The 72,089-nt window shown below is 40.5% G+C and overlaps 3 protein-coding genes, 1 long non-coding RNA gene and 1 other non-coding gene across 11 annotated transcripts; 1 reads left to right on the top strand and 4 right to left on the bottom strand.

Annotated features, from left to right (window-relative positions):
- Positions 1-19,561: 19,561 nt before the first annotated feature.
- Positions 19,562-20,295, bottom strand: LOC108858392 (uncharacterized). The gene is made up of 3 exons (XR_001950410.2): positions 20,048-20,295; positions 19,886-19,948; positions 19,562-19,806 (listed from the first exon to the last, which is right to left on the bottom strand). It is a non-coding gene; the product is annotated as an uncharacterized LOC108858392 (long non-coding RNA).
- A 2,245-nt stretch (positions 20,296-22,540) lies between these two features.
- LOC108846945 (uncharacterized) lies at positions 22,541-23,750 on the bottom strand. Of its 2 annotated transcripts, none has more exons than XM_056986901.1 (3): positions 23,198-23,750; positions 22,994-23,120; positions 22,541-22,911 (listed from the first exon to the last, which is right to left on the bottom strand). In XM_056986901.1, exons 1-3 carry the CDS (start codon positions 23,491-23,493, stop codon positions 22,849-22,851), a joined length of 486 nt encoding a protein of 161 aa, XP_056842881.1. In that variant the 5' UTR covers positions 23,494-23,750; the 3' UTR covers positions 22,541-22,848. The 2 variants fall into 2 exon arrangements, with proteins under 2 accessions (XP_056842881.1, XP_056842884.1); XM_056986904.1 differs by having other exon boundaries at positions 22,541-22,947; positions 23,024-23,120.
- Positions 23,751-23,878: 128 nt separating this feature from the next.
- LOC108829463 (uncharacterized) lies at positions 23,879-27,106 on the bottom strand. 6 transcript variants are annotated; one of them, XM_056986890.1, is made up of 7 exons: positions 26,861-27,104; positions 26,658-26,733; positions 26,337-26,586; positions 25,506-25,591; positions 24,868-25,411; positions 24,679-24,778; positions 23,879-24,591 (listed from the first exon to the last, which is right to left on the bottom strand). In XM_056986890.1, exons 4-7 carry the CDS (start codon positions 25,570-25,572, stop codon positions 23,920-23,922), a joined length of 1,383 nt encoding a protein of 460 aa, XP_056842870.1. In that variant the 5' UTR covers positions 25,573-25,591; positions 26,337-26,586; positions 26,658-26,733; positions 26,861-27,104; the 3' UTR covers positions 23,879-23,919. The 6 variants fall into 6 exon arrangements, with proteins under 6 accessions (XP_056842870.1, XP_056842880.1, XP_056842872.1 ...); XM_056986900.1 differs by having other exon boundaries at positions 24,727-24,778; positions 25,506-26,586; positions 26,861-27,106; XM_056986892.1 differs by having other exon boundaries at positions 25,506-26,586; positions 26,658-26,741; positions 26,861-27,105.
- Positions 27,107-29,079: 1,973 nt separating this feature from the next.
- LOC130497360 (uncharacterized) lies at positions 29,080-29,835 on the bottom strand. Its single transcript, XM_056990138.1, has one exon. It carries the CDS (start codon positions 29,833-29,835, stop codon positions 29,080-29,082), a length of 756 nt encoding a protein of 251 aa, XP_056846118.1.
- A 40,281-nt stretch (positions 29,836-70,116) lies between these two features.
- On the top strand, positions 70,117-70,223 carry LOC130497946 (small nucleolar RNA R71). Its single transcript, XR_008936987.1, has one exon. It is a non-coding gene; the product is annotated as a small nucleolar RNA R71 (small nucleolar RNA).
- Positions 70,224-72,089: the final 1,866 nt, after the last annotated feature.

The raw sequence follows: 72,089 nt of genomic DNA, 5'->3' as shown, positions 1-72,089 counted from the left end.
TCCCACTTTCTATTCAGATAGTTACAGATTAACATGTTCGTACATATGGCAATATCTTCATGATTCATATCAAACCAGGATGAACCTAGATGTAAGAAGCTTGATTTGAAACCATTAATCAGTATATAATGACCAGGAAGTTGAATAAATCTCATAGGAGTTATGAGGAAGAAGCTATATAAATTTCTATTCAGATCATTCCAGATTAACATGTTCGTACATATGGCAATATCTTCATGATTCATATCAAACCAGGATGAACCTAGATGTAAGAATCTTGATTTGAAACCATTAATCAGTATATAATGACCAGAAAGTTGAATGAATCTCATAGCAGTTATGAGGAAGAAGCTATCCCACTTTCTATTTAGATGATTCCAGATTTGCATGTTCGGACATATGGCGATATCTTCCTGATTCTTACCAAACCAGGATGAACAAAAATGTAATAAGATTGATTTGAAACCATTAATCAGTGTAGAACGACCAGTAAGTTGAATAAATCTCATAGGAGTTATGAGGAAGAAGCTATCCCACTTTCTATTCAGATGATTCAAGATTTGTCTGTTCGGACATATGGCAATATCTTCATGATTCTTATCAAACTAGGAGGAACCAAGATGTAAGAAGCTTGATTTGAAACCATTAATCAGTATAGAATAACCAGGAAGTTGAATAAATCTCATAGGAGTTATGAGGAAGAAGCTATCCCATTTTCTGTTCAGATGATTTCAGATTAGCCTTTTGAAACATATGGCAAAATCTTCATGATTTTTATCAAACCAGGAAGAACCAAAATGTAAAAGGCTCAAGTTGAAACCATTAATCAGTGTAGAATGACCAGTAAGTTGAATAAATCTCATAGGAGTTACGAGGAAGAATCTATCTCACTTTCTCTACAGATGATTCCAGATAAGCCTGTTCGGGCATATGTCAATATCTTCATCATTCTTATTAAACCAGGATGAATCAAGATGTAAGAAGCTTGATTTGAAACCATTAATCAGGATAGAATGACCAGGAAGTTGAATAAATCTCATAGGAGTTATGAGGAAGAAGCTACCCCACTTTATATTCAAATGATTCAGATTATCCTGTACGGACATATGACAATATCTTCATGATTCATATCAAACCAGGATGAACCAAGATTAAGAAGCTTGATTGAAACCATTAATCAGTGTAGAATAACCAGGAATTTGAATAAATCTCATAGGAGTTATGAGGAAGAAGCTATCCCACTTTCTATGCAGATAATTCCAGATTAAGCTGTTCGTACATATGGCAATATCTTCATGATTCATATCAAACCAGGATGAACAAATATGTAGAAAGCTTGATTTGAAACCATTAATCAGCATAGAATGACCGGGAAGTTGAATAAATCTCATAGGAGTTATGAGGAAGAAGCTATATCACTTTCTATTCAGATGATTCCAGATTAGCATGTTCGGACATATGTATCTTCATGATTCATATCAAACTAGGAGGAACAAAGAAGTAAGAAGCTTGATTTGAAACCATTAACCAGTATAGAATGACCAGCAAGTTGAATAAATCTCATAGGAGTTATGAGGAAGAAGCTATCCTACTTTCTTTTCATATGATTTCAGATTAGTATGTTCGTACATATTGCAATATCTTAATTATTCTTATCAAACCAGGATGAACCAAGATGTAAGAAGCTTGATTTGAAACAATCAATCAGTGTAGAATTACTAGGAAGTTGAATAAATCTCATTGGAGTAATGAGTTACAAGCTATCCCTCTTTCTATACAGATGATTCAGATTAGCCTGTTCGGACATATGTCAATATCTTCATTATTCTTATCAAACCAGGATGACCCAAGATGTTAGAAGCTTGATTTGAAACCATTAAATCAGTATAGAATGACCAGTAAGTTGAATAAATCTTATAGAAGTTATGAGGAAGAAGCTATCCCACTTTCTACTCAGATGATTCAAGATTTGTTTGTTCGGACATATGGCAATATCTTTATGATTCTTATCAAACCAGGAGGAACCAAGATGTAAGAAGCTTGATTTGAAACCATTAATCAGTATAGAATGACCAGAATGTTGAATAAATCTCATAGGAGTTATGAGGAAGAAGCTATCCTACTTTCTATTCAGATGATTTCTGATTAGCCTATTCAGACATATGGCAAAATCCTCATGATTCTTATCAAACAAGGAGGGACCAAAACGTAAAAGGCTCTAGTTGAAACATTTAATCAGAGTAGAATGACCAGGAAGTTGAATAAATCTCATAGGAGTTACGAGGAAGAATATATCTCACTTTCTATACAGATGATTCCAGATTAGCATGTTCGGACACATTTCAATATCTTCATGACTCTTATCAAACATGGATGAACCAAGATGTAAGAAGCTTGATTTGAAACCATTAATCAGTATAGAATGACCAAGAAGTTGAATAAATCTCACAGGAGTTATGAGGAAGAAGCTATATCACTTTCTATTCAGATAATTCCAGATTAACATGTTCGTACATATGGCAATATCTTCATTATTCTTACCAAACCAGGATGAATCAAGATGTTAGAAGCTTGATTTGAAACAATAGTATAGAATGACCAGTAAGTTGAATAAATCTCATAGAAGTTATGATGAAAAAGCTATCCCACTTTCTATTCAGATGATTCCAGCTTTGCATGTTCGGACATATGGCAATATCTTCATGATTCTTATCAAACTAGGGTGAACAAAAATGTAATAAGATTAATTTGAAACCATTAATCAGTGTAGAACGACCAGTAAGTTGAATAAATCTGATAGGAGTTATGAGGAAGAAGCTATCCCACTTTCTATTCAGATGATTCAAGATTTGTCTGTTCGGACATATGGCAATATCTTCATGATTATTATCAAACCAGGAGGAACCAAGATGTAAGAAGCTTGATTTGAAACCATTAATCAGTATAGAATGACCAGGAAGCTGAATAAATATCATAGGAGTTATGTGGAAGAAGCTATCCCACTTTCTATTCATATGATTTCAGATTAGTCTGTTCGTACATATGGCAATATCTTCATTATTCTTGTCAAACCAGGATGAACCAAGATGTAAGAAGCTTGATTTGAAAACATTAATCAGTGTAGAATTACCAGGAAATTGAATAAATCTAATAGGAGTTATGAGAAAGAAGCTATCCCACTTTCTATTCAGATGATTTCAGATTAGCTTGTTCGTACATATGGCAATATATTCATGATTCTTATCAAACCAGAAGGAACCAAGATATTAGAAGATTGATTTGAAAGCATTAATCAGTGTAGAAAGACCAGAAAGTTGAATGAATCTCATAGGAGTTATGAGGAAGAAGCTATTCCACTTTCTATTCAGAACATTCCAGATTTGCATGTTCAGACATATGACAATATCTTCATAATTCTTATCAAACCAGGAGGAACCAAAATGTAAAAAGCTCGAGTTAAAACCATTAATCAGTGTAGAATGACCAGTAAGTTGAATAAATATCATAGATGTTATGAGGAAGAATCTATCTCACTTTCTATACAGATGATTCTAGATTAGCCTGTTCGGACATATGTCAATATCTTCATGATTCTTATCAAACCAGGATGAATCAAGATGTAAGAAGTTTGATTTGAAACCATTAATCAGTATAGAATGACCAGGAAGTTGAATAAATATCATAGGAGTTATGAGGAAGAAGCTATCCCACTTTCTATTCATATGATTTCAGATTAGTCTGTTCGTACATATGGCAATATCTTCATTATTCTTATCAAACCAGGATAAACCAAGATGTAAGAAGCTTGATTTGAAACCATTAATCAGTGTAGAATTACCAGGAAGTTGAATAAATCTAATAGGAGTTATGAGGAAGAAGCTATCACACTTTCTATTCAGATGATTTCAGTTTAGCTTGTTCATACATATGGCAATATATTCATGATTCTTATCAAATCAGAAGGAACCAAGATGTAAGAAGATTGATTTTAAAGCATTAATCAGTGTAGAACGATCAGAAAGTTGAATGAATATCATAGAAGTTATGAGGAAGAAGCTATTCCACTTTCTATTTAGAAGATTCCAGATTTGCCTGTTCAGACATATTACAATATCTTCATAATTCTTATCAAACCAAGAGGAACCAAAATGTAAAAAGCTCGATTTCAAACCATTAATCAGTGTATAATGACCAGTAAGTTGAATAAATCTCATAGGAGTTATGAGGAAAAATCTATCTCACTTTCTATACAGATGATTCCAGATTAGCCTGTTCGGACATATGTCAATATCTTCATGATTCTTATCAAACCAGGATGAACCAAGATGTAAGAAGCTTGATTTGAAACCATTAATCAGTATAGAATGACCAGGAAGTTGAATAAATCTCATAGGATTATGAGGAAGAAGCTATCCCACTTTGTATTCAAATGATTCCAGATTATCCTGTACGGACATATGACAATATCTTCATGATTCATATCAAACCAGGATGGACCAAGTTTTAAGAAGCTTGATTTTAAACCATTATCAGTGTAGAATAACCAGGAAGTTGAATAAATCTCATAGGAGTTATGAGGAAGAAGCTATCCCACTTTCTATTCAGATAATTCCAGATTAACCTGTTCGTACATATGGCAATATCTTCATGATTCATATCAAACCAGGAATGCATATCGATCAATGCAACAGAGTGCATATCGATCGATATGCTTATGCATGTATCGATCGACTTGCTGTCGCATGTATCGATCGATATGATGTCGCATGTATCAATTGTCATTTATCCCGCGTCTATCGACCGATCACTCTATAGGAGTATCGATCGATGCACTACTAGTGATAGTGCTCAAGTTACCCAGTAAAGCTTACTCTCTCAAATAAGAGGTACAGCTATAGTACTTAGGGATCGAATCACGAGGAGCTAGGGAACCAATTAAATAAAATCTACTAATCAATCCTAGGCAAAGTTTATTTTAATGATGGAAATAAAAATAGCAATTCCTAAAATGGGCAAGGTAGTTGCTCTAACTAACAATATGATGGGTTGTTTAAATGTGATAAAGAGTGCTAGACTTAGGGCTTTTATTCAGGAATGGAGATTATAATGTCTATAAATGCCTAACAAGTTGCTTGCATGATACTATAGAACTCAGTCGCTTAACTCTCAGTGATGTCTCACTAGTTAAATAATCTAGATCTTTGGCCTCAACTGTCGTATGTTGACACAGAAAAAGAGTCGATCGACATCCTTTAGAGATATCGATCGATACACCTTTCGCTCGGCGATCGATTCACCTGTCGGGATATCGATCGACGACTTCTAGATATGCCTAGGCGCGAGCCGATAATGAACACTACATCTCAAGGAGGGCGGTTAGCTCTTCTCCAAGGAAATACTAGTTCAAATAGATAATTCAAGATATCAAAGATCCTAGTGATCTATATTCTGGTTAGCTACTCTAGAACAAGCTTATGGTGCAATCTATTTGATGAGTATCACAACTTAGCAATTATAGTTTGGGGCTAATCCCACAAACCTATTTAAACTCTAGATCTAACAAGTAGACTACACAGATATAGCTAAGCAATTCATGACAATTGATAGATGAAAGAATTGTATTTCTACTTTATTCTATCTATGCAATTCTTTCATCTATCAATTGTCATGAATTGCATAGATAGAATAAAGTAGAAATACAAAAGGAGATGAGAAATCTCTCCAATCTCTCAAAACAAGTAAAACTCTAGTCTCTCTCTCACACTCTCTGCTTAGACTCTTCAAAGCTTGCTTCTTTCGAATGTTGCTGTCAAAAACACTTAGCAGGAATATTTAAGCATTTCCATTAGGTTTAAAACTCGTCAGGGGCAATTTTGTAATTTGGTGAAGTCTTGGTGAAGTAGTCGGCTAAACCTTTTCGTCCTCGATATCGATCGACAACACTGCATGTGTATCGATCGATTATAATCTTCTAATACGCGGATCTTCTCAGCTACATCGATCGACAACTCTGGATGAGTATCGATCGATTCTTATCGCAATGTTGACTTCCGACTTGGTCTTGAATGGTCAACTCGGGTGTATCATCTCTTGCACTCCAAAATGCTCCAAAAACATCACTTTATCACGAAACGCTCCTGAACCTGAAAACATACCTAACAGGCTAGAAAACAGATTAAATATATAATAAAACACTAGTATACCATGGTTAAAAACGGGTAAAATCCATGGTATATCAATTTCCCCAGACTTACTCCTTTGCTTGTCCTCGAGCAAAAACAATAATCTTTGGAAAAGGTTTGAAAACAGTAGGAACTCAAAGATTCGAAATATTGACGTCATCACTCTATGGGTTTGCAATTCATATCTAAACATCCTGATCACAGAAGTTCATTATGCCTTATCCTAGCTTAGCAACCAAACTCATCTAGTCAACAACTTAGCAAATCTCATCTGACATTCCACTCTACTAACCTCATTTCTTAACATAAAATAAAAGTGCAGGCTTTACCTTGGGAGTATCGATCAAAGGACACATGAATTCAACTCAAACAAGTAACTGAACACACAGGTTGTCTTCTCTGATCCCTTTCTCCTCTCATCTCTCTTCTCTGAATCTCTTATTAGTTTCAATTTCAACAGGTTTTGATTCCACAAAGGTCATCTAGTCTATCTCATTGACATTTCCATTGTAACTCATACATTTTTGACAAAGTGTAGCGAATAATGGGGTCTTTGGTAATTTATCTATCCCTCGTTTCCACAATGTGTGATCATTCTTGAGATTTAGAATACTGGGGTCGCAGGAGACACTCCTACCCCTCTGCCTCTCAAGAAATCATTTCAATCTTTTATAACATAAACTTAGATCTTTGAAATGCCGAAGAGAGAGAAGGAAGGGAACCAGAAACACACAGACTTTTTACCTTCCAGACTTCTAAGAGGATTCTGATCCAGTGATTTCCAAGCCCCAAGACAAGCAAATAAGTCAGTATTATTGTTGGAGGTCAGCTTTGGTTCCTTCAAACAATCTTAGCTAGTGTATATAGATGACATGTTGATCCACTTTAGCATCTTTAGTACTATCTGCAATCAGTAAATCTATAATGGTGCTAAAGAGTGGTCAGACAATCAAATATAAATCTATATCAATGTTCCTATTTAATACTTATGTGAAAAATAATTTTGAAAAACATTTTAAATAAAAACCAAAATAAAAACACATATTAGTAAACTTCCCCCCCCCCAGACTTAAATTACATTGTCCCAGTGTAACACAGCCGGAGTGAGGTAAATAAAATAAATCATAATAAATAAATATAACAAGTTAGAATGATTAAACCTGATCGACAAGATGTCGATCGATTCGTAGGGGTGTACGTCGATCGTTAGTAATGGTCGTGTGGTGTCGAGCGATATGAATGGTACGTGTCGGTCGACGGAATCATCATTCTACTCGGATCTTATAAAAACTGCAAGATAAATCCGAAAAAATAAAAGCAAAAATGAAAAATAACTGAAAAAAAGAAAATAAAAAAAAACCTAATAGTGAGTTGCCTCCCACTCAGCGCTTTGTTATAGTCATTTAGCTTGACTTTGGTAGGTGTGTGACTCAGGGGGTGCAGTGGGGGTTGTTGTTTGCTGGTGGGCAAACATTTCCCTCATCTTTGGACTCAGCAGCAGTGAAGTTTCTTGTGGCATCATCTGATCTTGTCCATCTAGGATATATCTTTGCTAAATCTGCTTTGATGACTTGCAACCTTCTGTCCAAATCTTCCATGTCAAACTGATGCTGATAGAAATCAAATCTTGAATGCTCAGGTAGTTCTTCATGGTCTTCTTTGTCGTGCTGGTCTTGAATCTGCTGATCTTGATCTGCCAAGGACTCTATGTCGATCGATGCTACAACTTGTGCGTCGGTCGTTACGCTGGGAGTTCTGTCGGTCGACTCAGTATTAACTGTGTCGATCGATTCTGAATGTTGACCTTGGTACTCAAGAATTCTCTGAATACTACGTATCTCATTCTTCAATAGACCAGTGACTCTGCAAAGGTTGGTCACTCTTTCGTTGAGAGTATCGTCAATGTCATCACTTCGTTCGTTGAGTCTCTCCTCCATAGCATTCATAGCTTCGTACAGCTCGTGTTTGATCTGATCAACTTCTGCTGTAGTGCATGCTCTCTTCGCTGGTGGTGGCTCGATGTCGATCGATATCGTTCTAGGCATGTCGATCATGTCGCGTTTCTGTCACGAAGACCAAGATGATCTTGAACTATGCTCATGTCTTATTGTAGCTCGTGCAGCTGCTGTGACAGTGTATCCATGTATCGCAGGATAGGTGAACTGAAATTGTCATGCTTCTCTTTGTATGCTTTCATCCTATCTTCCAGTGCTGCGAACCTTGTGTCGATCGACTGTGAGAACTGTGTGTCGATCCATGGAAAAGTAGCATTCTGAGCCTGATCTTTCTTGCAAATTGATGCTAGCTATTTTTGTAGAAGATCGATCCTCTTGCTTAACCATTCGACATTGTTGTTGAGAGGGCTGTAGACGTCTCCAATCCGTGTATTGATCTAAGCAATCTCCCATTCATCTTTCTTAGGTGATGAACATTCTGGTTGGTCCTTGGATGTAGTGTTGCAGATGTCGATCGATGGTACATGTACTGTGTCGATCGATACTGGTGGCGTAGCTTCCTTCTCAAGCATGGTTAATAAGTTTCCAAGCTCCATTCTTATCTCCGCCATATCCCTCTGGAAATCGTTGTAGCTGATATCCAAAGGCTGGAAAGTGTCTTCCACCAATGTGCGCATGTTTGCCTCAAGGTGTGCCTGAGCTCTCCATACATCAGTCACCATATCATCTATCTCCTCTCTACTGTAGGGTACTGGTGGTGGTCTGTCTGCATGGTAAGGCGTAAGCAACCTTTGTGAAAAAGTGATGCTCTCTCCATAGTTCTCCTTATTTGCTCCTTGGTAACAGTGATGATTTCACCATCAACTCCTCTAGCATGTCCAAAATCATCTCTGTAGACACCATATTCATCCTTTGCTTCCCATTTGAATCTCCTGGATCCATCAGTATTGAAGGCACGTCGTCCAAACTCCAATCGTCTGTCGGGCAATCTGACTCTTGTTCTGTCGATCGATCTGGGATATCCACCGTTGATCGATGGTGACGAAACGATGTCGATCGATGGTGAACTCTTGGGTTGACCGAAACTTTGAGGAACTGTATCCTCCCTTGTGGTGACGTGGTGGTTGTCCTGGACGTGAGTTAGGATGTCTGGATGGCCACGTTGCTGTATGAACAGGTTTTCTGGTCCATTAGCAACTTGGGGGATGTCTGCTATGTCTTCTCTGGTTATGTGCAGAACTCTTCCATCCATTGCTCTTGCATAGCCATCTATGTCCCTGAAAATTCCAAATTCATCAGGTGTTAGTGAAATATTCCTCATATCATAAGGATCATGAAATCGAGATTGAGCTCTGTTGAAGGCGTCGATCGATGGTGAGGTGGTGGTGGCGATCGATGGTGATCGTCTAGCTGCATGGTTGGATCGATTGTGCATGGTGTTGCAGTCCTCCATTGTTAAGTTTCTGAATGCTGGAAGCTTCTGGGTATAAGGTGTAGAGGTTTGAATTTTCGTGGCTGGTGTTGTCAACCTTATATACCCATGTGTTGCCCTAATCGGTGAAATTCTGATTTTGTCCTTTAAGTCGCCCGGGTTAATATCGATCGATGTGATACTGGCTATGTCGATCGTTGCACGATGTCGTTTTCCTGGATGAATTAGATAATCGATCGATGGTGGGCGCTTGATGTCGATCGATTTTGGTAATTGATTTGCAAATCTATTATTCTCCAAGTAGTTTTCCCAAGCTCTCTCTTCCCAATAATCTGCATCATATTCTTCACTGTGGGAAGATCTAGCTATATCTACTGCAAAACTCTCATGAAATCCGCTATCTGCCCAACTCCTTACTGAGTAATCATCTTCTTTACTGCTGGGTGGGATGGCGAAATTCGGATAGCAATGATCTGGTAGATCGAGTTCATCATCTGGTGGGTCTCTGTCGATCGATAATCCATGTTTGTTGTCGATCTCCTCTGACTTGCTGGTGTCGATCGATGAAGTTAAGGTGCTGTCGATCGATCCCGAGTACTCTGTCTCGTACTCTACTTCACAATGACAAAATGCAAGGATACCAGGATCATCTTCTTTTACCACGGTTTGGGCTGGTGGTTTGCCAAGCCTGACAGGGTCGTAGTGGATGTCTGGATCTATCATTGTCAAGCACATTCTGTTGGTGTTCATGTCACATATAGCTCCTACTGTAGCCATAAATGCTCTTCCAAGTAAGAGGGAAGAGTTCCAATTTAGCTTGATGTCTAGGACATGAAAATCCACAGGGACAATAGCATTACCAATCTGAACTTCCAGGTCTCTGATCAAGCCTCCAGAGTTTTTCTGAGTGTAATCCACAAATATAAAGATCTCTGGTGAAGGCTCTACTTGCAGACCCAGATGGTCTGCCATGACCTTTGGTAAAATGCTGACTGATGAACCAGTGTCACATAATGCATGAGGAAATTCAATCCCTTGTACTACACAGGATATTGCAAACTTCCCAGGATCACTCTTCTTCTTCAAAGTAATCCTTTTCCTCATATCTTCTCTGACATTGTCAAACATTCTTCTAATGTCATTTTTAGCCTCCCTTGTTTCTCTGAAGAACATCCACAATCTACTTGTGAAGTAAACCTCCTCAAAAGGTTTCTCTGGTGGGATTCTGATAACTCTCTTAGTGAAACCATCAATCTCCTTTTCATTAGCTTCCCTCTTAAGGTTCTTAGGAATCTTCTCCTTTCTACTCCTTAACCTTCTTCCTTCAGTTCCCTCTGATGTAGGTGTAGTGTCTGAAGGGTTACCAGTAGTCTCTGTAGGGTTAGCTTTTGGTTCAGGTGTGGGTCTGAGTGCATTGATTCGGTTGCTGTCTATCAATGGTAATTGGACTCGGTATGTGAGAGGTGCGTGTCAATCGATAGGTGGAGAAAAGGGTCGATCGATACGTTTCTCATCTTTGTGTCGATCGATGAGTGGCTCGTCTCGTCGGTCGATATCTTCGTAGGTGTGGGTGGGTGGGTGAGGATGCAAAGCCGTGAATTCAGCATGTGTCAATATCCTAACCGTGTTGCAATCTGCAGTCGTATCCGGAAATGACATCGTTGGTGTCGATCGATGTGGACTAGTTGGTGTTGATCGACACCATTGTGATCCACCGAAACTTAGTGAACTTTCCACTTCAAAGTCTCCTTCTTGTAGCTTCTCCTGTTTCACCACTTGCCAGAAATCATCATCTATAATGGCATTCACGTGGTGTTTCCTATTTCCTTTCCTTACTTCCTTAGAAGTACCAATTCTCCTGATAGAGTCTTCAGTCTGGACAATCTGTGTCTCAAGTTTCTTAACTTGAGTGCAGATGGTGTATATCCTTGTGGTCAGATTGTTAAAGACAGAGTCAATCTTCCCATTGAAGTCTACTGTAAGCTTCTGATGACCTTCTAGAACTCTATCAATCATGGCATCGAACTTACTCTCCTGGGTGGGTGGTGGAGGGTTTTGGTAAGCTGAGTTACCGTAGTTCATGTTATTAGTGAAGGGTTTCTGATATTGTGAACTCTGGTTGTAGTTACTCTTCTGACCACTGCCAAAAAAAATTATGTTTCCACTCTGGTTTCCATATCTCTGAAATCCAGTACCTCCAATGTAGTTCACATCTTCCTCTGTATCATCTTCTCTAGCCTCTCTCCTTCTTCAGCTGAGCAAACTGGCTGCCCCAGAAATGCATGTAAAGCATCTATCTTGGCTCTGACTTCATTCATCTGGTCTTCCCCGATGGCTGCAACCGATTTCTTCTTGTCAGAGTCAGTGTTCTTGGTGCTGCTGCTGTTGGCTAGGTTCTCAATAAGTCTCACAGCCTCTATTGGATTCCTAGTGTTGAAGTTCTCCTCGCTAGCAGTATCAAGAGCCATCTGATACCTCAAGGCGATACCTCTGTAGAAAATGCTTAGCAGATGTGCTTCATTGAATCCATGGTGTGGACAGTCTAGCTGGAAAATCTGATCCACGCGTCTTTAAAAGTCTCACTAGGCTTTTGCGCGAAAGTGGCGATTTTGCTCCTTAAGTCTTCAGCGCGTGCCTCATCAAAGAAATTATGCAGGAAGGCGTTTTTGATGTCGGCCCAGGATGTCAGTGATCCTGTAGGTAGCTGCTTGAGCCAGTGTGAAGCTTCTCCAATCAGTGAGTATTTGAAGAGCTTGCAGAGTAGGTAGTCCTCAGGGACTCCATCCATACGAATAGCAGCGATAAGATCCTCGAACCTCTCCAGATGGTTCATAGGATGCTCGTGTGATAACCCAGAATAAGGTATCTGAGACACGAGAGAGTAGTACTGAGGCTTGAGCTCGAGGTTCGGCTTCTGAATCTCTGGAAGTCGAATAGCTGATATGTTGGTGTAGTACTCGTCTGGATGATTGTAGTCTGCCAACGATCGTGTTTGAGCTTCTCCTGTAACCTTAGCTTCAGGCTCAGGGATTATATTTCCCTGTGCATCTAGCTTCTGACCTGTTGCATTACGCAGATGACCATATTGGTCATACAGGTTTCCATTCTCGCCCTGCGTGAGAATAACAATCGCAACCATGCTTCGCGGGGTAGTATCGATCGATGTACGATGAGTAGTATCGAACGATGTGGATTGGCGAATGGTATCGGTCGAGGGTTGAACGTGAGTATCAGTCGACGGTACTGCGGTTCTGTCGACCGATGCAGAGCGTAGGTCTTTGAGGATTGAGCGTTCCAAGTGTGCAGGATCTTCTGAGAATAATAGTTGATTTCCCCTGTTGCTTCTGTTACTACTGGGCATGTACCTGAAAAGACAAGAAAATTTTTAATCAGAAAGGGGGTAAAAAGAAAAGCATAAGATTAATAAGATTAAATCTAATAGCGATCAAACCTCCCCGGCAACGGCGCCAAACTTGATAGTGCTCAAATTATCCAGTAGAGCTTACTCTCTCAAATAAGAGGTACAGCTGTAGTACTTAGGGATCGAATCACGAGAAGTTAGGGAACCAATTAAATAAAATCTACTAATCAATCCTAGGTAAAGTTGGTTTTAATGATGGAAATAAAAAATAGAAATTCCTAAAATGAGCAAGGTAGTTGCTCTAACTAACAATATGATGGGTTGTTTAAATGTGATAAAGAGTGCTAGACTTAGGGCTTTTATTCAGGAATGGAGATTATAATGTCTATAAATACCTAACAAGTTGCTTGCATGATACTATAGAACTCAGTCGCTTAGCTCTCAGTGATGTCTCACTGGTTAAATAATCTAGATCTCTGGCCTCAACTGTCGTATGTTGACAGAGAAAAAGAGTCGATCAACATCTTTAGAGATATCAATCGATACACCTTTCGCTCGATTCACCTGTCGGGATATCGATTGACGGCTTCTAGATATGCCTTGGCGCGAGCCAATAATGAACACTAGATCTCAAGGAGGGCGGTTAGCTCTTCTCCAAGGAAATACTAGTTCAAACAGATAATTCAAGATATCAAAGATCCTAGTGATCTATATTCTAGTTAGCTACTCCAGAACAAGCTTAGGTTGCAATCTATTTGATGAGTATCACAACTTAGCAATTATAGTTTGGGGCTAATCCCACAAACCTATTTAAACCCTAGATCTAACAAGTAGACTACTCAGACATAGCTAAGCAATTCATGACAATGGATAGATGAAAAAATTGCATAGATAGAATAAAGTAGAAATACAAAAGGAGATGAGAAATCTCTCCAATCTCTCAAAACAAGTAAAACTCAAGTCTCTCTCTCTCACACTCTCTGCTTAGACTCTTCAAAGCTTGCTTCTTTCGAAGGTTGCCGTCAAAAACACTTAGCATGAATATTTAAGCATTTTCATTAGGTTAAAAACTCGTCAGGGGCAATCTTGTAATTTGGTGAAGTTTTGGTGGAGTAGTTGGCTAAAACATTTCGTCCTCGATATCGATCGACAATACTGGATGTGTATCGATCGATTATAATCTTCTAGTACGCGAATCTTCTCAGCTACATCGATCGACAACTCTGGATGAGTATCGATCGATTCTTATCGCAATGTTGACTTCCGACTTGGTCTTGAATGGTCAACTCGGGTGTATCATCTCTTGCACTCCAAAATTCTCCAAAAACATCACTTTATCACGAAACGCTCCTGAATCTGAAAACATACCTAACAGGCTACAAAAGAGATTAAATATATAATAAAACACTAGTATACCATGGTTAAAAACGGATAATATCCATGGTATATCAACTAGTAAGCTTTACAGATCGTAGGTTGAATACAGTTCACCAAACAATCACCCAGTCAGCTGTCGTCTGTTCCAGGTAAACTGCTGGCTCAAAAATGATAGATCCAAGGATGTTATTTCTGTGTGTAGGTTAGCTACTCCTACACAAGCTTTAAGTATGATCTCCTAAGATGAATATCACATTCTCAGATATTCATATTTGGGGCTAATCACACATAACCTATCTGAACCCTAAATCTAACAGGTGGATCTATTCAGACATGAAGTTTGTCACATAACTCATAGATGAATAGATATGAAAAGCATAAATAATATAACACCAAAACCAATGGAGTTCCAGGAGGACTTTGAAGGAGTTCCTCCCTTCTCTCCTAACTAAGAGCAATAGAATAATGAAGTAAAAAGAGCGTAGCCGTCAACAATGGCATAGAAAACACATAAATAGGGTTTCTGGTCGTCCAATGGTATTTTGGTAACTTTATGGTGGCTTCTGGGCTTCATTCGGTCATTAAATATGCTCGGCCTGCATTCTGGCATCCAAATCGATCGATATGCACTCTGTTGCATTGATCGATATGCATTCCTCTTCTCGACAGCTTCCTCTCGCGAGGCACCTTACCACTCTTCAGTGAAACGGGCATAACTTCCGATCTAACTATTGAATTAACCTTAAACCGGTGGCATTGGAAAGCTAACTAAATGATCTATCTTGTGTCAAACGATCAGCTCAATAGCACCGTCGGAAGGTCTTCATCCATAGCTAAACATCTGATACGTCTGTGCAGTTCTGCACCAAAAGGCTCCAAAAGACACCAAAATCATCACTTTCCTCCAAAGCGTCCCTGAAGCTGTAAATACGCTAAATAGACTCTATATAGTAGTAAATAGTATCTAAAACATCTATATACCATGGGTAAAATCGCGTCAAAATCATGGTATATCACTTATCAAACCATTAATCAGTATAGAATGACCAGGAAGTTGAACAAATCTCATAGAAATTATGAAGAAGAAGCTATCCCACTTTGTATTCAATGATTCCAGATTATCCTGTACGGACATATGGCAATATCTTCATGATTCATAGCAAACCAGGATGAACCAAGATTTAAGAAGCTTGATTTGAAACCATTAATCAGTGTAGAATGACCAGGAAGTTGAATAAATCTCATAGGAGTTATAAGGAAGAAGTTATCCCACTTTCTATTCAGAAAATTCCAGAGTAACCTATTCGTACATATGGCAATATCTTCATGATTCATATCAAACCAGGATGAACCAAGATGTAAGAAGCTTGATTTGAAACCATTAATCAGTATAGAATGACCAGGAAGTTGAATAAATCTCATAGGAGTTATGAGGAAGAAGCTATATCACTTTCTATTCAGATGATTCCAGTTTAACATGTTCGTACATATGGCAATATCTTCATTATTCTGGTTTTATTAGAAGCTTGATTTGAAACCATTAATCAGTATAAAATGACCAGTAAGTTGAATAAATCTCATAGGAGTTATGAGGAATAAGCTATCTCACTTTCTATTCAGATGATTCCAGATTTGCAAGTTCGGACATATAGCAATATTTTCATGATTCTTATCAAATCAGGGTGAACAAAAATGTAATAAGATTGATTTATAACCATTAATCAGTATATAATGACGAGGAAGTTGAATAAATCTCATAAGAGTTATGAGGAAGAAGCTATATCACTTTTTATTTAGATGATTCCAGATTAACCTCTTCGTACATATGGCAATATCTTCATTATTCTTATCAAACCATGATGAACCAAGATGTTAGAGCTTGATTTGAAACCATTAATCAGTATAAAATGACCAGTAAGTTGAATAAATCTCACTTTCTATTCAAATGATTCCAGATTTGCATGTTCGAACATATAGCAATATCTTCATGATTCTTATCAAACAAGGATGAACAAAAATGTAATAAGATTGATTTGAAACCATTAATCAGTGTAGAAGGACCAGTAAGTTGAATAAATCTCATACGAGTTATAAGGAAGAAGCTATCCCACTTTTTATTCAGATGATTCAAGATTTATCTGTTCGAACATATGGCAATATCTTCATGATTCTTATCTAACCAGGAGGAACCAAGATGTAAGAAGCTTGATTTGAAACCATTAATCAGTATAAATTGACCAGGAAGTTGAATAAATCTCATAGGAGTTATGAGGAAGAAGCTATCCCTCTTTCTATTCAAATGATTCTAGATTGGCCTGTTTGGACATATGGCAATATCTTCACAATTCATATCAAACCAGGATGAACAAAGATGTAAGAGCTTGATTTGAAACCATTAATCAGTATATAATGACCAGGATGTTGAATAAATCTCATAAGAGTTATGAGGAAGAAGCTATCCCACTTTCTATTCAGATGATTCATGATTTGTCTGTTCGAACATATAGCAATATCTTAACGATTCTTTTCAAACCAGGAGGAACCAAGATGTAAGAAGCTTGATTTGAAACCATTAATCAGTATAGAATGACCAGGAAGTTGAATAAATCTCATAGGAGTTATGAGGAAGAAGCTATCCCACTTTCTATTCAGATGATTTCAGATTAGCCTGTCACTTTCTATGGCAATATCTTCATTATTCTTATCAAACCAGGATGAACCAAGATGTAAGAAGCTTGATTTGAAACCATTAATCAGTGTAGAATTACTAGGAAGTTGAATATATCTCATTGGAGTAATGAGTTATGATACCACTCAAATTACCCTAAAGAGTGCTTTATTCTCTCAAATAAGAGGTTCAACTGTAGTACTTAGGGATTGAATCACGAGGAGCTAGGAAACCAATTAAATCTAATTAATTAATCAATCCTAGGTGAAGTTGCTTTTTATGAAGGAAATGTAAAATGACAATCATAATTGAGCAAGGTAGTTGCTCTACTAACAATGTGATGGTTGTTTATAAGATAAGGAAGAGTGCTAGACATATTGCTTTTATTCAGGTATTGGGGATTATAATGTCTATAGATGCCTAACAGGTTGTTTGCATGATATTATAGAACTCAGCCGCTTAACAATCAGTGATGTCTCACTGGTTAAATAACTAGATCTCTGATCTTAACTGTCGTCTGTTGACCATAAAAAGAGTCGATCAATATCCTATAAGGATATCGAGCGATACACCTTTCGCAGCGCCGATCGATTGTCCAGTCGGGATATTCATGACTTAGCACACAAGGGACCATGAGCAAGAAATTAAGTTCATTCAGTTCATTCAAGGTTGTAGTTGGCTTAAAAGATTGAGTTTCAGGGAGAGTTTTCAAGGCACGAAGCTTACAAGGTTTTTAAGAGAGGTGCATGAACTAAACAAGGCTAGACAGTGCTCTCTACAAGGCGTTTTAAATCATTGCTCCCAATGCAAATGAATGCAACCTATATGCTCTAAACTCTCCTAAAAGTGCAAATGATGCAAACTAAATGATTTTTTTTTCAAAATTTTCAAATGTTTTTTTTGGTTTTTTTTTTATGCTAAATGCTAAATGCAAGACTCGATTCAAAACCATCAAAGCAAACGAGATTAAATACTTGGTAACTCCCCCAAACTTAAGTCACAAAGTCTCTGTGTTGTTAAGCTGAGAGAGATACCGAAAAGAAATCCTAAAAAGAAAAATAAAAGCTAGTATATACAAGAGAAGGTTACGGAGTACCTCCTATGGGTAGCGAGCAGAGGCAGATGCCCCGTACTCATCGGTGTCAGGTGGGAACGTGGTGTAGTAGCCGCCTGGCATGGTGATGTGCGCCTCGAATCGTGGCTAGCTAGAGATCTCCTCAATCTCGATCTCATCCTCAGAATCAGCAAGGGAGGGCGATTTGTTGCCCGAGGAGGAGGGGAGCATGGGTGGGTTTCTGAAGCGACCTGTTGATGTCTTTCAGTGAGAGGGAAGCTAAGGGCTGAGCGGTTTGGTGGAGGTTGTGTACTGGGTTGTCTGGGAACTCAAAGTCCGCTCTGCTACATCCCGCTATTCCTCCCCTAGTCAAAACATCAGTATCTTCCTCAAGATCTTGGATGTTGACTTTGCTTGCCTCTTCGCTGTCTTGCTAAATGCCTTGCACTTGTTTTTGAGATTTTCCATCGTCCTATCCTGAGCCTTGCTCCATCTCTGGAGCCGACTGATGTGATCATGGGCGTCGCGAAGGGTACCAGGAGGTAGGGTTACGGAATATGGTGTGAAGGTGTAGCGAGGTTGTCCATAAATGGGCTCAGCGTCTTCCTCTTCCTCTGGATCAGACTCTATCACAGAACTTGTTCTACCTTCTTCTGCTTCTGTGGAAGTACCGATGGGATTAAGGGACCCATGCTCACCAAGGAAGGCTCCCCTAGGAATGTTGAAGCTAATCTCGTAGGGCCCATCTAGACTCGTCAGCTCCCTGTTTGGTAGGACAACCTTAGCTTTTTTGCCCTTGAGCTTGTAGTGGTAGACGTAGTTGCCCTTGTGCTTCCCACTAAAATAAGTGGCTTGCCTCAAGTAAGGAGCATCGATGAAGTTCGGGGCTTTCGCGTCATTTCCCAACGAGATACCCTTGAACTCAAGCAATGGTGTGATCAATCCTCCAATCCCAATCTTTGGTGAGGAATCACCGGTGGTCCAATCCAAATCTATGTAGTGCTGAAGACGTCCCACAAAGAAACTGACCCATCCAACCTCCGAGTAGATCTCTGTGGAGAAAGGGAGCTACGTGTGGGTAGCGTAGGGCTTAATGGCTGGGAAGAAGAGGTACAAGTCTTCATCAGTGATGGTGCCAACTTCCTTTCACGGGTATAAGGCATGGACACTAAATGAAATGTGGGTAGTAATAGCGGACGAAAAACGCTATGATTCATGTTTAATAGCGTTTCCTTGGACGCTCTGACATCGCCCGTTATAATAGATCCAACCCTTTTAATAGCAGTTTTTCTTTGTGCTATAATTAAACATACAACGATAGCAAATGTTTGGTGTTATTAATTTGTTTTTAATTATCCAAAATTTATTAAAAATAATTACCAAACCGAACCAAATTAAAAAAACTTACACCTAAACATAATTAACTAAAACATATTACATAATTAAATAATTCAAAATTAAATTAAAAATTAATTCATAATTAAAAATTAAATTTTATTTATTAAACTAAAACAATATACAAATAACTGGTTTACAATTAATACCAATTTATTTATTAACATTGGTTTACACACAAACCCGGTTTATTAAACCAATCCTATCTAAACCAAACCTAATAAATAAACCAACTAAACCTAATCTACGCCACTGCCTTCATCTTCTTCTGTCATCTTCCTCCCATCGTCATCTTCTGTCTTCTCTCCTTCTCCCTCTTACTATTTTTCTTCTTGCTCTGCTCCATCTCCACTAGCACAGCTTCTTCATATCCTGCTTCTTCCTGTAACAAGAACAAACAAATCAAATTCAAAACCAGAGAGAGAACAATGGCTATTGAATATTGACTGCATCATACATACCTATAGAGAACAAGAACAACCACCAGGCATCCCATTATCCATTCCACTTCCTCTTCCCCGTCCCTAAAGTCAAATCCCCATTTAATCAAGTTACAATCTTGTCAAACAACACTAATCATTCATTCAAAAATCTCAAAGCAAAACAAGGAACATATGACAAACCTGACTACCTGAGATGTGGTTGGTGTTAACTAAGACCATGAATATGCATCTGGAAAAGAAGAAGCATTGATAAGAGGATAGATAAAATGAGTGGTTGAGACAGAAATAGAGAACGAGGAGAGACAGAGTTCGTTTCTGGTGTGATTTTTTGTAAGGTCTTGAATCTCGTTCTTTGTTTCAGAGAGAGAGAGAGAGAGAGAGAGAGAGAGAGAGAGAGAGAGCGAAAGAAAGAAACGAAGAAAGTGAGAAGCGTGAGAGAGGGAGAGAGAGAGAGATAAACAAACACAGAAATATTAAATCTGAACCCTTCAAAAGATCTAATCTATGGTTAAGATTATCAATCCACCCACAATTTTTTCTAACCAATAGAAAAAAGGGTGAGGATTGATACAAGAATGAATATAGGTCATTGATTCAAATCAATCAATGGTTCAAATAAAACAATACAAATTGTCTTCTTATTTTATTTATTACTATTATAAAAATTATTTAAGCTTTAAATAATTTGGTATCATAATTTAAATTTTGAAATCTAAATTTTATATTTGAAATTTTAATTTATTTACAGAAACATAATTCATTTAGAAATTAAAATTTAATGTTTTATGATATATGTTAAAATGAGATATGTGGTTTAGGGGTCAGGGTTAAGATTTTGGATTAAGTATATGATTTAGTTTTAGAATAAACTTGAAGGTTTAGGTTTTGGGGTTAAGATTTAATTTCTGAAATAATTTTTTAAAATAATAAAAAGGTGAGAATAGTGATTTTGGACCTTTGAAATTGTTTTAGACTTATGATACATATGTTTACGGAAAGAAATCATTTAGTGTAAAAGAAATACAAGTTTTCTTTTAAAATGAATTGTGCTACAGTTTATAGTTCTAACTAAATTAGATTTTAACAAATTTTATGAATAGATTTCGAGATGTATTGTTTAAGTTTAAAGTTTAGGGTTTAGGGTAATGTCTATGGTGTATAAAGTTTGGATTTTAAAAATGAATTGTTGAAAAATAAAATTTTGAGTTTAAAGTTTGAAGTATGATATAAGATATGTGGTTTAGGATTTTAAATACACCCCCCTAAATTATTATATATATACAAACCCCTAAATTATTATATATATATATATATATATATATATATATGTATATTATAAAAAACTTTAACTATCATTTTATACTTTAGTTTTACATTTATATATCTTGAGGTTAAAAATATTAGGGTTGGGGTTTAGGGCATGTTTAGGGTTTTGATCTTGAGTTAAATTTTTTTTTTCGAATTTGTTATTAGAATTAGATTTTTCTTTTTTCTATCATATTAGTTGTTGTGTTATCTTTTCATTTTATGATGAAATATTTAAACTGCAAATTGATTTATAACCAAAATATACATTGTATTAATTCATAAATTATACATTTTACATAGACTCTTACACTAACAACATTAAGGTCAAAAAAAAAAAACAACATTAAGGTCTTATACTAACAACATAAGTCTTATACTCATCAGCTTCTCCATCTTTACTTTCCTTACCATGACCAGCGACCATCATCTCTTCATGATTAACTTCAGGTAATGCTCAGTTTTAAATATGCATCATTCCTTCTTGACATATACTATTTAAATCTGCCACTAGCAAAGCAGAGTTAATAATTATCTGATAAGAAATTACCATATCGAGTAAGATCATCAAACATAGACATATCATCTCATCTGAACATACACTACAAGAAAACACGATTTTAACGACGACCATTTTCCTCGCTAAATCGTCGTACATATTGTCGTTAAAGTTTGGTCGTAACGGATATTTAATCGCCATTTCGTCGTAAGAGTACGAGGGACCCATTTCGTCGTAAAAGGAAGGTTAAATTTTCGTCGTAAAGGACACGTAGATTTCCGCGTACAGTAGACGCTAACTTTCCACGTAAATAATACGTAATAATTCCTCGTAAAATACACGTAAAGAATCCACGTAAGATAAACGTAAAAATAGTCGTAAAGTATACGTAAACATTACACGTAAAGATGACGTAAACTTTCGTCGTAAAGGAAACGTATAATCAAACACGTACATTCGTCGTAAAGTTTCGTCGTTCCTTACACGTCCACTTACTCGTTAAGTCCTCGTGAGTTAACGAGGAATTTGCTTCGATTTGTATAACTGAATTTACTTTTTAATTTTAAATTTTAATATTATAGATTTAAATAATTATTTCAAAAATATTAGAAATATAAATAATTACTAATGCGAAAATATTAAAAAAATTGGAATAAATAAAAACCGAAAATATTATATAAATAAAAGTTTGGAATTTTAATATTACACAAAAAAAAAACTAAGTCGGGTTGCCCGTCCTTGTAACCCTTGTAGATCCAGTCCTCCTTCCAGTTGCCTACGGTGTCCAACAACCGCTTCTTCGCCTTTGCGGTGAACTCCCGTTTCACGTCCTCGTGAACCCCGATGGACCAATGGTATCTTTGCTGCATTTTTAAACCCAAAAAAGATTAATAATTAGTTAAAAAATATTAATGAAATAAAAGTCATCAAAAATGCCATCTTTTCTATAAAGTATCTGGCTCAATCTTGGTCAAAAAGTGAGTAGAAATCCCTTGGGTTCCTCTTCCCAGCATTAGTAGCTAAGTACGCCCGCCTGTAGCTGTCTGTCAATTTTTCCGTCTGGGAATTGCTATGCATGATGTGTGCAGGTATGTGGCTTAGCAGTCTTCCTGTCCTTTGCTGTGATGTCTTTCATTTGTATAGGAAGGGAGGAAAGTATTCCGAGTGACCGAAGCTACTAAAGCCACTTGGCGTTCCAATCCAATTCCAACAATGCACTTTTCGGACCGAGAAAGTGGAACTGCTTGACGTTGACCCGTTAGCCCATAAGTAAGTACTGTGACGAAAAATTAAACATAAAATAATTAATTTAAAAAACTTACAGCAAACATCTTGAACCACGTGTTTCTAACGTGGTGCGGCGTCTTTTTCCAGTTTGGGTGAGCCTCGGAGAAATATCCTTTGATTATATCGGATACGCTCGTAGCGACATAATTGTCGACCCCAAACCTGAAAAAAACAAAGTTAAAGTATTAAAAAAAATTATTAATAATTCTAAAAATATTTAAATAAAAAAAATTACGTACCACAGAGTCCCCTCTGGTCGGTCGGGGTCTAAAACCGGTAAACCGGCTCGACCTGGTTGAGCGAGAAGATCCTCAACCGTGTACCGAGCAAAAGGAGCGGTCGGCGGCACCCGCAACTCCGGATGAATGTATTCGGGTGCAACCGGGTTTGGAACTGCCTGAGGTGCAGCAGGTGGGGGTGGTGCACCAGATGGAGGAACCGATGGTGGCTGTGACTGAGACTCCGGGACAATCTCCGGGATGGAGGAACCGGGAGCTGAAGATGATGATCCAGCAGCAGGATCACCACAGAACATCTGACTGTAGGGTTTAGAGTTTTAGGGATTTACACACGATACTCATTAAATCAACGTAAATTAACAAGGTCTTTACGACGAAACAGCTAAAAGGCCTGTTATTTCCACGTAATCTGATTTCGTCGTAAAGACCTCGCAAGCTTACGTGGAATTTGCAAGGCCTGTGTTTATTTTTAACGTGTTCTTTACGACGAAATCAGCTTACGTGGATTTTGCAAGGCCCGTGTTTCTCGTTACGAGGAATTAACGTCGATAACGTTAAAATCCCTAAAAATGTAAACCACAAACACCAAACCTCAAACATCCTTTAACTTAAAACTCAATCTCAAACACCAAACCTCATACCCTAAACTCAATCTCAAACCCTAAACCCCAAATGCATTAATTAAGTATGAAAATAAATAATATTTTTAAAAAATTACATCATCATTCAGATACATCATCATTCTCTTCAACACTAGAAACATCATCACTTTCATTAAACTCGTCTTCAACAGCATCGTCAGTGGTATCGTCGGGGAGATCTTCATACTCATGATTATGCGGATCAATGAGTAGGATGTCTTCCATTTGTTGTTCAGGTTCTTCGACTTCATTGATGTGTTCTTCTTGCAATGGTTGTTCTTCTCCAACGATTATTCGTCCACGGGGTGTAACTTTGATAACGGCTAACCAACTTATTCCAGATTCTCGCAACCTCGGGTATGGTAGGAAGCTAACTTGGTCTGCTTGCGAAGCTAATATGAAAGGCTCGAATTTGTTGTACCTCCGTCCACCATTGACAGCAACTACACCGAATTTGTTAAATCGAACACCTCTGTTGACCACGGGGTCGAACCAGTCACATTTGAATATGACGCATTTCAGCTTCAATAACCCAGGGAATTCCACTTCAATAATCTCCTGCAAGATCCCGTAGAAATCGGTTTCTCCTTTCACACAAATTCCATAATTGCTGGTCGCCCGGTGTTTACCATACTCGTACGTATGAAAAGTAAAGCCTCGTGAGAAATACATTGGTGATGTGGTGACCTTTGCAAGTGGACCCTGAACTAATTCGTGAAACCATATGGAGTAATCTGGATCCTCATATTCAACCTGCAAAATTAAATTAAAGAGAACATTGAAACAAACGTCTTTCGTTACACCCCGTGGACGAAACAATTATCGGATTGGAGTAAATACATGACTCTTCAACCATTTAATAAAGTGTCGATCTTTCCTTTTATCTACCTCACTTGTAGATATACCTGGGATTGCTTCTTGGACTTGACTAACAAATAGGCTGTAAAATGCACATATTTTATTAGTTATATCATCATTTGAAAAATATATTTTAATTACAATTAGTTTAGAAGTTTCCATATATGTTACCTTTCAAAATAGCGCATAAATGGATCCTCACAATTAAGTAGAATGTAAGTGTGTGCACTATGGGCGTCTTCATCACTCGACCACCAAACCTCTTTCGTTTTCCCACCCATTCGTCCAATCTGGCTAAAGATATCCGGAACACCAGCAACTGCATATGTTGGGGCAACACCACCATCATCATATCTTCTTGGAGCTCTTTGTCGGGTCCGTACATTAGGTGCAAAGTAGTACGATGTGAAGTGAGATGTTTCTTTCGTCAAACTTCCAGCAATTATAGAACCTTCAACCTTTGCGAGGTTTTTTGCCTTTCCCTTCAAATATTTCATGGCCCGCACATACTGATACATCCATCCATAATGTACTGGTCCTCGAAGCAATGCCTCATACGGGAGGTGGACAGCTAAATGCTCCATGACGTCAAAAAATGAGGGAGGAAATATCATTTCCAAGTTGTACAATAAGATCGGAATGTTCTCGTGAAGTTGTTCTACGACATCCTCTTTAAGAGTGCGAGTGCTCAAATCCCTGAAAATTGCTCCAATGGCTTTGTATATTCCAAAAACAATTAAACAAATTATTAGCGCATATTTTTGAAAAATAAAATAAGAAATTAATTAGTGCGAGTAATAATATATTACCTGCAAGTACTTCATGTACTTTTGTTGGAAGTAGCTCCGCAAATGCAAAGGGAAGTAGTCTTTGCATAAAGACATGACAATCATGTCTTTATGCATTTTGAAAGTGAATTTTGAAAGTATTAGATTTGTGCTTTATATTTAAGATTAAGTGTTTTAAGATTTAAATAAAAGATTTGATGTTAAGAATTGTGATTTGGGATATAGGGGTTAGGTTTAGAGTTTGGAGTATAATATTTGGGGTTTAGATTTATGATTTGAAGTTAAATTTTGAAAATAATTAAACCTTTTTAAAAAATATTAAATTTTAACTTTATAATTGAAGATTCAAATTTTAATTATGAAAAACAGAGTTTCAAAAAAAAAAAATTAGGGTTTAGGGTTAAAAAGATGTTTAGGGTTTTAAATAGTTACAAAAAAATCGTTGCAAATTGTAGCATTTTGTGGGTATTATAAAATAGTTAAGAAACATTTCGTAGCAAATTTAATGCAATAAGATATTTTTGGATTAGCCACAGAATATTTCGTAGCAAAACGTAGCCAAATATGCTACGAATTGCCATAATTATATTCGTAGCAATGTACCTACGTTTATTTTGTATCATTTTCGTAGCTTTTTTAGCTACGTTCTGTTTCGTAGCTAAATCGTAACAAGTTTTGCTACGAAAACTGACACGCTAGGCTACGATTTGTATTTCGTTGCAAAACGTAGCAATTTTATAGCTTCTGCATTTTAGCTACGAAATTTTCGTAGCAATTTCATAGCTGTGGACAGTTTTTCTACTAGTGTCAGTATTCAACCACTGATCCAACTGAAAAAGAACACACACTTACTCCAGCAGAGGGAGCTACAGTTGCTGGTTCTCCACTATGAAAACGAAAAAGGCCACTTTTAAAGTTTTTAGCGTAACTAATCAAGTAACAAACTACCTTCAAACCAAAGTAAAAAACCAAGTCATTTACATAAAACCTCAATTCAAGAACGACGCATAGAAACGAGTGAAGACGAACAGAAAAGTCTCTTTGTTTGAGATATAGTCTGTTATCATCACTGTGCCACCCAATTCTAGCTCCTCTACACCAGCTGATTCAATTAAAAAAAGAATCATTCTTCACTGTTAACTATGCGGAAGAGAGGAAAGGTGGTTACTTTACCTAATCAGGCCTGTGACCTCAATGAAGAGCTCAAACTCACACCCAAACGTTTCCTCAATCTTCTCTTTCAACCTCTCTGTTTAACTAAAAACGCAATGAGATGATGATGATCATAAAGGAATGAACTTGGAAAGTTTATAAAGGGGAATGAATGTAAAGACTTCGAAGGGAGACGAAAGAGAGGAGGAGGTGAGGGTAATTACCAGTTCACATGGAAGCCATGAAATGATGTGAGGGTTTTGATTTGAAATAACTCATCACCACCTCGAGCTCTTCACGCCTCCTCTCTCCGTCGCCGTTTCAGAAAGCACCCTCGCTATTTAGCACCGCCATGCTCCCTCTGAGTTCGAGACCGGTGACGACAGCGCCGAACGCAGACTGGTGCCGTCGTCTCTTCTTCTTCCTCTCATCTCTGTTTTATAAGACAATTAGAGATGACACAATCTACACCCTTGGATTAATCTTTTTAAGGGTAAAGATTGTAGTTCTTGTGTGTGACTTTCAACCAATAGAAATTGTTTTTGTTTTTTTTTGTTTTATAATATTTAAAGATTTAAGATAATATCTATGATTTGTAAGAGGGAAAATGAAACAAATGTAAGAGGGAAAATCAATTATTTCCCGCTTCGATTATGCATAGCGTTTATTCTTTCGAAAATGCTATCTAAAAGTAAGAGGTATATCAACCATAGCACAATCGGCAAAAACACTATTATATTATGCTATTAATACTCACATTTCCTGTAGTGGGACCAGTATCCTGTGGAGGTAGCGCACTGAGGGATGCCGGATATGAGAGTTCTTGTCTTTCTCAGTATCGCGTTCGTTTCCACTGATCAACTCCCAAAGCTTCTGGGGGAGCTCGTCGGTCTTTTGAGGAAAAGAGTACTTCAAATCTGGAAAATCCATCACTCGCTCTATTTCCTTGAAGCTCATGGTGTAGCTTCTCCCATGCACTGTGAAATTGATCTTTCCCCATCCTTCCTTTGCGTGCTTAGTGTTGTGAATAGTGACGACAAGGGAGGAGAGGAACTGGCATGAGACATCTTTGTAGAGAGGATAGGCCATGGTGTGAAGCTTGGGCATCTTCAAATGAGCCAGCATTGCCTCGATATCAGCTTCAAGACCCAGCTTTCTCAACAACTGAACATCCGCAAACCTCGTTGCCGTCCAAGCTACCCCATGCTTCAAATGGTGATAGAGTTGCTCAACAGGTGGCTTTTTTCCCTATCCCTTTCAACTACAGCTTCTTTTCCCTTAGACTTTTTGGTCTTCTTTGGTGGAGCAGGCTCATCTGCACTTTCAGAATCACTCTCTTCAATCTCAGGAACTGCCACACTCTTCCCATCTCTCTTCCCTGGAACATTTGATTTCTTTGCAGCTAAGACTTGCTGCCGTGATGTCAATTCAGCCCCAGAATCAGTTGCTTCAGAGGCTAAGGCTTTCTCTCTGGGTGTAGTTTCTTTTCTTGCAGCTGGTTGCTTCTTAGCCACTGTGTTTCCCTTAGGTGTCCTAGTCATTGGTACCTGAAAAGTAGACTAACTTGGAAAAGGAGTAAGTGGAATGAAGCAAAGAATCACACTTCTCAAAAGTTCAAGATATGAAAATTACAAGTTAAGTAAAATTCAAAGAACAAAGTGATTCTAAAATGAGAGGGTTCTTTATTCAAGCTTCTAGACACCTTATCAAGCAAACTCAATCTCAAACACACTCAATTAAGTCCAATTTCGAAAATCCCCAAATCCATGAACCCTAATTTGCAAAAGTTCAAATTAAACTCAATTTCACCATGGAATCATCAACCCAACACGATATATAAGCTTTTTCTAGTCTATTTCACCACAATCAAACAAGAAAAGGTCCAACATTTGATTTTGAAAATTTAGGGTTCATGGACCTACGAAATTGAGTTCAAGAACACAATACCTTGCTTTGGATGAAAGGAAATGGTGAATAGGTATGGAGAAGTAGACTACAGGGGCGAAAGCTTGGATTTGAGAGAAAGAATGAGGTGATTTGGTGAAGAATTGAGTGAGATATGAGGGTTGGAGTGGTGAGAGTTTGAGAGGTTATTGAGAGTTGTGGTGGAGAGGAGAGAGTGAGGGAGAAGAGATCGATGGGGGAGGGTAGGTTTAAGGCGCATGCTCCGGTTTAGGTTGGTTAGGATAGGTTCAATTGAATTGAACTGGGATTTAGGATTAGAGAACTTACCTGAACCGGGATGGGGAGCGACCGTGGTGAGCCGCTGGAGGGACGTCGCTCCGGATGTGACCAAAAAGACGAGCAACCGAAGAGGGTCGCTGCGGGCACGTCGCTGGATTGGGAGCGACCGGTATGGGACGCTGGAGACAGGTCGCTCTGCACCTGCGATTTTCAACTTTTTTTTTTCCAAAACAAGGTGCGAAGGACCGGACTTCTTTGACTACGGAGATGGATGAGTAACTTCTTTGACTTTAAAAGGACCAGACCATCTAGACTTGACCTTTCCAGGAAACAACTTCACCTTAGAGTTGTGCAGAAGAACTTGATCTCCTTCTTTGAACTCTCTCTTCAGAATGTTCCTGTCATGGAAACCTTTAGTCTTCTCCTTGTAGATCCTTGAGTTCTCAAAAGCATCCATTCTTATCTCATCATGCTCATGGAGCTGGAAAAGTCTCTTCTCCTTAGCACTCTTGATGTCAAAGTTCAGCAACTTCACTGCCCAAAGTGCCTTGTATTCAAGCTCCACTAGCAAATGACAAGCTTTCCCATACACAAGGTTGAAAGGTGTGGTTTCCAAAGGTGTCTTGTAAGCTGTCCTATAAGTCCAAAGTGCATCATCAAGCTTAGCAGACCAATATTTTCTCGTAATCCCCACAATCTTCTCCAGAATGGACTTGATCTCTCTGTTAGAAACCTCAACTTGACCACTTGTCTGTGGATGGTAAGGAATTGCTACCTTATGCTTCACACCTTTCTTCTTGAGAAGTCCTTGAAACAGTTTGTTGATGAAGTGGGAACCTCCATCACTGATCACAACTCTTGGAACCCCAAACCTTGGGAAGATGACACTCTTGAACATCTTGACCATAACTGCAGCATCATTGGTGGGACCTGCAATGGCTTCCACCCATTTTGAGACATAATCAACAGCTACAAGGATGTACTTGTTCTTGTAGGATAATGGGAATGGCCCCATGAAGTCAATGCCCCACACATCAAACACCTCAACTTCTAGGATTGGATTTTAAGGCATCTCATTCCTCTTGGTGATGTTTCCTCTTCTTTGGCATGAATCACACCTTGAGACAAATTCTTGTCCATCTTTGAACATGTGTGGTCACCAGAATCCAGCTTGTAACACCTTTGCAACAGTCTTGAAGGTGGCAAAGTGGCCTCCATAGGATGATCCATGACACTGTGTAAGGTTTCCATCAACTTTTTCGTTAGCAACCACTCTCCTGTAGAGTTGGTCCTTGCAGAGAATGTAGAGGTAAGGCTCATCCCAATAGTATATCTTCACATCCTTGTAGAACTTCTTCTTGGCATAGCCCACAATATTTAAAGGTTCTCTTCCTGTGGCTAAGTAGTTCACCAAATCAGCATACCAAGGTTCTTTCTCTTCAGTAGCTTTAACCTCTTCAAACTTTCTACCAGTCTCACAAGCTGCCATCACTGCTCCAATAGCCATGATCTGCTCCTCTGGAAGCCCTTCATCAATAGGGACACCACATTCCACTTTCAGCCTAGACAAGTGATCAGCTACACCATTTTCAACTCCCGGCTTGTCTCTAATCTCCAAATCAAACTCTTGGAGCAAAAGGATCCATCTCAAAAGCCTGGGTTTTGCATCTTTCTTGGCCAAAAGGTGTCTCAAAGCCGCATGATCTGTGTAGACAATGACTTTAGACCCCACCAAGTAGCTTCTGAACTTCTCAAATGCAAAGACAATGGCTAGCATCTCCTTCTCAGTTGTGGCATACTTCATTTGAGCATCATTCAAGGTTTGGCTCGCATAGTAGATCACATGATTCTTGCCATCTTTCTTCTGGCCCAAGACAGCTCCCACAACATAATCACTAGCATCACACATGATCTCAAAGAGGAGACTCCAATCTGGTGGCTGGACAATGGGAGCACACACAAGCTCACTCTTCAACTTCTTGAAAGCTTCTAGGCATTCCTGACCAAAGAGAAAGATCTCTTCCTTGCATAGCAATCTAGTGAGTGGCCTGGTGATCTTGGAGAAGTCCTTGATGAACCTTCTATAGAAACCAGCATGCCCTAAGAAACTCCTGATGTCTCTCACTGTCTTCAGGGGAGCCAAACTGACCATCACATCAATCTTTGCTTTGTCTACCTCAATCCCCTTCTCTGATATCTTGTGTCCAAGCACAATCCCTTCCTTAACCATGAAGTGACACTTCTCCCAGTTGAGCACAAGGTTGGTGTCTTCACATCTCTGTAGGACCCTGCACAAATTAGACAAACAAGCAGAAAACGAAGATCCGTAGACAGAGAAGTCATCTATAAAGACCTCCACAACATCCTCAATAAGATCAGAGAAAATCGACATCATGCACCTTTGAAAGGTGGCTGGAGCATTGCACAGCCCAAATGGCATCCTTCGATAAGCAAAGGTACCATAGGGGCATGTGAATGTCGTTTTCTCTTGATCATTGGGATGTATGGGTATTTGGAAGAACCCTGAATACCCGTCAAGAAAACAATAGAATGGATGATTTGCAAGTTTCTCAAGCATCTGATCAATAAATGGCAATGGAAAATGATCCTTTCTAGATGCAGAGTTCAGTTTTCAGTAATCAATGCACATTCTATGACCTGTGATGGTTCTTGTGGGTATTAGTTCATCTTTATCATTTTGTACCACAGTGATCCCACCCTTCTTTGGAACTACATGCATAGGAGATACTCATTTAGAATCTGAAATAGGGTAAATCACACCAGCATCTAAGAGATTAAGAATCTCCTTCTTTACAACATCCTTCAGGTTAGGATTTAACTTTCTTTGATGCTCGATAGAAGTCATTGATTCATCCTCAAGATGTATCCTATGCATGCACAAAGTGGGTGATATCCCTTTGATATCATCAAGTGAATAACCTATTGCTTTTCTAAATCTTTTAAGTGTTTTTAAAAGTTCAGCAAGCTCAGTTTCAGTAAGTTCACTACTCACAATGATAAGATAAGTTTCATTAGGGCCAAGGAATGCATACCTTACACCATGGGGAAGTGGTTTGAGCTCCACTTTAGGTGCCTTAAGCTCGCTCCAGTCATCTTGCTGGATGTCCTCTTGTTGAGTCACTGAAGCTACTTGATGGACCACTTGTGGCAGCTCTTCATACTGATCCTCACTCTCAAACCCCTTGTGTGAATCCAGCATCATCCCATAGGCAGTACTCTCCAGATTCTCAATCACTTCAGCCTCCTTCTCCACTGTCAAAGCATGATGTAGAGGATCTTCTAGAGATAGCTCTACAAGGAGTTCATCAGCCAGAGCATCCATCTCTTCAATGTAGAAGATTTGCCCTTGCATAGTTGGTTTCTTCATAACCTCCATGATGTCAAATTGGAGAATGTGCATTTTACCCAAGTGGAGATCAATCTTGCCTTCTTTCACATTCACAATAGCTCCAGCTGTAGCTAAAAAGGTCTCCCAAGGATTAAGGGATCTTGAGCTTCTTCACCCATCTCAAGCACCACAAAATCTGTAGGGATTTCACAGTTTCCCACCATAAGAGGGAGGTCTTCCAAGATGCCCACAGGGTATTTCACTGAACGATCAGCCAACACCAATGAGAGTCTACACTTCTTGTACTGAGTGAAACCAAGCTTCTTTGCAACTGACAAAGGCATCAAGCTGACACTAGCTCCCAAATCGCAGAGACATCTCTCAAAAACATAGGTCCAAGAGCACAAGGCAGTGTGAAACATCCTGGGTCCTCTAGTTTCTTTGGAACATCAAGTCTCTGGATGATGGCATTACACTCATGAGTGAGAATCATCATACCCTGCATCTCTTTCTTCTTTGCAGCTACAGCATCTTTTAGGAACTTGTTGTATTGAGGAACCAGAATGAAAGCATCAATGATGGGCATTGTGATCTGAACTTCACTCATCTGTTTCTCAAACAGTGCTTTGTACTTCTCCAGCAGTTGCTTCTTGAACCTTCCAGGGAATGGAAGTTTGGGCTCATAAGGAGGGGGAACAAAAGGATTCTCAGGTGCTGGAGCAGCAGCTTGACCATCTTTCACTGTTTGCTTCTCTTCTCCCACCTTTCCTTTGCCTTTGGCTTCCACAATCTTCTCTAAGATCTCATCATTGATCTTCTCATCCACAATCACAACCTCATCATCAATGTTGATGGCTACCCCCTCACCTTGTTTCTCAGCATACTTGGTGAGAGTTGGAGGAGGCAACTGCTTGCCACTCCTAAGGGTAACAGCCTTCATTGTTTCCTTGGGGGTTTGCTCAGGCTTTCCAGGTAGAGAACTATGATTCCCCGCCCTTTGGGGTAAAATGGTCGACATCGACAAAGTCCGAGTTTGAAACCAAGCTTTTGGGAATAAAAGGATGAGGAGGAATGTTGAGTTTTGATCATTTCAAACTCAACATGGTTTAGAGAAAATAGAAGATTCGTCGAGCGTTTTAGAGAGTTTCTGAGATCAGACTCTCTACTGATTTCGAGTGAGTGCCTAGGGAAGACTCTGTCCAAACCAATCCGTCCAAGCAAGTCATATTCTCTGGTGATCAAGTGGAGGTGCTGTCCAAGGTTAGTTCAGATCCATGGGTTCAGTTCAGTTGAAGATCTGAAGCTCGATACTCTGCCGAAAGTCTGAAGAGATTGTCCAACAGCTAGGGGAGGTTCTGCTTGAGTTGAGTTCTGTCCAGACCAGTATCAGGGAAGGTTCTGCCCAAGTCAAGATCAGTCAAGTCCAGTCCATTCAAGATGTTGAGGTTGGGTTTTGGACAAGTTCTCTCCGATCAACCACCTGCTTATCGGCAAAGAACACTATGAGTTGGCTTGTTTGAATTCCACTTGGAATTTAGGATAGTTTTGTGAGTTGGCTTGTTTGAATTCCACTTGGAATTTAGGATAGTTTTGTGAGTTGGCTTGTTTGAATTCCACTTGGAATTTAGGATAGTTTTGTGAGTTGGTTTTGTTTGAGTTCCACTTGGAACTTAGGTTAGATCGAGAAGCATATAGATTAGATTAGATAACGCTATTGCATGGTAGAGTCCTTAGGGTTTTATTAATGAATTGGACTCAGCTTAGCACGGGCTAAGCTGAGATGAAAGGAATTAAGACTGAGTTAATAACCTGACTAGGACTAGGGCTAGGTTGCATCATGTTTTCTATTCTTGCTTGGTTATTTGGTTGAGTGCAGGTTCCCGTTATCTTTAAAGATAGTTTCATAGCAGGAGGCTTAACTATCTGGGTAACGGTTTATTTGAGTAGTTTACTTGATAGATATAATGCTTGTTAATCTTGTTGATTGAGGTTAGTCAGCTCTTGGTAAGGGAGTGACTAACTGGTTGATTTGATTAGTTATGATATTGCTGTTTATATTCTTAGATATTAGTACTTGGGATCCTACGCCATATAGGCCGGATTACTGGTACTAGTTGTTAGTGTCGTAGAGTCGAGAGTCTACGATAGGATTGTGAGTATCCCGACAGTATGTGCGTAACCCGCCCATACTAGGCTTATTTAGGGTTGATTAGTGTTTCCTCGCTGCCTCGTACTTAGCGGGTTTAAGGAAACCTCTTATTCGCTGGATCGGGAAGACTCAGAGAGACGGGATCATGGCCTAGGGCTGAGTGATTACACGACGGTGTAATGTGACAGTGACCCGAAGGACTGTGGGCTGTCGCGCGGTGACCCGAATGACTGTGGGCCGCGGTCGGTTGAAAGTTCCTCTCTTCTGGCCTTTGTGGTAGGAAGTTAGGATGTAGCCGATATTGGGGATGAACACGAAATCACCATTTCCCGGGTTAGAGTGTTGTGTTTTATTAGAGTGTTGTAGAGGATTGTGGAACCCTCGAGTTAGTGTAGCACTGATAAACGGTGTTACGTGTTAGATCGAGTCGTAGTATTAGTATCTTGTTATTGTGCTTGTGGTTGATTGATTTGCTTGCAGGTTCCTGTTACTTGAAGTTAGATCATGGTAGGAGGCCAAGGCTAACTTAGTAACCGGTTGATTAGATAGTAGTTTGTGATTGTTGATTGGATATTGGTTGTTGACTTGTTTTCATGCAGGGTCCCGTTACTTGAAGTTAGATCATGGCAGGAGGCCACATCTAACTTAGTAACGGTTTGCTTAGCCTTAGTTTAGATTTCTTGCTAAGGCTAAACTGATTGTTATTTTGGGTTGTCTGGGTTAGTTCTAGGTTGGGGTAGAGGTAGCCAGCTCACTGAGTAACATTAGGTTACTCATCCATCTCCGTTGTCCTTTTTGCAGGTTTCTTTAGTAGGACGATCGGATAGCTTGGTGCTGGACGTTAGGACAACCGGTGTAAATTTGCATGCCTTTTGTAAACGGTATTTGATTTATGTTTAGTTGACTCGATGTGGGAACCGAAATTCGCACCGTCAATATTCCGTATATTTTAGGAAAGTAGGAAAACCCTAATTTCCCAGAAGGTCCCGGATTTTGAGAAACCACACGTCAAGCAGTCAGAACACAATAACAACGGAAAAATAAAATATAAAACGTAAAAAGAGAGCAAGAAGGGTTTTATTCCGAATCTGCGTATAAGCGTGACAACAACAGGACAACGTGCTTCGGCTACGAAAGCTGTCGGCGAGATCCTAGTTCTAATACCCGAAGGTGGCTAAACCTAATTGAGTCGCAGCTCGAAAACAAAAACGGAAAGTTGCCTAAAATGCTCTAAGTGCTAGTTTGCTCTGGAAAAAGTGATCCCTCTATGCCTCTCGCCTTGAAATCCTTATATACTCCCTCCAAGGTTGGTTTACGCTTCCCTCTTTTGCCCTTAAGCCGTCATAGTCGAAAAAATGGGAATATTCCATTTTTTCCGATCTTCATGATTATCTGCGGAAAGTTTCCATTTTTTCCGCGGAAACTGATGCTTATCCACCAAGCATAAACCGTCATAAGGTTTATGGGTTTTTAAGAAATCGCAAGTGGGCCTCGAATCAAGTTTAGGACCTCCTTTGGGCCGTATTTTTGATTCGAGACTTTTTTACGATTTTTCCGATAAGGTTAAGTTTCCGCGGTTTTTATCGCAAACCAAACGGACGATTCCATTTGATCGAGAGATCAATAAACGGATAGTCGTGAGTCGCGGAGAACAGATATACGGATAGTCGAGAATGCATAGTTTTATGTCGTATCGTAGTTTCGGAAGACTTTGGACGTTTCGGAAAATGATTGATGCATGGATACTCGCTCGCTATAGCGACCGAACTTTGTTATAGCGACCGAGCGTGGTCTCGTGATCCGTTCGCTATAGCAACCGAACTCTTATCCGTGACCCGATTGCCATCGCGATCGGGTTTATATCGTGGATTATGGTCCGTTTCCCAAGTGTTCGAACCTTCCGCAAGGCTATGATCCTCTCAGGATGCTTGTTTGCGGAGGTTTGGTCCTTTGATATCAAAGTTCCGTTTGTTTTTAAGATATCGTCATTTTCTTAAATCGTCAATTCCTCAGGTCGTTGATTAAGAAGTCGTTGATTTCTCAAGTCGTTGATTAAGAAATCGTTGTTTTAAAGAGTCGTTGTCTTTAAACAAGATTTTTCCGCAAACTTTTTGTATAGGTTTTCCTTTTCCGAAAAACCATAAAAAAGTTCTTAAGTAAATAATTTTTAAACGGAAATTTTGGAAGCCAACTTTGCCTTGTCCGATTTCGACCTCAACATTCGATTTGGCATTAGGCCGGCCCAGTCTTGAATTATTCAATGTATGAATATTTCTTAAATCAATAAATTAATTGTTTTATATGCGCTTCATGAGTACTCTGATATTTGACTAGTCCGGTCTAACACAACGTTAGGTCGTTGTACAGGTTGAAAAGCCTTAGGCCTCGATCTAACGAAAACCATTAACTCTAGATACGGGTTGCAAAGCCTTATGCCTTGAGTTAGCAGGACGAGTTAGTGGATGAACTGGTCTAAGTCGTGGAGTAAATTTTGTGACTATGACCAGATCGTCCCTAGCCCGTCAAGTAGCGCTTCCGGACCATGGTGTTGGGTTGGATGGTCAGTCATGTTCTTGTTTAATTGTTGGCTGGCCGGTTGGCTTTTCATCTCCAACCCTTGGCGTTGGTCGCTCCGTCGGTCATGTTCTTGTTTGATTGTTGGCTGGTGGTTCGACCTATGTCTAGGACGGTTCGGGGGTGTTACAGTGGTGGTATCAGAGCATGGTTACGTCCATGCTTCCGGAACTCACGATTTAATCGGTTTTCAAATATTTTTGAGTCAAAATGAGTCACAAAAGGCATTAGGAAAACCGGTCACGTCCAGCGATAGGATTTATTTTTTTAGGAATTAGGATTAGGTAGTGGAGTCTAGAATTGTTAGGTTGCTGGTTAGAATTGCTAGGTTGTTTGGTTAGCTTGCGGTTAGGTTGCTTTGTTTGTGTTTGTTGGGTTAGTTGTTGACTAACTTGCGTGTGAAGTGTTCTATTGAGTTGCAGCTTGTAAGTGTTTTCGTTGATCGGCACTTTAATGGTGGAAACCTTAAAGTGAAAGGAGTTCAAGGCCAAAAACCCAAAGCCGAAGAGATAGGGTGAAGATGGTTCGGAGGACTGGACAGTGGTATGGACTGGACAGCTGAAAGAAGCGAGACTTCGCTGAAAAAATACTTCAGCAGTATCTGGGTATCAGGAGCAAGAATGATCTATCTGAAGGAAACGATACTATCATGGGAAATCAGTGCTATGGCAGAGGCAAAGCAAGATGACGCAGTGATCATTCCATTGAAGAGAGATAGAGACGAGTATTGATACCTTGAGGAGGACACTCAAAAGAACATTGATGGACAAGGTAAACTGATATGAAGACAAGCTGAGAATGAGTTAAGCATGGGAAATCATGAAGTGAAGAAAAGAAAGGATTCAAGGCCGAGGGCAATTTTTGGAAAGGCATCCAGATGGAGCGATTTCAGAATCAGAATTCAGGATGGAGACCAAAGAACTCGAAAAGAGACATCAGAGGCGAGCCGACGAAGAAGCACATCAAGTGATCAAGACCGCGAGACGAAGTGATCCAAGGAGAGATTGTCATCAAAGCGGAGAAAGTCATGAAGCTGAGCAGTTGCATACTTAAGAATTCGAGGACGAATTCTATTAAGTGGGGGAGAATGTGATAACCCGCCCTTTGGGGTAAAATGGTCGAGATCGACATAGTCCGATTTTGAGGCCAAGCTTTTGGGAATCAAAGGATGAGGAGGAATGTTGAGTTTTGATCATTTCAAACTCAACATGGTTCAGAGAAAATAGAAGATTGGTCGAGCGTTTTAGAGAGTTTCCGAGATCAGATTCTCTACTGATTTCAAGTGAGTGCCTAGGAAAGGCTCTGTCCAAACCAATCCGTCCAAGCAAGTCATATTCTCTGGTGATCAAGTGGAGATGCTGTCCAAGGTTAGTTCAGATCCATGGGTTCATTTCAGTTGAAGATCTGAAGCTCGATACTCTGCCGAAAGTCTGAAGAGATCGTCCAGCAGCTAGGGGAGGTTCTGCTCGAGTTGAGTTCTGTCCAGACTAGTATCAGGGAAGGTTCTGCCCAAGTCAAGATCAGTCAAGTCCAGTCCATTCAAGATGCCGAGGTTGGGTTTTGGCTAAGTTCTCTCCGATCAACCACCTGCTTATCGGCAAAGAACACTGTGAGTTGGCTTGTTTGAATTCCACTTGGAATTTAGGATAGTTTTGTGAGTTGGCTTGTTTGAATTCCACTTGGAATTTAGGATAGTTTTGTGAGTTGGCTTGTTTTGAATTCCACTTGGAATTCAGGATAGTTTTGTGAGTTGGTTTTGTTTGAGTTCCACTTGGAACTTAGGTTAGATCAAGTCGCATTTAGATTAGATTAGATAACGCTATTGCATGGTAGAGTCCTTAGGTTTTTATTAATGAATTGGACTCAGCTTAGCACGGGCTAAGCTGAGATGAAAGGAATTAAGACTGAGTTAATAACATGACTAGGACTAGGGCTAGGTTGCATCATGTTTTCTATTCTTGCTTGGTTATTAGGTTGAGTGCAGGTTCCCGTTATCTTTAAAGATAGTTTCATAGCAGGAGGCTTAACTATCTGGGTAACGGTTTGATTGAGTAGTTTACCTGATAGATATAATGCTTGTTAATCTTGTTGATTGAGGTTAGTCAGCTCTTGGTACGGGAGTGACTAACTGGTTGATTTGATTAGTTATGATATTGCTGTTTATATTCTTAGATATTAGTACTTGGGATCCTACGCCATATAGGCCGGATTACTGGTACTAGTTGTTAGTGTCGTAGAGTCGAGAGTCTAGGATAGGATTGTGAGTATGCCGACAGTATGTGCGTAACCCGCCCATACTAGGCTTATTTAGGGTTGATTAGTGTTTTCTCGCTGCCTCGTATTTAGCGGGTTTGAGGAAACCCCTTATTCGCTGGATCGGGAAGACTCAGAGAGACGGGATCATGGCCTAGGGCTGAGTGATTACACGATGGTGTAATGTGACAGTGACCCGAAGGACTGTGGGCTGTCGCGCGGTGACCCGAATGACTGTGGGCCGCGGTCGGTTGAAAGTTCCTCTCTTCTGGCCTTTGTGGTAGGAAGTTAGGATGTTGCCGATATTGGGGATGAACACGAAATCACCCTTTCCCGGGTTAGAGTGTTGTGTTTTATTAGAGTGTCGTAGAGGATTGTGGAACACTCGAGTTAGTGTAGCACTGATATACGATGTCACGTGTTAGATCAAGTCGTAGTATTAGTATCTTGTTATTGTGCTTGTGGTTGATTGATTTGCTTGCTAGTTCCTGTTACTTGAAGTTAGATCATTGCAGGAGGCCAAGGCTAACTTAGTAACCGGTTGATTAGATAGTAGTTTGTGATTGTTGATTGGATATTGGTTGTTGACTTGTTTTCATGCAGGGTCCCGTTACTTGAAGTTAGATCAAGGCAAGAGGCCACACTTAACTTAGTAACGGTTTGCTTAGCCTTAGTTTAGATTTCTTGCTAAGGCTAAACTGATTGTTATTTTGGGTTGTCTGGGTTAGTTCTAGGTTGGGGTAGAGGTAGCCAGCTCACTGAGTAACATTAGGTTACTCATCAATCTCCGTTGTCCTTTTTGCAGGTTTCTTTAGTAGGACGATCAGATAGCTTGGTGCTGGACGTTCGGACAACCGGTGTAGATTTGCATGCCTTTTGTAAACGGTATTTGATTTATGTTTAGTTGACTTGATTTGGCATTAGGCCGGCCCAGTCTTGAATTATTCAATGTATGAATATTTCTTAAATCAATAAAGTAATTGTTTTATATGCGCTTCATGAGTATTCTGATATTTGACTAGTCCGGTCTAACACAACGTTAGGTCGTTGTACGGGTTGAAAAGCCTTAGGCCTCGATCTAACGGAAACCATTAACTCTAGATACGGGTTGCAAAGCCTTATGCCTTGAGTTAGCGGGACGAGTTAGTGGATGAACTGGTCTAAGTCGTGGAGTAAATTTTGTGACTATGACCGGATTGTCCCTAGCCCGTCAAGTAGCGCTTCCGGACCGTGGTGTTGGGTTGGACGGTCAGTCATGTTCTTGTTTGATTGTTGGCTGGCCGGTTGGCCTTTCATCTCCAACCCTTGGCGTTGGTCGCTCCGTCGGTCATGTTCTTGTTTGATTGTTGGCCGGTGGTTCGACCTATGTCTAGGACGGTTCGAGGGTGTTACAGTGGTGGTATCAGAGCATGGTTACGTTCATGCTTCCAGAACTCATGATTTAATCGGTTTTCAAATATTTTTCGAGTCAAAATGAGTCACAAAGGCATTAGGGAAACCGGTCACGTCCAGCGATAGGATTTATTGTTTTAGGAATTAGGATTAGGTAGTGGAGTCTAGAATTGTTAGGTTGCTGGTTAGAATTGCTAGGTTGTTTGGTTAGCTTGCGGTTAGGTTGCTTTGTTTGTGTTTGTTGGGTTAGTTGTTGACTAACTTGCGTGTGAAGTGTTCTATTGAGTTGCAGCTTATAATTGTGTTCCTTGATCGGCACTTTAATGGTGGAAACCTTAAAGTGAAAGGAGTTCAAGGCCAAAAACCCAAAGCCGAAGAGATAGGGTGAAGATGGTTCGGAGGACTGGACAATGGTATGGACTGGACAAGGGTATGGACTGGACAGCTGAAAGAAGCGAGACTTCGCTGGAAAAATACTTCAGCTGTATCTGGGTATCATGAGCAAGAATGATCTATCTGAAGGAAAGGATAGTATCATGGGAAATCAGTGCTGTGGCGGAGGCAAAGCAAGATGACGCAGTGTTCATTCCATTGAAGAGAGATAGAGACGAGTATTGATACCTTGAAGAGGACACTCAAGCAACATTGATGGACAAGGTAAACCGATATGAAGACAAGCTGAGAATGAGTTAAGCATGGGAGATCATGAAGTGAAGAAAAGAAAGGATTCAAGGCCGAGGGCAATGTTTGGAAAGGCATCCAGATGGAGCGATTTCAGAATAAAGAATTAAGGATGGAGACCAAAGAAATCGAAAAGAGACATCAGAGGCGAGCCGACGAAGAAGCACATCAAGTGATCAAGACCGCAAGACGAAGTGATCCAAGGAGAGATTGTCATCAAAGCGGAGAAAGTCAGGAAGCTGAGCAGTTGCACACTTAAGAATTCGAGGACGAATTCTATTAAGGGGGGGGACAATGTGATAACCCGTCCTTTGGGGTAAAATGGTCGAGATCGACAAAGTCCGAGTTTGAAGCCAAGCTTTTGGGGAATCAAAGGATGAGGAGGAATGTTGAGTTTTGATCATTTCAAACTCAACATGGTTCAGAGGAAATAGAAGATTGGTCGAGCGTTTTAGAGAGTTTCCGAGATCAGATTCTCTACTGATTTCGAGTGAGTGCCGAGGGAAAGCTCTGTCCAAACCAATCCGTCCAAGCAAGTCATATTCTCTGGTGATCAAGTGGAGGTGCTGTCCAAGGTTAGTTCAGATCCATGGGTTCAGTTCAGTTGAAGATCTGAAGCTCGATACTCTGCCGAAAGTTTGAAGAGATCGTCCAGCAGCTAAGGGAGATTCTGCTCGAGTTGAGTTCTGTCCAGACCAGTATCAGGGAAGGTTCTGCCCAAGACAAGATCAGTCAAGTCCAATCCATTCAAGATGTTGAGGTTGGGTTTTGGCTAAGTTCTCTCCGATCAACCACCTGCTTATCGGCAAAGAACAATGTGAGTTGGCTTGTTTGAATTCCACTTGGAATTTAGGATAGTTTTGTGAGTTGGCTTGTTTGAATTCCACTTGGAATTCAGGATAGTTTTGTGAGTTGGTTTTGTTTGAGTTACACTTGGAACTTAGGTTAGATCGAGTCGCATTTAGATTAGATTAGATAACGCTATTGCATGGTAGCGTCCTTAGGGTTTTATTAATGAATTGGACGGGCTAAGCTGAGATGAAAGGAATTAAGACTGAGTTAATAACCTGACTAGGACTAGGGCTAGGTTGCATCATGTTTTCTATTCTTGCTTGGTTATTTGGTTGAGTGCAGGTTCCCGTTATCTTTAAAGATAGTTTCATAGCAGGAGGCTTAACTATCTGGGTAACGGTTTGATTGAGTAGTTTACCTGATAGATATAATGCTTGTTAATATTGTTGATTGAGGTTAGTCTGCTCTTGGTACGAGAGTGACTAACCGGTTAATTTGATTAGTTATGATATTGCTGTTTATATTCTTAGATATTAGTACTTGGGATCCTACGCCATATAGGCCTACTGGTACTAGTTATTAGTGTCGTAGAGTCGAGAGTCTAGGATAGGATTGTGAGTATGCCGACAGTATGTGCGTAACCCGCCCATACTAGGCTTATTTAGGGTTGATTAGTGTTTCCTCGCTGCCTCGTATTTAGCGGGTTTAAGGAAACTCTTTATTCGCTGGATCGGGAAGACTCAGAGAGACGGGATCATGGCCTAGGGCTGAGTGATTACACGATGGTGTAATGTGACAGTGACCCGAAGGACTTTGGGCTGTCGCGCGGTGATCCGAATGACTGTGGGCCGCGGTCGGTTAAATAATATAAAAGCAATCATTAATAACAAGTCTATTGGCTATCTTAACACCCTTAACAACAAATGTCTTTGGTAAAGTATGTTAAGAGCTTAGGAGAGTTGACTCAGACATATCATCGAACACCTTGTGGGTGGGAGATGTCTAGAGATCAACTTTTGAGAGGCCAACTTAGCAAATGCATTAAGAATACTCTCCTAGCAAGGAATAAGGTTTGATTTATACTAAAACATCCTAAAACTAACCTAATCACCCTTAATCTTCCTAACCCATGAATTCAATGGTAGATTATTCACTATGGTTCATGATCATTCTTATACCCTTATTGGATTTCAGATTTATCATAAACAGAGATGAAATAACAGAAATCAATAAGAAACAAAATAAGAACAAGGATCAATGATCCAAAAAGAGATTGATCTTCAATAGTTTTGATGTTTACCAAGTAACAAAGGATAATCCAGCCTCCAATGGCTTACAGAATACTTAAACTTAGGTTTTAAAAAAGTAAAACGTGCATACAAAAAGACTAAAATGCCCCTGGAAAGTGCTAAACTTTGAGCTGGAGCGGGTACGGAGCGACCAGGCGGAGTCGCTCCAGATGGTCGCTGCGGAGAAGACGAGCGGGCAGCCGGGGTCGCTGGCACGGGGTCGCTCCAGGGGCTGTCGTCACAGCGAGGAGGGAGAGCCGCTCCACTAGGTCGCTCCGGAAGAGCACGAGCGAGGGGCTTGGGTATGGGTCGCTTCGGCTGGTGAAGTCACAGCGACCAGGAGGGGTCGCTGTGGTCCGGTCGCTGTGGTCCTGCTCGATCCATGATCACTTATTTCGCCTCTTTTGAGCCACAATTGCATCCTAAACGTCTCCAAGAACTCCATGCGGTACTCCAATACCTGATAAAGACTTATGTATGCAAAATGCAACCTAAACATGCCTAAATCCTATTCTAGATGATCAAAATGCATATGGATATGAAGATAAAACAATGGAAATATGCAAGACATCAACTCCCCCAGACTTACTCCTTTGCTTGTCCTCAAGCAAAAACTCAGTAGTCTTTGGAAAAAGTTTGAAAATAGTCGGGACTCAAAGATTTAAAACATTGAAGTCATCACTCTATGGATTCGCAATTCATGTCTAAACATCCTAATCAGAGAAGTTCGTTATGCATTATCCTACCTTAACAACCAAATTCATCTAGTTCACAATTTAGCAAATCTTATCTGACATTCCCCTCTACTAACCTCATTTCTTAACATAAAATAAAACTGCAGGCTTTACCTTGGGAGTATCGATCAAAGGACACATGGATTCAACTCAAACAAGTATCTGAATACACAGGTAGTCTTCTCTGATCCCTTTCCCCCCTCATCTCTTTTCTCTGGATATCTTATTAGTTTCAATTTCAATAGGTTTTGATGCCAACAAAGGTCATCTAGTCTATCTCATTGACATTGCAATTTTAACTCATACATTTTTGGAAAAGTGTAGCGAATAATGGGGTCACAGGTAATTTACCTATCCCTCGTTTCCACAATGTGTGATCATCCCTGAGATTTAGAATAATGGGGTCCCAGGAGAAACTCCTACCCCTCTGCCTCTCAAGAAGTCATATCAATCTTTTATAACTTTAACTTAGATCTTTGAGATGCCGGAGAGAGAGAAGGACAGGAACCAGAAACATAGACTTTTTACCTTCCAGACTTGCAAGAGGATTCCGATCCAATGTATACCAAGCCCGAAGACAAGCAAACAAAGTCAGTATTAGTGTTGGAGGTCAGCTTTGGTTCCTTCAAATAATCTAGGCAAGTGTGTATAGATGACAGGTTGATCCACTTTAGCATCTTTAGTACTATCTGTAATCAGTAAATCTAGAATGGTGCTAAAGAGTGGTAAGATAATCAAGTATAAATCAATATCAATGTCCCAATTTTAGTACTTATGCGAAAAATAATTTGAAAACACTTTTAAATAAAAATCAAAATAAAAACACATATCAGTAAACCTCCCCCGGACTTAATTTACACTGTCCCAGTGTAACACAGTGGGAGTTAAGTGAAGAAATAAATTATAAGTACTCAATTTAACAAATAAGAACGACTAAACCTGACCGCGATGGCGTCGATCGATACATATAGAGATACGTCGATCGTTAGTGATGGTGGTGTTGTGTCGAGCGATACGACTTGGTTGTGTCGGTCGATGGGATCATCGTTCTACTTGGATCTTAAAAATCTGCAAAAACCAATGCGAAAATAAATAGTAAAAATGTAGAAAAGTTTAAAATAAAACCTAATAGTGGGTTGCCTTCCACTCAGCGCTTTGTTATAGTCATTTAGCTTGACTTTGGTGGTGTGAGCTAGTTGGTGCAGAAACTGCTACTTGTTGGACAACAAGCATCAATTTCGTGTCTTCTCCTATTAAACCATGTGGGAATGAAGCTTCTTGTGGCATCATCACTTCTGAACTGTTTCTCATCCATCTTGAGGGTGGCATCTGTGATGTTCCTCAGACCCCTTTCAAGTAGTTCAATGCTGCCTTCATTCCTGTAGATGGTGTTGTAGGCGTATTTTGATAGCTCTCTGTCAAAGACTCGGTGTCGATCGATGTTACAATGTGTGTGTCGGTTGTTTCGCTGGGAGTTATGTCGGTCGATCCAGTTATACCTGTGTCGAGTGATTCTGAATGCTGACGTTAATACTCTAGAATTCTCTGAATAGCGAGTACCTCGTTCTTTAGTAGACCAGTAGCCAAGCACAGGTTGGTCACTCTATCGTTGAGAGGGTCATCAATGTCATCACATCGCTTGTTGAACCTCTCTTCCATAGCATCCATAGCTTCGTATAGCTCAATGTCGATCGATATGGATGTACGAGTGTCGATCGATGTTATGTTATGATTCTGAGGTTGACCTTTCTCACGAATTGTTTCCAAATCTTTCTGTAGAAGATCAATTCTTTTGCTTAACCATTCGACATTGTTGTTGAGAGGGCTGTAGACGTCTCCAATCCGTGTGTTGATGTAAGCAATCTCCCATTCATCTCTTTTAGGTGATGAACATTGTCGTTGGGTGTTGGATGTCATCTAGCCGATATCGATCGATGGTGTATGTACTGTGTCGATCGATACTGGTGGCATAGCTTCCTTCTCAAGCATGTTCCTAATGCTCTCAATCTTCATCCTTAGCACTGCCATATCACTTTGAAGAGCTTCATAGCTGTGATCCAATGGCTGGTAGGTATCTTCCACCAATGTGTGGATATCTTCCTCCAGGTGTGCCTGAGCTCCCAATATATCAGTCACCATATCATCTATCTCCTCCTTGCTGTAGGGTACTGGTGCTGGTCTGTATGCATGGTAAAGGCGTGCATGTTCTGGAAGGCGTAAGGAACTCTTCTGAAAAAGAGATGCTTTCTCCAGGATTTTCCTTATGTGCTCTTTGGTGACAGGGATGATATCACCATCAACTCCCCTAGCATGTCCAAATTCATCTCTGTGGACACCAAATTTGTCCTTCTCTTCCCATCTGAATTTTCGGGATCCATTGGTATCAAAGGCACGTCGTCCAAACTCAATACGTCTGTCGGTCGATCTGGCTGTTGCGTTGTCGATCGATCTGGCCAACTCGATGTCGATCGATGGTGATGAAACCATATCGATCGATGGAGAGTTTCCATGTGGATGAAAACGTTGAGGAATCGTATTCTCTGTCATGGTGACGTGGTGGTTATCTGGGACGTTGATATACCATGGATTTTACCCGTTTTTAACCATAGTATACTAGTATTTTATTATATATTTAATCTGTTTTCTAGCCTCAGGTTCAGGAGCATTTTGTGAGAAAGTGATGTTTTTGGAGCATTTTGGAGTGCAAGAGATGATACACCCGAATTGACCATTCAAGACTAAGTCGGAAGTCAACATTGCGATTATAATCGATCGATACTCATCCTGAGTTGTCGATCGATGTAGCTGAGAAGATCCGCGTACTAGAAGATTATAATCGATCGATACACATCTAGTGTTGTCGATCGATATCGAAGACGAAATGGTTTAGCCGACTACTTCACCAAGACTTCACAAAATTACGAGATTGCCCCTGACGAGTTTTTAACCTAATGGAAATGTTTAAATATTTATGTTAAGTGTTTTTTGACGGCAACCTTTGAAAGAAGCAAGCTTTTGACAACCCTCAAGAGAAAAGCAGAGAGTGTGAGAGAGAGACTAGAGTTTTATTTGTTTTGAGAGATTGGAGAGATTTCTAATCTCCTTTTGTATTTCTACTTTATTCTATCTATGCAATTCTTTCATCTATCTATTGTTATGAATTGTCTAGCTATGTCTGAGTAGTCTACTTGTTAGATCTAGGGTTCAAATAGGTTTGTGGGATTAGCCCCAAACTATAATTGCTAAGTTGTGGTACTCATCAAATGGATTGCACCCTATGCTTGTTTTAGATTAGCTAACTAGAACATAGATCACTAGGATCTTTGATTATCTTGAATTATCCATTTGAGCTTGCTTGTCTCCCGTTGAGAAGAGCGACAGCTCCTCCTGGAGACCTTGTGTTCATATTCGGCTCGCGCCTAGGCAGATCTAGAAGCCGTCGATCGATATCCCGACAGGTGAATCGATCGGCGCTGCGAAATATGTATCGCTCGATATCTCAAAAGGATATCGACCGACTCTTTTTCTGCGCCGACAATACGACAGAGGCCAGAGATCTAGATTATTTAACCAGTGATACTTCACTTGAGTTAAGCGGCTGAGATCTATAGTATTATGCAAGCAACTTGTTAAAGCATTTATCGAGATTATAATCTCCATTTCTGAATAGAAACCCTATGTCTAGCACTCTTTATCACATTTAAACAACCCATCATATTGTTAGTTAGAGCAACTACCTTGCTCATTTTAGGAATTGTTACTTTTATTTCCATCATATAAACCAACCTTGTCTAGGATTGATTAGTAGATTTTATTTAATTGGTTCCCTAGCTCCCCATGATTCGATCCCTAAGTACCACAGCTGTACCTTTTATTTGAGAGAGTAAGCTCTACTGGGTAATTTGAGCACTATCAAATTTGGCACCGTTGCCGGGGATTATATTTAATTTGATCGCCATTAGATTTAATCTTATTAATCTTAGGTTTTTCTTTTACCCCCCTTTCTGATTAAAATTTTTCTTGTCTTTTCAGGTACATGCCCAGCATTACCAGAAGCAACAGGGGAAATCAACTATTATTCTCAGAAAATCCTGCACACTTGGAACGCTCAATCCGCAAAGACCTACGCTCCGCATCGATCGACAGAACCGCAGTACCGTCGACTGATACTCACGTTCAACAGTCGACCGACACTCAGACAACACCGTCGATCGATACCGTTCGCCGATCCACATCGTTCGATACTTCTAACCGTATATCGATCGACACTACTCCGCGGAGCATGGTCGCGATTTTTATTCTCACGTAGGGCGAGAATGGAAACCTCTATGACCAAGATGGTCATCTGCGTAATGCAACAGGTTAGAAGCTAGATGCACAGGGAAACATAATCCCTGAGCCTGAAGCTGAGGCTCCAGGAGAAGCTCAAACACGATCGTTGGCAGACTATAACCGTCCAGACGAGTACTACACCAACAGATCAGCTATTCGACTTCCAGAGATTCAGTAGCCGAACTTCGAGCTCAAGCCTCAGTACTACTCTCTCGTGTCTCGGATACCTTATTCTGGGCTATCACACGAGCATCCTATGGACCATCTGGAGAGGTTCGAGGATCTTATCGCTGCTATTCGTATGTATGGAGTCCCTGAGGACTACCTACTCTGCAAGCTCTTCAAATACTCACTGATTGGAGAAGCTTCGCACTGGCTCAAGCAGCTACCTACATGATCACTGACATCCTGGGCCGACATCAAAAACGCCTTCCTGCGTAATTTCTTTGATGAGGCACGCGCTGAAGGCTTAAGAAGCAAAATCGCCACTTTCGCGCAAAAGCCTAGTGAGACTTTTAAAGACGCGTGGATCATATTTAAGTTCTTCCAGCGAGACTGTCCACACCATGGTTCAATGAAGTGCAGCTGCTAAGCACTTTCTACAGAGGTATCGCCTTGAGGTATCAGATGGCTCTTGATACTGCTAGTGAGGGGAACTTCAACACTAGGAATCCAATAGAGGCTGTGAGACTTATTGAGAACCTAGCCAACAGCAGCAGCACCAAGAACCCTGACTCTGACAAGAAGAAATCGGTTGCAGCCATCGGGGAAGACCAAATGAATGAAGTCAGAGCCAAGATAGATGCTTTACATGCATTTCTGAGGCAGCCAGTCTGCTCAGCTGAAGAAGGAGAGGCTAGAGAAGATGATACAGAGGAAGATGTGAACTACATTGGAGGTACTGGATTTCAGAGATATTGAAACCAGAGTGGAAACAGAAACTTTTTTGGCAGTGGTCAGAAGAGTAACTACAACCAGAGTTCACAGTATCAGAAACCCTTCACCAACACAAGGAACTACGGCAACTCAGCTTACCAAAACCCACCGCCACCCACCCAGGAGAGTAAGTTTGATGCCATGATTGATAGAGTTCTGGAAGGTCAGCAGAAGCTTACAGTAGACTTCAATGGGAGGATTGATTCTGTCTTCAACAATCTGACCACAAGGATAGACACCATTTGCACTCAAGTTAAGAAACTTGAGACACAGATTGTCCGGACTGAAGACTCTATCACGAGGATTGGAACTTCTAAGGAAGTAGGGGAAGGAAATAGGAAACACCACGTGAATGCTATCATAGATGATGATTTCTGGCAAGTGGTGAAACAGGAGAAGCTACAAGAAGGAGACTTTGAAATGGAAAGTTCACTAAGTCTCGGTGGATCACAATGGTGTCGATCGACACCAACTAGTCCACATCGATCGACATCAACGATGTCATTTCCGGATACGACCGCGGATTGCAACGCGGTTAGGATATTGACACATGCTGAATTCACGGCTTCTCATCCATACCCACCCACCCACACCTACGAAGATATCGACCGACAAGACGAGCCACTCATCGATCGACACAAAGACGAGAAACGTATCGATCGACCCTTTTTCCACCTATCGATCGACACGCACCTCTCACATACCGAGTGCAACTACCATCGATAGACATCAACCGAATCAATGCACTCAGAACCACACCGAAACCACAAGCTAACCCTACAGAGATCACTGGTTACCCTTCAGACACTACACCTACATCAGAGGGAACTGAAGGAAGAAGGTTAAGGAGTAGGAAGGAGAAGATTCCTAAGAACCTTAAGAGGGAAGCTAATGAAAAGGAGATTGATGGTTTCACTAAGAGAGTTATCAGAATCCCACCAGAGAAACCTTTTGAGGAGGTTTACTTCACAAGCAGATTATGGATGTTCTTCAGAGAAACAAAGGAGACTGAAACTGACATTAGGAGAAGGTTTGACAATGTCAGAGAAGATATGAGGAAAAGGATTACTTTGCAGAAGAAGAGTGATCCTGAGAAGTTTGCAATACCCTGTGTGGTACAAGGGATTGAATTTCCTCATGCACTATGTGACACTGGTTCATCAGTCAGCATCTTACCAAAGGTCATGGCAGACCATCTGGGCCTGCAAGTAGAGCCTTCACCAGAGATCTTTACCTTCGTGGATTACTCTCAGAAAAACTCTGGAGGCTTCATCAGAGACCTGGAGGTACATATTGGTAATGCTATCGTCCCTGTGGATTTTCATGTCCTAGACATCAAGCTAAATTGGAACTCTTCCCTCTTACTTGGAAGAGCATTTATGGCTACAGTAGGAGCCATATGTGACATGAACACCAACAGGATGTGCTTGACTATGATAGATCCAGAGATCCACTACGACCCTGTCAAGCTTGGCAAACCACCAGCCAAATCAGTGGTAAAGGAAGATGATACTGGTACCATAGCAGTTTGTCATTGTGAAGTCGAGTATGAGACAGAGTACTCGGGATCGATCGACAGCACTTTAACATCATCGATCGACACTTGCAAGTCAGAGGAGATCGACAACAAATATATATCATCGATCTACCAGATCATTGCTACCCGAATTTTGCCATCCCACCCAGCCGAAAGGAAAATGATTACTCAGTAAGGAGTTGGGCAGATAGGGGATTTCATGAGAGTTTTGCAGTAGACATAGCCACCTCTTCGCACAGTGGAGACCACAGTGAAGAACATGATGCAGACTATTGGGAAGAGAGAGCTTGGGAAAATTACTTGGAGAATGACAGATTTGCAATCCAATTCCCACAATCGATCGATATCAAACGCCCACCATCGATCGATTATCTATTTCATCCAGCAAAACAACATTGTCCATCGATCGACATCGCCAGTATCATATCGATCGATATTAACCTGGACGACTTGAAGGACAAAAGCGGAATTTCACCGATTAGGGCAACACATGGGTATAAAAGGTTGACAACTCCAGCCACGAAAATTCAAAATTTTTCACCTTCAATCCAGCAGCTTCCAGCATTCAGAAACCTATCAATGGAGGTCTGCAACAACATGAACAATCGATCCAACCGTGCAGCTAAACGTGCACTATCGATCGCCACCACCACATCACCATCGATCGACGCCTTCAACAGAGCTCAACCTCGATCGCATGAACCTTACGATATCAGGAACGTTTCACTAAAACCTGATGAATTTGGAATTTTCAGGGACACAGATGGCTATGCAAGAGCAATGGATGGAAGAGTTCTGCACATAACCAGAGAAGACATAGCAGACATCCTCCAAGTTGCTAATGGACCAGAAAACCTGTTCACACAGCAACGTAGCCATCCAGACATCCTAGCTCACGTCCAGGACAACCACAACACCAACACAAGGGAGGATACAGTTCCTCAACACTTCGGTCAACCTATAAATTCACCATCGATCAACATCGTTTCAACACCATCGATCGATGGCGGATATCCCGGATCGATCGACAGACCAAGAGTCAGATCGCCCGACAGACGATTGGAGTTTGGACGACGTGCCTTCAATACCGATGGATCCAGGAGATTCAAATGGGAAGCTAAGGATGAATATTGTGTCTACAGAGATGAGTTTGGCTATGCTAGAGGAGTTGATGGTGAGATCATCCATGTTACCAAGGAGCAAGTAAAGAGAATTCTGGATAGAGCATCCCTTTTTCACAGAGGTTGCTTACGCCTTCCAGTACACACACGCTCTTACCATGTATACATACCACCACCAGTACCCTACAGTAGAGAGGAGATAGATGATATGGTGACTGATGTATGGAGAGCTCAGGCACACCTTGAGGAAAACATGCACACATTGGTGGAAGACACTTTCCAGCCTTTGGATGTCAGTTACAAGGGCTTCCATAATGATATGGCTGAGATAAGAGTGGAGCTTGGAAACATATTGACCATGCTTGAGAAAGAGGCTACGCAACCAGTATCGACCGACCAGAATGTTCATCACCTAAGAAAGATGAATGGGAGGTTGCTTACATCAATACACGGATTGGAGACGTCTACAGCCCTCTCAACAACAATGTCGAATGGTTAAGCAAGAGGATCGATCTTCTACAGAAAGAGCTAGCATCAATTCGCAAGCAAGATCAAGCTAAGAATGCTACTCTTCCATCGATCGACACACAATCTTCATCGTCGATTGACACAAGATTCACAGAACTGGAAGATAGGATGAAAGCATACGTGAAGAAGCATGAAAATTTCAGTTCACCTATCCTGCGATTCCAGGACACACTGTCACAGCAGCTGAACGAGCTACAACAAGACTTGAGCATAGTTCAAGATCATCTTGGTCTTCGTGACAGAAACGCAACATCGATCGACAGGCCTAGACCAATATCGATCGACAGCGAGCCACCACCAGCGAAGAGAGCATGCACTATGGCAGAAGTTGATAAGATCAAAGATGAGCTTTACAAAGCTATGAATTCTATGGAGGAAAGACTCAATGAAAGAAGTGATGACATTGACGACACTCTCAACGAAAGAGTGACCAACCTTTGCAGAGCTACTGGTCTCTTGAAGAATGAGATACGCAGTATGCAAAGAAATCTTGAGTACCAAGGCCAACGTTCAGAATCGATCGACACAGTTGATACTGAGTCGACCGACAGAGATCCCAGCGAAACGAACGACGCACAAGTTGTAGCATCGATCGATACCGAATCCTTGGCAGATCAAGATCAACAGATTTAAGACCAGCACAAAAAAGAACAGTCTGAAGAACTACCTGAGCATTCAAGATTTGATTTCTATCAGCATCAGCTAGACACGGAAGATTTAGTCGGAAGGTTGCAAGTCATCAAAGCAGATTTAGCAAAGATATATCCTACAAGGATAGGCTCAGATGATTCCACAAGAAGCTTCACTGCTGCTGAGTCCAAAGATGAGGGAAATGTTTGCCCACCAGCGAACAACAACCCCCACTGCACCCCATGAGTCACTCACCTACCACAGTCAAGCTAAATGACTATAACAAAGCGCTGAGTGTGAGGCAACCCACTATTAGATCCAAGTAGAATGATGATTCCATCGACCGACATTCACCATTCATATCGCTCGACACCACACGACCATTACTAACGATCGACGTACACCACTACGAATCGATCGACACCTTGTCGATCAGGTTTATTCATTCTAACTTGTTATATTTATTAATTATGATTTATTTTATTTACCTCACCACCGGCTGTGTTACACTGGGACAGTGTAATTTAAGTCTGGGGGGGGGAGTTTACTAATATGTGTTTTTATTATGGTTTTTCAAAATTATTTTTCGTTTAAGTATTAAATAGGAACATTGATATAGATTTATATTTGATTGTCTGACCCCTCTTTAGCACCATTCTAGATTATTGATTGCAGATAGTACTAAAGATGCTAAAGTGGATCAACCTGTCACCTATATTCACTCGCTAAGATTGTTTGAAGGAACCAAAGCTGACCTCCAACACTAATATTGACTTATTTGCTTGTCTTGGGGCTTGGAAATCACTGGATCGGAATCCTTCTACAAGTCTGGAAGGTAAAAAGTCTGTGTGTTTCTGGTTCCCTTCCTTCTCTCTCTTCAGCGTCTCGAGATCTAAGTTTATGTTATAAAATATTGAAATGATTTCTTGAGTGGCAGAGGGGTAGGAGTGTTTCCCGAGACCCCAGTATTCTAAATCTCAAGGATGATCACACATTGTGGAAACGAGGGATAAGTTGAGTACCGAACCCCATTATTCGCTACACTTTGCCAAAAATGTATGAGTTACAATGCAAATGTCAATGAGATGGACTAGATGACCTATGTGGCATCGAAACCTGTTGAAATTGAAACTAATAAGAGATTCAGAGAAGAGAGAAGAGGGGAGAAAGGGACCAGAGAAGACTACCTATGTGTTCAGATACTTGTTTGAGTTGAATCCATGTGTCCTTTGATCGATACTCCCAAGGTAAAGCCTGCACTTTTATTTTATGTTAAGAAATGAGGTTAGTAGAGAGGAATGTCAGATGAGATTTGCTAAGTTGTTGACTAGATGAGTTTGGTTGCTAAGCTAGGATAAGGCATAATGAACTTCTGTGATTAGGATGTTTAGACATGAATTGCAAACCCATAGAGTGATGACTTCAATATTTTGAATCTTTCAGTTCCTGCTGTTTTCAAACCTTTTCCAAAGACTACTGTTTTTGCTTGAGGATAAGCAAAGGAGTAAGTCTGGGGGATATGATATACCATGTATTTTACCCGTTTTTAACCATGGTATACTAGTATTTTATTATATATTTAATATGTTTTCTAGCCTGTTAGGTATGTTTTCAGGTTCATGAGCATTTTGTGAGAAAGTGATGTTTTTGGAGCATTTTGGAGTACAAGAGATGATACACCCGAGTTGACCATTCAAGACTAAGTCGGAAGTCAACATTGCGATTATAATCGATCGATACTCATCCTGAGTCGTCGATCGATGTAGCTGAGAAGATCCGCGTACTAGAAGATTATAATCGATCGATACACATTCAGTGTTGTCGATCGATATCGAAAACAAAATGGTTTAGCCGACTACTTCACCAAGACTTCACCAAATTACGAGATTACCCCTGACGAGTTTTAACCTAATGGAAATGTTTAAATATTCTTGCTAAGTATTTTTTGACGGCAACCTTCGAAAGAAGCAAGCTTTTGACAACCCTCAAGAGAAAAGAAGAGAGTGTGAGAGAGAGCCTAGAGTTTTATTTGTTTTGAGAGATTGGAGAGATTTCTCATCTCCTTTTGTATTTCTACTTTATTCTATCTATGCAATTCTTTCATCTATCTATTGTTATGAATTGTCTAGTTATGTCTGAGTAGTCTACTTGTTAGATCTAGGGTTCAAATAGGTTTGTGGGATTAGCCCCAAACTATAATTGCTAAGTTGTGGTACTCATCAAATAGATTGCACCCTATGCTTGTTTTAGATTAGCTAACTAGAACATAGATCACTAGGATCTTTGATTATCTTGAATTATCCATTTGAGCTTGCTTGTCTCCCGTTGAGAAGAGCGACAGCTCCTCCTTGAGACCTTGTGTTCATATTCGGCTCGCGCCTAGGCAGATCTAGAAGCCGTCGATCGATATCCCGACAGGTGAATCGATCAGCGCTGCGAAAGGTGTATCGCTCGATATCTCAAAAGGATATCGACCGACTATTTTTCTGCGCCAACATTACAACAGTTGAGGCCAGAGATCTAGATTATTTAACCAGTGATACTTCACTTGAGTTAAGCGGCTGAGATCACATTTAAACTTGTTAAAGCATTTATAGAGATTATAATCTCCATTCCTGAATAGAAACCCTATGTCTAGCACTCTTTATAACATTTAGCCAACCCATCATATTGTTAGTTAGAGCAACCACCTTGCTCATTTTAGGAATTGTTACTTTTATTTCCATCATATAAACCAACCTTGCCTAGGATTGATTAGTAGATTTTATTTAATTGGTTTCCTAGCTCTTCGTGATTCGATCCCTAAGTACTACAGCCGTACCTCTTATTTGAGAGAGTAAGCTCTACTGGGTAATTTGAGCACTATCAGACGTAAGCTAGGATGTCTGGATGGCCACGTTGCTGTGTGAACAGGTTATCTGGTCCATTGGCAACTTGAAGGATGTCTGCTATGTCCTCTCTGGATATGTGTAGAATCCTTCCATCCATGGCTCTTGCAAAGCCATCTCTATCCCTGTAAATACCAAATTCATCAGGTGTTAGTGAAGCATTCCTTATATCTCTAGAATTATGAAAACGAGATCGAGGTAGGGTAAGAGAATCGATCGATGGTGCAGTTGTGATGGCGATCGATGATGATCGTTTGGCTGCATGGTTGGATTGATTGCTCTTGTTGTTGCAGGTCTCGATGGTGATGTTTCTAGTTGCTGGAGGATGCATGGTATGTGTTGTTGAAGTTTGAATTTTCGTGGTTGATGTTGACAACATTATATACCCATCTGTTGTCCTAGTCGGTGAAATTCCAATCTTGTCCCTTAAGTCGTCTGACTTAATATTGATCGATGTGATGCTTGCTATGTCGATCGATGGATGATGTCGTTTTTATGGATGAGGTAGATAATCGATCGATGGTGGGCAGTGGATGTTGATCGATTTTGAGCAAGTTGTTCTTGGGAAACGATTTGCAAACCTATCATTCTCCAAGTAGTGTTCCCAAGCGCTTTCCTCCCAAAAATCTTCATCATATTCCTCTATGTGATCTCCACTGTGGGAAGATATAGATGTATCTACGGCAAAACTTTCATGAAATCCGCTGTCTGTCCAACTCCTTACTGAGTAATCATCTTGTTTTCAGTTGGGTTGGATAGCGAAATTCGGGTAGCAATGATCTGGTAAATTCGAGTAATCATCTGGTGTGTCTCTGTCGATCGATGGGCCAAAGTTGGTGTCGATCTCTTCTGACTCGCTGATTTCGATCGATGATGTAGTGAGGTCGTCTATCGATCCCGAGTACTCTGTTTCGTACTCATCTTCACAATGACAAACTGCAATGATACCAAGATCATCTTCTTGTTCCACAGTTTTTGCTTTTGATTTGCCAATTCTGACAAGGTCGTAGTGGATATCTGGATCTATCATAGTCAGGCACATCTTGTTGGTGCTCAAGTCACATACAGCTCCTACTGTAGCCAGAAATGCTCTTCCAAGTAGAAGGAAAGAGTTCCAATTTAACTTGATATCCAGGACATGAAATCCACAGGGACAATGACATTACCAATCTGCACTTCCAGGTCTCTGATCAAGCCTACAAAATTTTTCTGAGTGTAATCCACAAATGTAAAGATATCTGGTGAAGGCTCTACTTTCGGACCCAGCTGGTCTGCCATAACCTTTGGTAAGATGCTGACTGAAGAACCAGTGTCACATAGTGCATGAGAAAACTCAATTCCCTTTACTATACAGGGTATTGCAAACTTCCCAGGATCACTCTTCTTCTTCAATGTGATCCTCCGCCTCATGTCTTCTCTGACTGTGTCAAACATTCTCTTAATGTCATTCTCAGTCTCCCTTGTCTCTCTAAAGAACATCCACAATCTGCTTGTGAAGTAAATCTCCTCAAAGTGTTTTTCTAGTGGGATTCTGATAACTCTCTTAGTGAAACCATCCATCTCCTTCTCATTAGCTTCCCTCTTAAGGTTCTTAGGACTTTTCTCCTTCCTATTCCTTAACCTTCTTCCTTCAGTTCCCTCTGATACTGGTGTAGTTTCTGAAGGGTTACTAGTAGTCTCTGCAGGGTCAGCTAATGGTTTAGGTGGTGGTCGGAGTGCATTGATTCGGTTGATGTCAATTGGTGGTAATTGCACTCGGTATGTGAGAGGTGCATGTCGATCGATAGGTGGATAAAAGGGTCGATCGATGCATGTCTAATCACTGTGTCGATCAATGAGTGGCTCGTCTCGTCGGTCGATATTTTTGTAGGTAAGGGTGGGTGGGTGTGGATGCGAAGCCGTGAATACATCATGTGTCAAAATCCTTATTGCGTTGCAATCCGTAGTCGTTTCCGGAAATGACATCGATCGTGTCGATCGATTTGAACAATCTGGTGTCGATCGACTTAGTGAACTTTCCACTTCGAAGTCTCCCTTTTGGAGCTTGTCATGCTTCACCACTTGCCAGAAATCATCATCTATGATGACATTCACGTGGTGTTTCATGCTTCCTTCTTGTACTTCCTTAGAAGCTTCAGTTCTCTTGATAGAGTCTTCAGTCTGAACAATTTTTGTTTCAAGCTTCCTAACTTGAGTACAAATGGTATTTATCCTTGTGTTCAGATTTTTGAAGACAGAGTCAATCTTTCCATTGAAGGCCACTGTATGCTTCTGCTGTCCTTCAAGAACTCTGTCAATCATGGCGTCAATCTTACTCTCCTGGGTGGGTGGTGGTGGGTATTGGTAAGATGAATTCCCATAGTTTCTGATTTTGTTGAAGGGTTTCTGATACTGAGAACTTTGGTTGTAGTTACTCTTCTGGCCACAACCAAAAAAGTTCCTTTTGCCATTCTGGTTTCCAGACCTCTGAAATCCAGTACCTCCATTGTAATTCACATATTCTTCTGAATCAGCATATCTAGTCTCTCCTTCCTCAGCTGAGCAGACTTGCTTCCTCAGAAGCTCATGTACAGCTTGTAACTTAGCTCTGACTTCACTCATCTGTTTGTCCCCAATGGCTGCAACCGATTTCTTCTTATTAGAGTCAGTGTTCTTTGTGCTGCTGCTGTTGGCTAGGTTCTCAATAAGTCTCACAACCTCTATTGGATTCCTAGTGTTCAAGTTTCCCTCACTAGCTTTATCAAGATCCATCTGATACCTCAAGGCGATACCTCTGTAGAAAGTGCTTAGCAGCTGCACTTCATTGAATCCATGGTGTGGACAGTCTCGCTGGAAGAACTTAAATCTGATCCATGCGTCCTTACAAGTCTCACCAGACTTCTGCGCGAAAGTGGCGATTTTGCTCCTTAAGTCTTCAGCACGTGCCTCATCAAAGAAATTATGCAGGAAGGCATTTTTTATGTCGGCCCAGGATGTCAATGATTGTGTAGGTAGCTGCTTAAGCCAGTGTGAAGCTTCTCTAATTCGTGAGTATTTGAAGAGCTTGAAAAGTAGGTAGTCCTCATGGACTCCATCCATATGAATAGCAGCTATAAGATCCTCGAACCTCTCCAGATGGTCCATAGGATGCTCGTGTGATAACCCAGCATAGGGTATCTGCGACACGAATGAATAGTACTGAGGCTTGAGCCCGAAGTTCGGCTTCTGAATCTCTGGAAGTCGATTAGCTGATCTGTTGGTGTAGTACTCATCAGGACGATTGTAGTCTGCCAATGATCGTGTTTGAGCTTCTTCTGTAGCCTCAGCTTCTGGCTCAAGGATTACGTTTCCCTATGCATCTAGCTTCTGACCTGTTGCATTACGCAGATGACCATCCTGGCCATACAGGTTTCCATTCTCGCTCTGCGTGAGAATAACAATCGCAACCATGCCTCGCGGATTAGTATCGATCGATGTATGGTGTGTAGTGTCGAACGATGTAGAGCAGCGTAGTGTATCGGTCAACGGTGGTGTATGAGTATCGGTCGACGGTTGAACGTGAATATCAGTTGACAGTGCGGCGGTTCTGTCGATCGATGCAGAGCGTAGGTCTTTGCGGATTGAACGTTCCAAGTGTGCATGATCTTCTGAGAATAGTAGTTGATTTTCCTTACTGCTTCTGGTACTGTTGGGCATGTACCTGAAAAGACAAGAAAAAATTTTATTCAGAAAAGAGGGTGAAAGAAAAAGAAAAACCTAAAATTGATAAAATTAAATCTAATGGCGATCAAAGCTCCCCGGCAACGGCGCCAAATTTGATACCACTCAAATTACCCTAAAAAGTGCTTTAATCTCTCAAACAAAAGGTTCAGCTGTAGTACTTAGGGATCAAATCACGAGGAGATAGAGAACCAATTAAATCTAATTAATTAATCATTCCTAGGTGAAGTTGGTTTTTATGAAGGAAATGTAAAATAACAATCATAATTGAGCAAGGTAGTTGCTCTACTAACAATATGATGGTTCTTTATAAGATAAGGAAGAGTGTTAGACATAGGGCTTTTATTCAGGTATTGGGGATTATAATGTCTATAGATGCCTAACAGGTTGTTTGCATGATGTTATAGAACTCAGCCGCTTAACAATCAGTGATGTCTCACTAGTTAAATAACTAGATCTCTGATCTCAACTATCGTCTGTTGACCAGAAAAAGAGTCGATCGATATCCCTACACCTTTCGCATCGCCGATCGATTGTCCAGTCGGGATATCGATTGACGGCTTCTAGATATGCCTAGGCGCGAGCCGATAAAGAACACTAGGTCTCAAAGAGGGCTCTCGCTCTTCTCAACAGGAGACAAGCTAGTTCAAATAGATAATTCAAGATCTAAACATCCTACTGATCTATGTTCTAGTTAGCTAATTTAGAACAAGCAAAGGGTACAATCCATTTGATGAATATCACAACTTAGCAAGTATAGTTTAGGGCTAATCCCACTAACCTATTTAAACCATAGATCTAACAAGTAGACTACTCAGACATGACTAAGCAATTCATAACACAAGATATGTAAAGAAATTGCATTAGATAGAGAATAGAAAACAAATGGAATTCAATCACAAATCTCTCAATGATATCTCTCCAATCTCTCTCAAAACTTAGAACAAAAGTAAAACTCTAGCTATCTCTCTCACACTCTCTGCTTGCTTGCTTTCGCTTGCCGTCAAAAACACTTAGGCAGGGTATTTAAGCATTTCTATTAGGTTAAAAACTCGTCAGGGGTAATCTCGTAATTTGGTGAATCCTTGGTGAAGTGATATACCATCGATTTTACCCGTTTTCTACCATGGTATACTAGTGTTTTATTATATATTTAATCTGTTTTCTAGCCTGTTAGGTATGTTTTCAGGTTAAGGAGCGTTTCGTGATAAAGTGATGTTTTTGGAGCATTTTGGAATGCAAGAGATGATTCACCCGAGTTGACCATTCAAGACCAAGTCGGAAGTCAACATTGCGATAAGAATCGATCGATACTCATCCTGAGTTGTCGATCGATGTAGCTGAGAAGATCCGCGTACTAGAAGATTATAATCGATCGATACACATCCAGTGTTGTCGATCGATATCGAGGACGAAATGGTTTAGCCGACTACTTCACCAAAACTTCACCAAATTACGAGATTGCCCCTGACGAGTTTTTAACCTAATGGAAATGTATAAATATTCTTGTTAAGTGTTTTTGACGGCAACCTTCGAAAGAAGCAAGCTTTGAGAGTCTAAGCAGAGAGTGTGGGAGAGAGACTAGAGTTTTACTTGTTTTTGAGAGATTGGAGAGATTTCTCATCTCCTTTTGTATTTCTTCTTTATTCTATCTATGCAATTCTTTCATCTATCTATTGTCATGAATTGCTTAGCTATGTCTGAGTAGTCTACTTTTTAGATCTAGGGTTTAAATAGGTTTGTGGGATTAGCCCCAAACTATAATTTCTAAGTTGTGATACTCATCAAATAGATTGCACCCTAAGCTTGTTCTAGAGTAGCTAACTAGAATATAGATCACTAGGATCTTTGATATCTTGAATTATCTATTTGAACTAGCATCTTCTGGAGAAGAGCTAACCGTCCTCCTTGAGATCTAGTGTTCATTATCGGCTCGCGCCTAGGCATATCTAGAAGCCGTCGATCGATATCCCGACAGGTGAATCGATCGCCGAGCGAAAGGTGTATCGATCGATATCTCTAAAGGATGTCGATCGACTCTTTTTTTGTGTCAACATACAACAGTTGAGGCCAGAGATCTAGATTATTTAACCAGTGATACATCACTGAGAGTTAAGCGACTGAGTTATATAGTATCATGCAAGCAACTTGTTAGGCATTTATAGATATTATAATCTTCATTCCTGAATAAAAGCCCTAAGTCTAGCACTCTTTATCACATTTAAACAACCCATCATATTGTTAGTTAGAGCAACTACATTGCTCATTTTAGGAATTGCTATTTTTATTTCCATCATTAAAACCAACTTTACCTAAGATTGATTAGTAGATTTTATTTAATTGGTTCCCTAGATCCTCATGATTCAATCCTTAAGTACTACAGCTGTACCTCTTATTTGAGAGAGTAAGCTCTACTGGGTAATTTGAGCACTATCAAATTTGGCGCCGTTGCCGGGGAGTTTTGATCGCCATTAGATTTAATCTTATTAATCTTAGGTTTTTCTTTTTACCCCTTTTCTGATTAAAATTTTTCTTGTCTTTTCAGGTACATGCCCAGCTGTACCAGAAGCAACAGGGGAAATCAACTACTATTCTCAAAAGATCCTGCACACTTGGAACGCTCAATCAGCAAGTACCGTCGACTGATACTCACGTTCAACCGTCGACCGACACTCAGACAACACCGTCGACCGATATCGTTCGCCGATCCACATCGTTCACAACTACTCACCGTACATCGATTGATACTACCCCGCGAAGCATGGTCGCGATTGTTATTCTCACGCAGGGCGAGAATGGAAACATGTATGAACAAGATGGTCATCTGCGTAATGCAACAGGTTAGAAGCTAGATGCACAGGGAAACATAATCCCTGAGCCTGAAGCTGAGGCTACATGAGAAGCTCAAACACGATCGTTGGCAGACTACAATCGTCCAGACGAGTACTACACCAACATATAAGCTATTCGACTTCCAGAGATTCAAAAGCCGAACTTCGAGCTCAAGCCTCAGTACTACTCTCTCGTGTCTCAGATACCTTATTCTGGGTTATCACACGAGCATCCTATGGACCATCTAGAGAGGTTCGAGGATCTTATCGCTGATATTCGTATGGATGGAGTCCCTGAGGACTACCTATTCTGCAAGCTCTTCAAATACTTACTGATTGGAGAAGCTTCACACTGGCTCAAGCAGCTACCTACATGATCACTGACATCCTGGGCCGACATCAAAAACGCCTTCCTGCGTAATTTCTTTGATGAGGCACGCGCTGATGACTTAAGGAGCAAAACCGCCACTTTGGCGTAAAAGCCGAGTGAGACTTTTAAAGACGTGTGGATCAGATTTAAGTTCTTCCAGCGAGACTGTCCACACCATGGATTTAATGAAGTGCAGCTGCTAAGCACTTTCTACAGAGGTATCGCCTTGAGGTATCAGAAGGCTCTTGATACTGCTAGCAAGGAGAACTTCAACACTAGGAATCCAATAGAGGCTGTGATACTTATTGAGAACCTAGCCAACAGCAGCAACACCAAGAACACTGACTCTGACAAGAAGAAATCGGTTGCAGCTATCGGGGAAGACAAGATGAATGAAGTCAGAGCCAAGATAGACGCTTTACATGCATTTCTAGGGCAGCCAGTCTGCTCAGCTGAAGAAGGAGAGGCTAGAGAAGATGATACAGAGGAAGATGTGAACTACATTGGAGGTACTGGATTTCAGAGATATGGAAACCAAAGTGGAAACATAAACTTTTTTGCCAGTTGTCAGAAGAGTAACTACAACCAGAATTCACAGTATCAGAAACCCTTCACCAACACCAGGAACTACGGCAACTCAGCTTACCAAAACCCCCCACCACCACCCAGGAGAGTAAGTTTGATGCCATGACTGATAGAGTTCTAGAAGGTCAGCAGAAGCTTACAGTAGACTTCAATGGGAAGATTGACTCTGTCTTCAACAATCTGACCACAAGGATAGACACCATTTGCACTCAAGTCAAGAAACTTGAGACACAGATTGTCCAGACTGAAGACTTTATCAGGAGAATTGGAACTTCTAAGGAAGTAGGGGAAGGAAATAGGAAACACCACGTGAATACCATTATAGATGATGATTTCTGGCAAGTGGTGAAACAGGAGAAGCTGATATACCATGGATTTTACCCATTTTTACCCATGGTATATAAGTGTTTTATATACTATTTATTATGTATTGGAGTCTATTGAGAGTATTTACAGGTTCAAGGACGATTTGGAGAAATATGATGATTTTGGTGCCTTTTGGAGTCTTTCGCAGTGCAGGACTGCACAGACGCTTCAGATGTTTAGCTCTCTATGGAGACTTTCCCACCATTGGATTTATCCCATATTTGGACACAAGCTATATCTTTGACTTAGCTTTCCGATGCCACCGGTTTGAGATCAATACAACGGTTAGATCGGAAGTTATGCCCGTTTTACTGAAGAGTGGTCAGTCTGCCTCGCGAGAGGAAGCTGCCAAGAAGAAGATTGTATGTCGATCGACACAGCACACTGCATGTCGATCGACAGGGACATTAGAATGTGGGCTGAGTATATTTCATGACCGACTGAAGCCCAGGAGTCACCACAAAGTTACCAAAATACCCTTGACGACCAGAAACCCTATTTATATTATTTCTAAGCCATTGTTGACGGCTACGCTTTAGACGTTTTCTACGCTATCTTATTTTCATTGTTTCTCTTAGGAGAGAATGGAGGAACTCCTTGAGAGTCCTCCTGGAACTCCTTTGCTTTTGGTTTTACTTATCTATTGTATTTCTATCTATTCATCTATGATTTCTGTGACATACTTCATGTCTGAATAGATCCACCAGTTAGATCTAAGGTTCAGATAGGTTTGTGGGATTAGCCCCAAACTATACTTGCTAAGTTGTGATATTCATCAAATGGATTGAACTCTATGCTTGTTTTAGATTAGCTAACTAGAACCAGATCACTAGGATCTTTGATATCTTGAATTATCCATTTGAGCTTGCCTGTCTCCCGTTGAGAAGAACGACAGTTCCTCCTTGAGACATTGTGGTCATATCCGGTTTGCGCCTAGGCAGGGTATTTAAGCATTTCTATTAGGTTAAAAACTCGTCAGGGATAATCTCGTAATTTGGTGAATCCTTGGTGAAGTGATATACCATGGATTTTACCCGTTTTCTACTATGGTATACTAGTGTTTTATTATATATTTAATCTGTTTTTTAGCCTGTTAGGTATGTTTTCAGGTTCAGGAGCGTTTCGTGATAAAGTGATGTTTTTGGAGCATTTTGGAATGCAAGAGATGATACACCCGAGTTGACCATTCAAGACCAATTCGGAAGTCAACATTGCGATAAGAATCGATCGATACTCATCCTGAGTTGTCGATCGATGTAGCTGAGAAGATCCGCGTACTAGAAGATTATAATCGATCGATACACATCCAGTGTTGTCGATCGATATCGAGGACGAAATTGTTTAGCCGACTACTTCACCAAGACTTCACCAAATTACGAGATTGCCCCTGACGAGTTTTTAACCTAATGGAAATGCATAAATATTCCTCTTAAGTGTTTTTGACGGCAACCTTCGAAAGAAGCAAGCTTTGAGAGTCTAAGCAGAGAGTGTGGGAGAGAGACTAGAGTTTTACTTATTTTTGAGAGATTGGAGAGATTTCTCATCTTCTTTTGTATTTCTTCTTTATTCTATATATGCAATTCTTTCATCTATCTATTGTCATGAATTGCTTAGCTATGTCTGAGTAGTCTACTTGTTAGATCTAGGGTTTAAATAGGTTTGTGGGATTAGCCCCAAACTATAATTTCTAAGTTGTGATACTGATATTCGTGTTCACGCACACCAATTAACCTAATGTGCACACTACCATAATCGAATGGTATGTCGATGTAGCACTTTAGGATCGAATCCACAGAGACCAACTATTACACTTTATTTTTATGGGATCAATATCAAGCTAAAACAATGATGGGGGTTTTGAGTTTTGTAACAAGCAGCAAATAAAATAAATGTAAATTCAATTTAAAGAAAAGCCAGCCTAGGGTTACTTCATCGGGTGTCAATACTTATGAGCTAAACAATTATTCAAGTGCTAATAAGAACAGTCTAGAACTCGGATCACTCAAGTAGAACAGTCCACTGTCGTAGTACTGCTCCCTATGCTGATCGATCTCACCGTCTAACTGTCGTTGAGGTGAGAAGCGATCGCAAGCAATAGAGATCAAGTCCGATAGGTTCACAAAACACCCTAATATCTACTTTCGCTGATTAGGGATGCAATGCTCATTCAAAACAGATCTAACAACCTATTACACGGTTAATGAACAGGTTAAACCTATGATCTAACATTAAGCGGCCAGTTTAATGCAAGCAATAAGAACAGTTATGAATGAAGACAATCAATGGATTCACTTATCTATGTTTAGCTCACGAAATCAACACCCTAGAACCCTAGACAAGCTAGCCGACTACTCAGCCATGATACAAGAAAAGACAAGCATCAATACTGAATAATACTGCATAAAATAACAGAAACAAGAGATAGGGTTCAGGGGTTCTTCTCTATGGAGAGAGATAGCCTTCTCCCTTTACAAAGTAGCAAATCCCAAAGTAAAAAGCTCTAGAGTCTGTTTCTCTATGAAAAGTAGCGTAGTATGATGTAGAAAAATAGAAAAAGAAGTTATCTCAACAGCCACAGGCGGCCAGAGAGAAAAAGAGGATAATTAGGGCAAATCCCGAGATGTTGTATTTTCCTTATTCGTCGGAACAACCGCGGGATCACTCCGTCTGCTTGTTCCGCTTGATCGGGAACAATCATCAGACTGTTCTGCGTGAAAATCACCAAACTGCACTGTTTTCTGCTTCTTTTGTTCCAGCAGGTCCATCTCCTATCCAGTGCAACTCCAGACCTGTAATGACTCGAAAAGGACTAGAAAGACTCGATAAAGACTTGAAAACCAATTAGAAAACATATATACAATGATGTATAAAACACCATATATCAATTCCCCCAGACTTAGATCCTTGTTTGTCCTCGAACAAGACCAAGTATCAAGAACAGAGAGAAAGGTTTGAAAGTGTGGGAACTCTCCTATTCTCAGCAACCATACCTTAACCACGAATCTCTGAACCATACAAGCAGTAAACTATGACAACACACCCTTACCAAAACCCCACTGACTGTTGTTCGAAAATCGGCTCCATACTCTACATCTCAAACCTGAAAAAACAACACTATCGAGACAGAACTCCCTACATTCATTATAGAGCAGCGTGAGCTTCTCATCACAGGCACTATTCAGGGTAGACGGGCTAGGTGTGGAACAGGCTAATTTTATGGTGGAGTTAAAGAGTGTTTAGGGGCTACCAACTTTTCGTAGTGGATGCAGATATCGCGCAAAATAGTCGTGAGAGGACGGCTCCATTGATGTCCACAGCCCCTTACTCGTTTTGCTATCTCAGGAGCTGCTATCTCAGGAGCGACTGTTCTTTTCGTTCGGGAACAATCATCAGACTGCTCCGCTCATCTGTCTGCTCCTCATCCCTTCATATTGATACCTACTCTTCTGCTCGACCTTCCCAATGGCTCGTGTATCCTGAATTCTTCTCCTTCTCCATCACCATATGCTAAATAAAATGAAAGATTTTTTTTTTTCTAATGATGGTGGGGGTGACGAAGAAGGAGGTAACATGTGATGTTTGGATTGCCACTGGTGGTTCTTCTGGTTCAAATCATTCTGGTTCTCCACCCATGTTCTTGCACAGCTCATTGGCTATGGAGCGGTTCCTCCCTTAATCTGCTTGTTCTCCTTCTGACTGAATCTGCGCAGTAGTAACGAGTAAGAGGCTGCGTCGATCCTTTCCTCTCCGACCTTTTTGCACATATCTGCACATATAACACTGAAAAACAAATGCATGAAGGTGGAATAAAGGCTAAGGTTCAGGGTGGGAACTAGCTAAAGATGAGCTAGCCACTCAGGAACAACAAGATGGATAGAAAGAATAAGAAGTCCTGAGTGTAGTTCTCGTTTCCCTGATCTAGTGCCCATAACAAGAAGAATTTCAGTCAAGATTAGGTTCAAGTTATTTGGAGTTAAGTCTACCCAGTGTAACCTGATCGGCTGAGAACTTCTGGAGAATCAAGTGAGATATGTCAGGGTGTTCCGGGTCCACATGTGTGTCTTTCGCCACTGCTAAGGTCACTGAATAAGACAACTAAAGCACGAGGTGGTTAGTGATCAACACAGAATAAGGTCCTAATTCCCACAAACTTTGACTGACTCGATCCTAAAAATTGACTCAAACTGACTCAAGAGAAAAACAAAAGAAAGAAACGAGTTAGTAAACGACGAAGACCCTCCCCCAGACTTACTTCACAACGTCTCGGTGTGAAAATAAATCAGAGAGAAGGTGAAAACAAGAATTTACAATTTTTTTGGTCGAGATACTTACCTGGAGCGGGTGCTCCGAAAAATTCTGGGTGTTATGTCGCCAGATTTTCACCTGGGCGGTTGTTCTTGGCTCCTGCAGAACAGGGAGCTCCGTTTCTGCAACCCAGAATTTTTCGAAGTATCTCGAATTTTTCTGCTTTTTTACCTGAAACTCAATAAACTAAAACGAAAATAAGCAAACAAAAACAAAACCAAGTTATATTTACACTTACCAGTGGGTTGCCTCCCACCAAGCGCTTGGTTAAAGTCACTAGCTTGACTTGGTGACAGGGATCAGTCGGGTTGAGCATGAGGGCTTGTTCCAAAACAAGCTCCACAATCAGACATGTTCAGCTTCAAAACTCTGCTCAACAACCCTTTCACAGCAGCTTCTCCTTTCTCTTTCAGCTCATCAGTGAGAATAACTCTGACTTTAGAGAAAGGTTTAGAGGTACCCTTGCACTTTACCTCATACTCAATGGATTTCTCATCACACCAGTGAGGTGTCAAAGTCATAGTAGGATCTCCTTTGACCCTTTTCTTCTGGATTTTCTCTTTCACCCTTGCATTCCCACTGAGTTTCTTGGTATCAGTGTGAGGATCTCCATTCAAGACTTCTTGAACTCACTGTTTTTACCAAGCTCCTTCCTTGGAACAACCATCAACTTTTCTCCACTGAACACTAAGATGCAAGAGGCGTGTAGTTTCTGAAATCTGGTGGGAACAGCCTCATAGAAGACATTCTTGTTGATGTGGGAGAAGGAGACTCTCTTATTAGGCATATCAAAGATTGCTCCCACTGTAGCCATAAATTCCCTTCCTAAGATCAAAGGCATTTCATGATCTTGTTCATCTCAACAATCTGAAATTCAGTATGGAGAACACAGTCCCCAACTTGGACAGGAAGATTGCGAATGGTGCCATAAGGAACTGCTCTGGAAGAGTTTGCAAAAGTCAGAGTCACCTGAGAAGGCTCAACTTCAGTAATGCACAACTTGTCTACAATCGCTTTTGAGACAAGATTCACACAAGATCCGGAGTCACAAAGAGCTTCCTCAAATTTTACTCCAGCAATGGAACATGGAAAAGCAAATTTTCCAGGGTCATCAACCTTAGGCAACACCTTCAGGTGTCTAGGTGGAATCGGATAGGGAACCTTAGGAACATAGACTCGCACTGGTGGAATATCAGTAGATCCGTCGGGAGCGGGAGCAGTCGCGGGAGCAGTCACTCTAGAGCTAGCAGACTGCTCTGTTCTCTGTTCTGCGTCCAAAACAGTCTCAGCGAACAGTTGTTCCGCTTGTTTTTCCTCAGATTTCTCACGTCTCTGCTCGGTTGCATTACAGTGCTCAACCCTAGGATTCATCAAACTTTTTCCACGAATGATCTCTTGCTGTCTTTTAACAGTTTCAGCAGTTTGAGCAAGCTGAACATCAATCCTCTTTATGTGGTTGCTCACAGTATCATATTTTGAATTCAGCTCGGTTAACATGCTGTCCATCCTGGTGTTGATGTCTGTGGTAACCTGATTCAGTGCCTTGACCTGAAGTTGCTGGCTCCGGAACATCTGCTGCATCATAATGTTCAGATTTTTCAGATCATCTGGCGGACTGTTCCCTGCAGTCGGAGCATTCGCGGCTGGAACAACTTGCTGATTGCTCTGCGGGATGGTGTTCTGATACCCAGATCCTTGTGCCTGGTTGTTCTGCAGTAGCTGATCGACCTTAGCTGTCAGCTCATCAATTTTCTGGGTGTGTACACTGTTGACTTCCTTGGAGCGATCGCTCTTCTGGTTCTCATTGGTTGAGCTAGCTGCCATGTTCTCAATCAGCTTGAGCGCTCCATTAGTGGTCTGAGTCATGAAGTCTCCATTGCTCGAAGAGTTTAGAGCACCTTGAAAATTTCCAGTCCACCCCATCATAGAAAATGCCCAGGAGGTAATCATCATCAAATCCATGGTGAGGACATTCTCTCTGGTAGTCATTGAAGCGCTCCCATGCGTCACAAAAAGGCTCATCATGGAGCTGTCTGAATGAGGTGATCTTGTTCCTCAATGTAGCTGTTCTCGCCTTAGAGTAGAAATGGTTGAGGAACGCTGATCGGACCTGTTCCCACGAAGTGAGAGAGCCGGTAGGGAGAGATTTCAACCACCGTGCAGCTTTTCCATCAAGAGAGAATGGGAATAGCATGCACTTGATGTAGTCTGGTGGCACACCATTCGCACGAGTGAAACTGCAAACTTTTTCGAAATTCTCAATATACTCCATTGGAATTTCTGCAGAGAGACCAGAAAACACTTTTCGCTGCACCAGATCAATCAGAGCAGGCTTGATCTCGAAGTCCTGCCGGGTGCAAGTGGAGGAACAATGGCAGAGCGCGTAGTAGGAATGTTCCGCGGAAGGTTTCTCTCCCCGATTGGAACAGTCTGCGCTGCTTGTTCCTGCCGCGCGAGAGCAGCCTGTTGAGCAGATTGTTCTGCAGCTGCTTGCTGAGCTTGGATGGTCTGCTGCATCTGAAGCATCTGCTGTTGCATCAGTTGCATTGCTGCAGCGAGATCATCCTGATGACCGTGATCACCCATGGTGGTGTCAGTAGGCCTTGGCTGTTGTCTGTTCTGATTTTCTAAACCTTGCGATCTCCTGCAACAAAGAGAAAAGAGCAAGTTAGAGGTCTTAGACTAAATAAATAACCGAAAAATAAAGGTAAAAAGATGGTCCCCGGCAACGGCGCCAAATTGATATTCGTGTTCACGCACACCAATTAACCTAATGTGCACACTACCACAATCGAATGGTATGTCGATGTAGCACTTTAGGATCGAATCCACAGAGACCAACTATTACACTTTATTTTATGGATCAATATAAGCTAAAACAATATGGGGGTTTTGAGTTTTGTAACAAGCAAGCAAATAAAATAAATGTAAATTCAATTTAAAGAAAAGCCAGCCTAGGGTTACTTCATCGGGTGTCAATACTTGTGAGCTAAACAATTATTCAAGTGCTAATAAGAACAGTCTAGAACTCGGATCACTCAAGTAGAACAGTCCACTGTCGTAGTACTGCTCCCTATGCTGATCGATCTCACCGTCTAACTGTCGTTGAGGTGAGAAGCGATCGCAAGCAATAGAGATCAAGTCCGATAGGTTCACAAAACACCCTAATATCTACTTTCGCTGATTAGGGATGCAATGCTCATTCAAAAAAGATCTAGCAACCTATTACACGGTTAATGAACAGGTTAAACCTATGATCTAACATTAAGCGGCCAGTTTAATGCAAGCAATAAGAACAGTTATGAATGAAGACAATCAATGGATTCACTTATCTATGTTTAGCTCACGAAATCAACACCCTAGAACCCTAGACAAGCTAGCCGACTACTCAGCCATGATACAAGAAAAGACAAGCATCAATACTGAATAATACTGCATAAAATAACAGAAACAAGAGATAGGGTTCAGGGGTTCTTCTCTATGGAGAGAGATAGCCTTCTCCCTTTACAAAGTAGCAAATCCCAAAGTAAAAAGCTCTAGAGTCTGTTTCTCTATGAAAAGTAGCGTAGTATGATGTAGAAAAATAGAAAAAAGAAGTTATATCAAAAGCCACAGGCGGCCATAGAGAAAAAGAGGATAATTAGGGCAAATCCCGAGATGTTGTATTTTCCTTATTCGTCGGGAACAACCGCGGGATCACTCCGTCTGCTTGTTCCGCTTGATAGGGAACAATCATTAGACTGTTCTGCGTGAAAATCACCAAACTGCACTGTTTCTGCTTCTTTTGTTCCAGCAGGTCCATCTCCTATCCAGTGCAACTCCAGACCTGTAACGACTCGAAAAGGACTAGAAAGACTCGATAAAGACTTGAAAACCAATTAGAAAACATATATACAATGATGTATAAAACACCATATATCAGATACTC

This window comes from Raphanus sativus, chromosome 1 (assembly GCF_000801105.2).
Source record: "Raphanus sativus cultivar WK10039 chromosome 1, ASM80110v3, whole genome shotgun sequence".
NCBI classification, from domain to species: domain Eukaryota; kingdom Viridiplantae; phylum Streptophyta; class Magnoliopsida; order Brassicales; family Brassicaceae; genus Raphanus; species Raphanus sativus.
The sequence above is the reverse complement of the archived record's forward strand: the minus strand, read 5'-3'. Positions and strand labels throughout refer to the sequence as shown.

What these genes read in the sequence shown, in the direction of transcription:
- LOC108846945 (XM_056986901.1), bottom strand. Translation starts at nt 23,493, where the DNA reads ATGTTCTGTGGTGATCCTGCTGCTGGATCATCATCTTCAGCTCCCGGT. An exon ending in CGACCAGAGGGGACTCTGTG is followed by an intron (nt 23,121 to 23,197) that starts GTACGTAATTTT and finishes TGTTTTTTTCAG; the next exon opens with GTTTGGGGTCGACAATTATG. An exon ending in CGTGGTTCAAGATGTTTGCT is followed by an intron (nt 22,912 to 22,993) that starts GTAAGTTTTTTA and finishes AACGTCAAGCAG; the next exon opens with TTCCACTTTCTCGGTCCGAA.
- LOC108829463 (XM_056986892.1), bottom strand. Translation starts at nt 25,572, where the DNA reads ATGCAAAGACTACTTCCCTTTGCATTTGCGGAGCTACTTCCAACAAAA. An exon ending in AGTACATGAAGTACTTGCAG is followed by an intron (nt 25,412 to 25,505) that starts GTAATATATTAT and finishes GAATATACAAAG; the next exon opens with CCATTGGAGCAATTTTCAGG. An exon ending in TTAAATGGTTGAAGAGTCAT is followed by an intron (nt 24,592 to 24,678) that starts GTATTTACTCCA and finishes TTAATTTTGCAG; the next exon opens with GTTGAATATGAGGATCCAGA.
- LOC130497360 (XM_056990138.1), bottom strand. Translation starts at nt 29,835, where the DNA reads ATGGGGCCATTCCCATTATCCTACAAGAACAAGTACATCCTTGTAGCT.